General features: G+C 36.6%; 2 protein-coding genes and 1 non-coding gene across 5 annotated transcripts; 1 reads left to right on the top strand and 2 right to left on the bottom strand.

Annotated features, from left to right (window-relative positions):
* The first annotated feature begins 17560 nt into the window (after positions 1–17560).
* LOC18427564 (uncharacterized) lies at positions 17561–20495 on the top strand. The gene is made up of 2 exons (XM_011622592.3): positions 17561–18650; positions 19320–20495. The coding sequence occupies exons 1-2, from the start codon at positions 18090–18092 to the stop codon at positions 20289–20291; spliced, it is 1533 nt and encodes a 510-aa protein (XP_011620894.2). The 5' UTR covers positions 17561–18089; the 3' UTR covers positions 20292–20495.
* Positions 20496–20935: 440 nt separating this feature from the next.
* LOC18427565 (uncharacterized) lies at positions 20936–28511 on the bottom strand. Its single transcript, XR_016042973.1, has 2 exons — positions 28205–28511; positions 20936–21217 (listed from the first exon to the last, which is right to left on the bottom strand). It is a non-coding gene; the product is annotated as an uncharacterized LOC18427565 (transcript).
* Positions 28512–34439: 5928 nt separating this feature from the next.
* Positions 34440–56861, bottom strand: DEG9 (DegP protease 9). 3 transcript variants are annotated; one of them, XM_011622595.3, is made up of 10 exons: positions 56008–56861; positions 54142–54341; positions 53761–53941; positions 53346–53537; positions 45668–45900; positions 36752–36853; positions 36594–36644; positions 36406–36510; positions 35588–35709; positions 34440–34600 (listed from the first exon to the last, which is right to left on the bottom strand). In XM_011622595.3, exons 1-9 carry the CDS (start codon positions 56627–56629, stop codon positions 35611–35613), a joined length of 1785 nt encoding a protein of 594 aa, XP_011620897.1. In that variant the 5' UTR covers positions 56630–56861; the 3' UTR covers positions 34440–34600; positions 35588–35610. The 3 variants fall into 3 exon arrangements, with proteins under 3 accessions (XP_011620897.1, XP_011620896.1, XP_006836679.1); XM_011622594.3 differs by lacking the exon at positions 34440–34600 and adding an exon at positions 35229–35404; XM_006836616.4 differs by lacking the exon at positions 34440–34600 and having other exon boundaries at positions 35397–35709.
* Positions 56862–60948: the final 4087 nt, after the last annotated feature.

Raw genomic sequence — 60948 nt, 5'->3', positions numbered from 1 at the left:
AATATTTCATGTGAGTGATGTCACATCCCATGTGGATATCTTTCTCCACTAGAATTAATAAATGTTTTTCTTTCTATCATGAATTTCTATTTTGCCATTGAATAATTACCTAAAAGACCCTTAGATAAAAATTGTTACAATGTAAAGCAAGTGCAATTAGTGTAGGTATGTGTACCCTAAATCCTCAATATTTTTGGTTACTAAATTCCCCTACTCGAAAATATTGTAGTTTCTATGCGTACAGCACCCCCAGCCAAACAAAAAAAAACCATCCACCAGGTCTTGTTTTAAAAGTTTTTCTAAAATGTGATGTCCAATTTGTGTTGGTTCGACACAAAATGTTCTTGATCGACTTGTGCCGGTTTGATACAAAATGTTTTGATCGGCTTCTGATAAAAAATGCTTGTCCAACACAAAGTGTGCCGAATCAACTTCTTATATTCAAATTCTGCCAATCCGGCACAAGTACGTCGAATCGGCTTGTATTGAAATTGTGTCGGTCTGACACATTTTGTGTCAGACCCACTTGTATATTCAAGTTGTGCCGGACCTTAGAGAGAGAGAGGGAAACGAGGGTTAAAATGAGCATTTAATGCTTCATGTAAGTCATGTGGATGTCATTCTCCACTAGAATTAATAAACGTTATTTTTTTTATCATGAATTTCTACTTTACTCTTGAATAATTACCTAAAATATCTTCAGATAAAAATTGTTACATTATAAAACAAATGTAATTAGTGTCCAAAAATATTGAATTCATTTAATAAATGCTCACAAGTATGTGTACCCTAAATCCTCGATATTTTTGGATACTAAATACCCCTACTTGAAAATGTTGTAGTTCCCCCCGCCAAACAAAAAAAACCATTCACCAAGTCCCATTTTAAAAGTTAAACCCATGTTTCTAAATTGTGACATCCAATTTGTGTTGGTTCGGCACAAAAATGTTCTTGATCGACGTGCCCCGGTTTGATACAAAATGTTTTGATTGGCTTCTAATAAAAAATGCATGTCCAACACAAAGTGTGCCGATCCAACTTCTTATATTCAAATTTTGCCAATCTGGCACAAGTGCTATGGATCAGCCTGTATTGAAATTGTGTCAGACCGACACATTTTGTGTCAGACTAACTTGTATATTCAAGTTGTGCAAGACCGGCTTAGAAAGAGAATGGGAAACGTGGGTTAAAAATGAGGATATTTTGGTTTAAATTTTTTTATTAAGGGATGGATACAAAAGTAATGTGGTATTAAAAGTATTTTTTTTGGGTGGGGAGTGGAGCATGTCTTGAAAGTCCAATTTAAGGTATCTATAATTCCCCCTTGAATTTACTGTTAACATTGAATATATATCTTTCTCTCCACTCTTTCTAGATCTCAAACCACCGTGGTACAAGGGCAATGTCATTTGGGCAAATATCTAACGTCTACAAGAAAAGGAGGTAAAATAAGTATGTGTGTTTTCCCAATTGTGTGTACATTCATTGTACTATGATGTAAACGCGGAAAATAGGACAGGGGATAATATAAAGTATGCAATAATATTATGAAGAAGGAGAATGAGTAAGGGGACAGGTTCTGATGCCATGACGTCAAGGTAGTGAAATGCTGCATGGACTCGGAGTTCTTTAGAGATGGTTACTGCTCCAATTCCTATGCCCCTAATCCTTCTCCCTCTCTAGGATGTACCTCTAAGTTACATCTCTCTCTCTCTCTCTAGGGTATACCCTCCAACCTAGACTTCTATGGTACAATATTAGGAAGGACCACATTTGTATGAGTCCCCCCACTCATACTATTTTCATGCAGGCTCCTCCGTTGAACACCCATTATTTGGATTGATCTTGGATCCAAATTTGTAGTGATCCCTGACCTACACTAAGATGATTATGAATATAAAAAAAAAATTATAATACCATAAAATTTTAAAATATTTTTATCAAAAAATTTCCTATCCATTGGATAGGAATCTTTAGTTGTGGATGTTCATATTAAAGATGAACGTTCGTGATTGTGCCAGGGCAGGCCAGTGAGTTCGCTAACTCACAAAGCACTTTTTCTATTAGGAATAATGTGAGGGCGTGTTTTGCATAAGGATGCAACCTTAAATATCAAAGATGCACCTTCAAACTTTGTTATAAAATGTGATTTTGGCATCGAAAATTCCAATGGTGACATGAGAATCTATTTTTATATTTAGTTATAAAATTTTAAATTCCAAAAATGGTTCAAAGTAAGTAGATCTATAAACACGTGAAATCTTGAAAATGGACGGTCTAGATAATGTATTACAAGATGTATTATTTTTCAGACTTAAATGTTAAAATGCTCAATTTGATGGATATAATCTTATAGAAAAGTACAATGAGATCATTTACTTTTGGTAGAAGGTCATCACGATTATTCTTATCATACGATGTGAAATTGGATGGATGCATTTATTCCATTGACCAAGCTCAAACTTCAAAAGAAATTGTTTTGAACTTTTTGACACACCCAAACTGTCGGATTTCACATGGGATGAGTACATGTAATTGTGACATCCTTGTATCCAAGGTAAATGGCCTCATAGTATACCATCCCTGAATTTATTCCATATTGTGGAGATATATATAGTGCTGGGGAAGGATGATCGATCGATCGCTCTGTCTCTCTCTCAACTTTCAAAAACAATTCTCAGACTCCAGCTAGGCTAAGTCGTATGTTTAGACTCAGCATGGTCTGTTAGGGGCTCGGTCTGAGTATGTACAACTTATAAGACTAAAATATAGAAATTATCCGAGCTTGGTATGTTCCGACTTGGACTCTCGGCACTTCTTCGAGTTGAGTAACTCAGACGAGTCCGAGGGGGCTTCTGAGCAGTACTCTCCTTATATACACCCATGGGTGGCAGTTATACTAGGTTAGAATTGGAGCCATGATATAGAGGGGTAGGTGGATGATGGACTCTCTCTCCTCTCTGGAAGGCCTTTTATGTAGTATTTTATACTCTATTGTAGACATAATGTATTGGGGTGGGGGAAGGATGGAGGAGGATTGGGTCAAGATAAAGAGAGTGGACTCCCTCACCCTTATGCTTGCATACATAAGTAAGAGAGAGAGAGAGAGAGTGTGTGTGTGGAATCTCTGACCACCTCCCATTCTGCCCTCTCCCAAAAGTCTTCCAAGAAACTAAAATGAAATGGGCAAACCAAAAACTAAGGGATTGCAGACAAGAAAACAGCCCCTCTTTTCCCAGACTCAATAATTCATGTCCTAAAGGCAGGCAAAACACCAAAATAATTCTCTCCTCTCTAATTGCATCTTCCCTTGCCCTTTCTCCCATGTGTTCCACTTGTCATCTGAGCCCCACCATCCAAATTTTCATGACCAACTTGGAGTTTCATTGTTGGGAAGGCATTCTTGTCAATTTAATTTTTATTTACAACAATGTTATATAAGTTGCAAGTAACCTTACACAATTGAATTAAGGTGGGAGACTGTCCCCATGTTGAAGAACCCTCCAATCGTTCATCTCTCGACATCAAGATATATAAATATGAAGAAAATGAGAATTTGAAGTCTGAAGAATAGTGCATCTTGCAATAAATTATTTAGACTTTCTATTTTCAATATTTTTAAATGTTTATTGATATGTATTATTTTTTAAATTTAAAATTTATGATTGGGATAAAAAACATTTCAAGCTACTATAAGGTTTCCAACACGGGAAAGAGAGAGAGGTGGGGATTGTAATTCTTTTACATAATTATGTTTTGGTCTATATTTTCATAAATTTTATATTGAGGTCCTCCAGTTTTATATTCTATTTTAATTTCAGTTATGCCCTTAGTCCATTGTTGCAAACGTTGAATCCTATTTTTTTAATTTTACTTTGTTATTTTTAGGTTAATCTGATGCCCAAGATATCATATCGAACCATTTTTGGGGCGGTCCAACATTAGAAAGATTTGATTGCTCCATGTTCTATCCTTTAGATTTGTATGGGATGTTCCAAATTTAGAGATGTCGGTGGAGATACCGGATTATCCTATACTTAGCATTTTGTTTTTTAGTACAACGGTCTACGCTACAAACATCGAACTGGATTTAAAAATTCAAAAAAAAAAAAAAAAAAAAAAAAAAAAAAGAGAAAATTACGAAAGAACCTCAATTCTATACTTTCTATACAACTTACCCCTAACTTAACTTTTGCTATCACTTTTTCCCCCAATATAGACTTTTTATGCAAATACCCCCAATCAAAATAAAAAATAAAAAAAATACCTAAACTACCCTCCCTTACTTTTTATCTGATGCACACCTCTCTCTCTTCTATCCCACCAAAATAGGGTCTTCGGCACGATGTAAATGATGTCCAGCAGTAGGGCTCTGGCATTGTGTAAAGTATGGTCCGGCAGTAGGGCTCTGATATTGTGTAAAATGCAGACCGACAGTAGGGCTCCGGCACTGTATAAAGTACGGTCTGGCAGTTGCAAATGGGGGTCCGACAGTAGATGTTTCTGGATTCGAGAGCAGTCCGGCAGTACGCAGTTTCAGTACAGTAGTTGTCTTGGGGAGGTCGGCAATGTGACGGTACGCTTCGGCAATGTGCTACTAGGGTCCAAAAGTCAACGTCAAATCTGGCCAAAATGATTTTTGTATACCGGAAGGGTATTTTCATCTTAAGAAAATAAACTTTTCCCCTTGGGGGTATATGCATAGAAAATTTATAAAGTGAGAGAAAAAATTAGGTCGGGGTAAGTTACATAGAAAGTGAAGTCTTAGGGGGTTGTAATTTTTCAAGAAAAAAAAAGTTAAGTAAAATATCTCTTAAAGCAACCCCATGCCCTTGTTTTTCTTAAATGATCAAGCAAAATTTCCTCATCTCGCGTGTTCTTTTTATTGGTGAAAGAGTCATGCTTTTTTTAAAAAAAAAAAAGTTGAAAGAGTCAGGCTACCAACAAATTGTTGCTCTTCTCAATTTCAATTATGCAGCTCTTGATTACAATCCTATATAGAAAACGAAAAAAATGATCTATATCAAAATACAAAAGGAAAAATAGGACCTACATGCGTATATGAATTAGGGTATGAGTTGGTCTGATGTTAGAGATATTAGATGAGCAAAATTTTAGTTTTATTTGATTTTAAATGGGTCCAATGTTTGAGAAATTGTATCTCTATACTTTATTTTTTTTTAATATATTTTTTTCGACTAAGTATGGCGGTCTAATTTCACTAATATCAGACAACCCCATATAAAACTAATAGAGGTAATATAGGGTGATCCAATATCAAATCACTCCTGGAATGGGTCAGTTCGATATCTAATGCACTGGACTACCCCAAAGACCAAATGAAAAAGTTCAATATTTGCAACATCAAACATGGGGTAAAACTAAAATTAAAAAATAAAAAATGTAAGACCTCAACATAAAGTTTTAAGTTTTTTAAATATGGACCAAAGTGTAATTCCCCTAATGAATTAGATGAGAGAGAGAGAGAGACAGAGAGACAGAGAGAATGCATCTTTTATGTCTGTTTTGTTGTAGATGGCCTAAATTTATTCTTTTCGTATTAAGAGATTCATAATAAGTTACAGTTTTCTATCATCTTGCCTTAAGATAATTAGGGAAATTTATAAAATGGCACCTAGAAGAATTAATTCAAATTGTTGTAGATGACTTAAATTTAAATTTTCGTATAAAGAGATTCATAGTAAGTTAAAAGTTTTCTATCCTCGTGCATTCAGATAATTAGGGAAATCTATAAAAATGCACCTAGAATATGAATTAATTCGTATTATATTAATATATTTTTAATTGATTTTAAAATCCGATCAGAATACATGGAATAGTTGAAAACTGGTAAATTGTTAAATTCTTGATATTTGAATTTCACACGGTAAGCTAACCCAATGGTATACTTTTCCTTATCTATTGAGACAACTGGTTGGATTTTATAAAGTGGCTAGAGTTCTTGTAATGATAAATTGCAATGGACTTTATTGTTGTGAACTTTTCCTAGCATTTGGTAATGAACATTTCCCCATATTTAATGAATTTGCCCTTTATGGTTTTCTTGTTTACTAAGCCATGAAATTTATCCATGGAAAACATATTTCAAGATCCTCTGAAAATAGGCTATACTTTGTGAGAAAAGCTTCAGCTCGTTAGGTTGTTAACCAATTTGTTAGATGGGTTTTCTTTAGTAAGAGGAACACTAGCTTTTGATGGCATTCCCCTAAATAAATGAAGTAATTGAAGAAAATGAACCTTGGAAAATAAAGCAATTAATTTGGAAAAAGTTAATACAAGTCATAGGCTTCAAGATAAAAAGTAAATCTTTATATTAAAAGGTCCCTCAAAAAAAATGTAGTTTTGGCACTGAAATACACTTAAATTAGTAGTGTCAACCTCGATGATTATGGATTTGAAAATACAAAAGATTTTTGGATTTAAAAATAGTAAATTTTGTAATATATTATCTAGGCTATTCATTTTCAAGTGTTTACATATCCGTTCAATCTGTGCCATTTGGACCTTTAAATATCATATATCAAGTGTAGAAATAAATTTTCCATTTGGACCTTTAAATATCATATATCAAGTGTAGAAATAAATTTTTTAGATAGGGAGGTCTGCACCGAAAACTGCATTTTTAGGTGGGTTTTAAATGCCAATTTAGCATTTACTTTTTAGGTGTGTGTTTCCCAATGACACCACCCCACTAACACTTTAAAAAACTAACTTCAAAAACCATTTGAAGAAACCGATAAGGGTTGTCTTCTCCACTGAATTACCCAAAAAAAAAAAAAAAACAACCTCGTGTTAAATGTAACCTCGTGTTAAATGTACTATGGAGAGTTGTTTAACTAAGTTTTCTCAAGTGAGAGAAACACTTAGCTAAGTCCCCTCTCCTCTAATGAACAACTTAATATGGAAGGGGGAAAAAGTCATGGTTACTTAGTCCCTTTAGGTTTTGGTGTGGTGGGTTTTCCTCATAGAGTAAAAACATGGTTTAGGCAGCCCCCATAGTGGACCAAGATACCGTACGGATGAGTGGAATGGGCAGTGAGTACAAGAAGTTATCTGCAAGAGCTGGATGCCAATTAGCAATGGAAAAAGGCCACCTCCACCTTCACCACCACCACCACCACCAAAACAGGTGGGGCGGGAAACATGAAAGAGATGTCTCGAGGTACGTGTACGACTCCTACTCAAGATTGGACAGCCAAGAAAATGGAGAACTGAAAAAGCCCCCACCTTTTCCTCTCTTTCCTCTTTCTTTCTTTCTTTTTCTTTTCTTTTTTTTTTTTTTTTGCATGGTACATGCTCTTTTCTTTGGAAGAGCACATTGTGCAAATACTCCCTTGGGTGAAAGACTTACTGGGATATTTTCGACTTCAACTTTCAAATTTTTATTATTATTATTATTTTTTATTAAATTTTATTTTTTTTATTTTTTTTAGTATTATTATTTTATGATAGGCCCAGAGAGCGTTATGTAACTTTTAACTAAGTGTCACCATGATTATTTTTAAAAGAATTTTCATTTTGAGTTCTCAAAAGCTTAGATTTTACCATCCAAAAATTGGGCATTCTATTTAGAAAAAAGTTTATATAAAGTTGCAACCTTAAAATGTAAAATTAAGGTGCATATAAAAAATCCATCATAAAATATTGTTTTGATGCTAGAAAACCCTTTAATTGATTATCTCAACTTCGAGATGCATAAGTATGAAAAGAAAAAAAATATTTTGAGTTTAAAAATAGTGCATCTTGCAACACGTGATTTGAACGGTCCATTTTCAAGATTTGCATGTGTTTATAGATCAACTGATTTGAACTATTTTTCAAATTTAAAATTTTATAATTAGATATCAAAATAGGTTATGAAGCAATCCAAATGATTTTTTACACCAAATTTTGAGGCGCCCTTTAATTTGATTGTTTAAAGTTGCAACCTTATGCAAATACAATGGGAGTGGCCTGAATTTCTCTTCTTTTTATTTTGAGGTTGGTCGATGGGGTTGAAGAGATAGCATCTCCAATATGTAGGAGCCCAAAAAAGCTTCTAGATTCACCGGGGGGAGAGATGAAGGAAATGTTCCTCCGGGAGCACAGCAATTTTGTACTTCATTTTTGGTTTATGGGAAAGTGTTGTATACCATGTACTCTGGTCGTGCCTTTTTTTGGTTCTTTGTTTGATGACGCCATTGTCACGTGAAGGCATCTGCTCTCACGCTCTCTTGCCCCTTCACAACACATTATGTACCACCCATGAAAGGCCCCTCTCACTCCGCCTCCAATCTCTAGAGAGAGAGAGATTGGTGGGGCAGTGATCTCTCTCTATCTCTCTCTCTTCACTTTTTTGTGTCACTTTTTACAGAGTCAAATTTGGCATGCTTTGGAACCTGCATTCTTGCAAACTTTCCTCCATTTGATCACCCATCACCTTGCTTTAGTTATAGTATTCATGGAAACATATAAACATTCCACTCACTTTGATAATAATATGTCATGTGCTGTTGCCTTCAACACACAGTTCACCTATTCACATGGGTGCCTCCTGTTTCCTTTCAACAATCTTTGACTACCTCTCACTGAGCTACAAATGATGCTATTTTTTGTCTCACAGAGAGAGAGAAAGAGCCAGAAAACTATGTCTGAATCATCTGATAGAGCACCACTCAAACATGGTCTCTTCTCTCTCTCTCTCTCTCTTGTTGGTCCATTGAATGATTGAATAGAACTTTAACAAGTGGGGAAGGTGCATCTCGATTATTTACATCTCTGATATTGAAAGGGACTTTGAATGTTATGGTGCCCTGTAGAGGTAGCATTCTGCAAATTGGACGGTGTCCCCCCAACCCCCCCATAATGAGACGAAGGGAAATAGCAGTATGTGCTCCATACATATTATATTGCCATTGCATAATAATGGGTGGCCATCACAAATAAGTTGATGGGGACTGCCATCTTAAAATAATATTTGAAATAATTGTCATGAGTGTGTTACTAGCTGCACTCAGCTGGTGGACCCCATTTGAATCTAGGTAAAAACTTGGATTTGGAGGCTCGGGTTCGGGCCTAAGGCCACCCTTGGGCCAGGTTCGGGTCTATTATGGATTTGAACTAACCTGAATACCCAACCCAATATACTTGCATATAATTTATTCATTATTTATTATAACTTGCATATAATTTATTCATTATTTATTATAACACGGTGTGGTTTCCATAAGGTTGCAACCTTAAACAATCCAACTAAGGTGCACCTTCAAATTTTATCATAATATATAATTTTGATGTAAAATATTTTTAGGATTATCTCAAAATCTATTTTTATATCTAATTATAAAATTTTAAATTTTAAAAATAGTTAAAATCAAGTAGATCTATAAACATGTGAAAATCTTGAAAAGGGACGGTGTAATTAATATGTTGTAAGGTGCACTATTTTTTAAAGTCAAAATATTTTTATTTTTCATAATCATACATCTTGATGTCGAGATGATCAATCACAGGGTTTTTCAACATTAAAATAACCTTTTTCAATGAATTTTTGAGGTGCAACTGTAGTTCTACATTTTAAAGTTGCAAACTTATATAAATTTTTTCCATCATATATTAGATTAGAGAAAAGTTTATATAAAGTTGCAACCTTAAAATGTAGAATTACATATGCACCTCAAAAATCTATCGGAAAAGTTTTTTTTTAATGTTGAAAAACCCTCTATTTGATTACCTCGACATCGAGATGTATGAATATATTAAAAAAACATCTTTGAGTTTAAAAAATAGTGCGTCTTGCAACACATTATCTAAGCACGGTTTTTGCTCTAAATTCCACCTTAATAGTTTTGGTCCCTCAAAAGAAAAATTTAGAATCATTACAGGTATTAGGGTCGAGGATTTCTAACACCCAAGATCAAGATGCAGTATAAGAAATCAACAGATAGGATTAATCTTAATATGTAAATCGAAAAGTCCTCAAGCGCATGTACGCTTAATGGACAAAATGGACCTCATGGATGGTCAACCAGTGTTTTATGGCAGAAATACCTCAAATATAATATCAAGAGGATTGATACAACTGGGACTTTCCCTACAAGGCCTCTTATGCCTTCAAATTTCTGTAGCAGGTCCTCATATACCTCCTACTTTAACATTTTTTGGTCATGTACCTGCAGATTGAGACAGTGACGCACCAGCACTGCCTCTATCTCATATCAATGAAACCCAGAGAGAAGAAATATTTGAAGCCTCAGTTACTTGAAGGTAATCCAACTCGAGGACCAGAAAGGCGAAGAACTGTGCCCCCATGAACAAGGATACGGGCATGATGCACCAATGGCACTGATTTTTTTATTCTATTTTTCTATACGACCTGTTCTTATTGTGAGTTTGTAATTTCTTAAGGCCTGAATCAAAGGTTCTGGACTTGTATACCACTCTGAGGTAAATTGTAACAGGGATTTAGATTCCCTTGAATTCCTCACAAACCCATTATATCTGTAAAAATTTATTTACATTTCCATGGTAATGAAATCAATTTTGGCGAATTTGTTTTTCATTATGTGAGTTGCTCTAATTCATGTTTGCGTTAGTGGATGTTCACGTAAATAATCCATCGTTTGCGCACATTTTGGGGAAACAACAGCATCTTAGACCCATAAGCCTAATGTATTCCAGTTATAAAATACTTGCAAAGGTTCTTGCAAACAGACTAAAAAAGGTCAATATTAAGGTGATAGAGGGACCACATACGGCTTTCATCAAAGGCAGATCATGGATGATAATTTGGTGGCACTGGACATAATTCACTCAACCAGAAAGTCGGGGTTACAAAGGACTCCCATATAAAGTGGATTTCGAAAATGCATACTATAGAGTTGAGTCAGAATATCTAGATGAAGTTATGAGTTTACTAGGCATTGGGGAAAGAAATGGAGGAAATGGATAAAAGGGTGTCTCGCTTCTGCCCAATTTTCAGTTCTAGTGAATGGGAAGTCTTGTGGGTACTTCAAGGTTACTAGGGGCACACATCCTTCATCTCCTTTCCTCTACGCTTTAGTGGGGGAGTCACTAAGTCAAATGCTTAATGGAGTGGTGAACCTTTGTGGGTACTTCAAGGTTACTAGGGGGACACATCAAGGAGATCATTCATCGCCTTTTCACTACACTTTCGTGAGAGAGTCATTTAATCAAATGCTTAAGAGAGTCTTCAAGGCTTACCTAAATATGAATCAGGTCCCACGATCTCACATTTTTAGTATATGGATGATACTTTACTTCTAACTCAAACCACATGGGACTAGATTCAAAATCTTTGGCTCTTTCTTTGCTGTTATGAGCCTCTTTCTTGGGCCAAGGTTGTTAACATGACCAAGACCAAATACGAGCTCTTCAAATTTTTAATCTGCCTTTAGTTCATCTCACATCCTGGGGATCTGCACACCATATCTAAAGATTGCCCTGAATCACCAAGGATCATTAACCAATTTGTTTGACTCTGATACATCATACATCTTTCCTTTTTCTTCTTTACTGCAATTTTCAAAACTTGGTCTATCTTCTTGTAAAATATTTTGATCGTCACCTCCGAGGTTGTGATAACCTAAAACATTTTTGGTGAATCCCTTCTCCAATTGAGCTCCCACCATCAAAACTCCTTTTGATTTCTCTTAATCATATCTGCTACTCCCACCTCCCTGATTGGTGGGGGAGTACACTTGTAAAAAAAATAAAAAAACTAAAAACTGATATGGAGATGGCAATCTCAAAAGATAGTAGATTTTTTACTATTATCTGGCCTATGCCATCTCTTCACATTAACCCCATGAGAGTCGTAGAAAACAAACTCAACATGGAGGTAACTTGTATTTGCTCCATAGCTTCAGATATAGGATTATTTGTCTTACCATATGAAAAAGGAATGGATATTATCATAATATTAGTTGGAAGTGTATATTATGGGACCATGTACTTGTAGTATAAAAAGGTCATAATCATTATTAGCCGTTAAATGTAAAATTGGGTGGTTGGGGATGTATCATTGATCGGACACAAATTTTGAAATAAAATTTTTCAATTATTACATCACATTTTAAACTATTGTATTTCACATCCAATAGCCAAAAGTGATTATATCCTCCTTGAATCTAATGCAAATGCTCATATTGTATACCTTATTAATTATATGTCATTGAAATATATATTTTTGGGTGAATTATTGAGGAAACTTGGGCCCTACCTGTCTTCATTGATATAAAAAATAAGGTACATTAAGTACAAAGGGAGCTCCTTTTATTACAAGGTAAAAAAACAAAAGGGAAAATAAAATAAGATTTTGTCGTCTTGTCAGCAAAACTGTGGCAGTCGAAGCCATAGTTCCATTTTTTACCATCAAATAGGCTGACCATATATATGTCCAAAATTCCTCTAGTATTCTACCAAATGCAAATATGAATAATCTGAATTAAAGTGGTATTTCCTGGAACTATCACAGTATACACTATTTGAGATTTACCCATAACTAATTTGAATTTGGCCATGATGTGAGGCATTCCATTATTGAGAGGTCCAAAAAATATATGTTGCTTAGTATGCTTCATATTTGAACATATGAAAGTCAATGATGTTTTGAATAGTGATCGAATTCGTTAAATGTGAATTTATTCAAATTTATTTTATCCAGTGAAAACATGCAAAAGACCATGTTGAGTATAGCAACATAAAAAATTATGCATGTATATCCATCATAAAAGTCATAAAAGACACATCGTTAATATGTGTGTTGAGTATAGCGACAATTTTGGTAATCATGAATATATTACAGTATATTAAGATGTTTTTTTATAAAGGTAAGATGTAACTAACTATTATCTTTTTATGCATTGAGTGGATATATTTCTTCCTTGTAAGAGGACGTAGATAAGCATGAGCATAGTTGATTGACAATGCAAATTAAGATAGTTTTTTATGTCTTCATATATAATATGAAAAATCCATAACTTGGCTGACAGCCAATATAAAATTGGATAATTTCAATTTTCTAGTCAATATCTCTCATTTTCAATATGCTGAAGACACCTTGGTTTTGTGATGCTGTGAAAGAAAAACTTAAATTTCTGAGGAAATTCTTTAGAAATTGTGAGGTGGATACAATTGGTGTTGCAGGTGGGGATAAGGTGGTGACAAGATTGGCGGGTTTATTTGGGTCTTGGGATACCTATGATCGATGGTAGGCTGCCGAGGTCTGTTTGGGCTAGGGTGATCCAAAAATTTAATGATAAGCTAGATTTATGGAAATCTAAGCATCTAGGATCACTTTAATTAAATCGACCGTTTCTCATTTACATGTTTATCTTATGTCTTTGTTGTATATGCCCAACAAACAAATGCTTAAGCTAGAAAATATTATGAATGTTTTTCCTCTGGGGTGGTAATAATGAGAACAGGAAACATGCACTCCAATGAGAAAGGGGGAGTTAGGAATTAGAAGGCTGAGGGTTATGAATAAAACTCTTTTTAACTAAATGGTGATGGAGTATCTATGGACAATATCATTTATGGAACGAGGTTTTGTTGGCAAAATAGATCATTACTCTTGCTGGGGATTCAAGGTGTAAGAAGAATGGCTCCTTTATTTGGAAGGGGATATAGCCATTCTTTTTAAGGTATGGTATGTCAGGATAATGGTGAAGATGTTTACTCTTGGCATCATAATAGTTGGGAGGTCTCAGAGGTGTTAAAACTAGTTAAAAATCAGAACCTCACTTTCAAATATATGGTCCGTACGCGTATAATTACATTCACCCACCCACTGGACCTGCTCACATTATTAAATACAATTAATTCTACCAAAATATCCCCACAAATTACTAAGTGAAACTACTTTTTTAGATAGGAAAAGTATATCAAAATTTTAAAAAGAGAAACTATATTAAAGAAACTACTGAAAAATTTTAGAAATTATTTCAAATCTTTTAGAGAGATAAACTATATTAAATTTCAAGTTTTAGAGAGAGGAAGTATTTTAAAATTTTAAAATTTTAAAAAGAGAAACTATATCAAATTTTAGAGAGAAATTACTTAAAATTTTTCTACAGAGAAAATATCTCAAAATTTTTATACATAGAAACTATACTAAAATTTCAAGTTTTAGAGTGAGAAAGTAACTTAAAATTTTAGACATAGAAACTATAACAAATTTTAGAGAGAGAGAAAGATAGACTATAAAACAAAATTAGAGAGAGAAACAATCTCAAATTTCAAGTTTTTGAGAGAGAAAGTATCTTAAAATTTTAGAGAGAGATAATAACCAAATTTTTAGAAAGAGAAACTATCTCAAAAAATTTTAAGAGAAAAATTATCTCAAATTTTAAGCTTTAGAGTGATAGATATTCATAAATTTTTGAAAATTAAAAAATATAAAAAAAAAACTATGTTAAATTTTAGAGAGAAAAATTACCTATAATTTTTAGAGAGAAACTTTTTCGACCTTTTTAGAACTATATCAAATTTTAAGTTTAAGAGAGAGAAACTATATCAACATTTAGAAAGAGAAACAACTTGAAACTTTTTAGAGAGGGAACTATACCAAACATTTTAGATAGAGAAACTATATTAAATTTCAAGTTTTAGATAGAGAAAGTATCTTACCATTTTAGAGAGTGAAAACCATATCTAATTACCTAAAAATTTTAAAGAGAGAAACAATCTCAAAATTTCTAGAGAAACTATCTCAAATTTTAAATTATCTTAATAATTTTGTGAGAGAAACTATATCAATTTTTATAGAGAGAAATTACCTGAAAATTTTTAGATATAGAAACTATCTCAAAAATTTTGGAGATAAAAATTTTCAACTATTTGAAATTTCAGAATTTTAGAGAGAAATTGTCTCATTTTTTTTAGAGAGATAAACTATATCAAATTTTAACTTTTTAAAAAGAGAAACTATCTCAAATGTTTTAGATAGAAAAACTATCTCAAAATTTCAAGTTTGTTATGTTCTCACTCTAAGTGCAATAGCAAACCAGGTTATACAAAAAATGATCCAAACAACAGATTTGCGCAACATGGGTACCATTCAAAGTCATCAAAACAAGTTCTGTTTGAGCAACCAGGTTTTAACATAATAAGGTTTTGATTCAAAACCTAAGCCAAACGAGCCCTAAAAAATCAATGTTTGCGGAGCTCATCTGCAGAAAGATGACAAATTTTAGAAGAAGAAGCATGCAAGTAATTCAAATTACTGTTGGCCCGTTGAGTTGTTTCTCTCTCTCACTTTCTTTCTTTCCTCTCTCCTCCTTACTCTGTTGGAACAAAGAAGCCTGCAAGTAATTCAAATTTTCATATTTTGCTAATAGAAAAGAATTTGATTTTTATATTAAAATTAAATTACAAGGAAGAATATATTTTTTGTATTTAATCTTTATATATATACATATAAAAGTCAAATATGCTCTTAAAATATCATCAGACATTTTTCAACTAATTGGGATCAGTTACACAATCCGCCATTCAGTTTTATTAAATGTCATACCATCAGTGAGATAATAAATCCTCATATCTTGAAATATGCTAAATGTAATATATATTTATGAGACCCAAAAATCGAAGACTCTGACGTGTCCTAGTTAATGGAGGCACAATAATGTGTAGTTTTCTTTAATATAATTAATGACCCAACTTGGAATTTTTTGAGTTTTTAGCAAGGTTCTCTAGATTGCGTAGACTCTCTGCAATATAGAACCAAGCCAAAGTAAATGTTGTTTCTCGGTTGTGGTTTGTACATCCAAACGAGGTCATTTGTCCATAACATATTCTAGCAAGATGGTGCTGAGAAATAGATTTTGAACTGTTTAAAACGTATTATTTACCGACCATTTTCTCTTGTTTAACCCAAAAGTTAGCATACGTAACCAAGCTTTTTCAAAACCTTCTTGTCGTCGTATATGCATAGGTGCTATCAATGTTTCCTACCAAGATCGCGCAAATGCCACAAGTCTCACTTAACTCTGGGGCACAATTGTTAAGTGGGAAAGAACTTTTTGTGAGCCAATGTACCAGAACTCGCCCCAGTCTCAGTACTCGGATATTGGCCGATGCGTGTTACTTAGGTGAGTTTGAGTAACTCACCTAAATCCAACTTGATAAAAAATATAAAAATAAAGACAAAAGAATTAGTATATATGATATGGGATTGCATACCACGAGTTATTCTTCATCATTAGATGTCAATGATATATCACAAAGTTCGAAAAACAAATTGAACTTTAAGACTAGTCAATGACATATTCACAGCCACCCAAATTAAAATCCAAAAGACATGAGTGATTGTGACGTCCTTGTACCAAAAATAAAGAGCCTCTTCAAATAGTTTTTTAAATAATATAAAAAGTGTAGTTTCTTGCAATCTTAAACAATCCAATTAAGAAGTCCCTCCAAATTTTATCATAACATATAATTTTGGTTTAAAAAATTCTTAATATTATCTTAAAATCTATTTTGTATCTAACTATAAAAATTTTAACTCCAAAAATTGTTAAAATCAAGTAAATCTATAAACATATGCACCTCTTGAAAATGGACCGTCTAGATAATCATTTGCAAGATGCATTATTTCTGAGACTCAAAATCTTTTGTTATATATATTTATACATCTCGATGTCGAAATGATCAATTAGAGAGTTATTCAACATTAAAACAACCTTTTCCAATGGATTTTTGAGGGGCATATATAATTCTACATTTTAAGGTTGCAACCTTATATAAACTTTTTCTTAATATCAATCCTCCTCTTCTTCAAATCAGAGTTAACTTCTTGGTTAGTTGTGCCATTTTTGCGTGCCTCTTCACCCAAGAGGTCTCAGGTTCGATCCCCAGGCCTCTTGTTTTCTGAACCCCTTAAAAAAGGCTAGGCTTTAAAAAAACAAAGTATTAGATCCGAAGCCTCAACATAATGGCAAGTAAACATGATTTGAAACGTTTTTGAGTCAAAATTGACATATTATTTTATATAATAAATAAAAAGGGAATTCGAAGCTCAACGTGATGGAAAGGAACCATCTACATTATCCAATAATGAAAATTAGCCACTTACCCAAAAAACAAAAAAAATTGAAAATTAACCCTATGCAAAACCGAGTAACTCGGCCGAGTCCCAGAACACTGTTGAGAACGTTCTTTCCAGCTGAGCTACCACTTTTCATGTTTATTTTACGACAAAAGCTTAGTGGAGCAGTTGGTAAAGTAATTTCCCAGTCTTTCTAAGGCTCCATAAATTTTTACAAGAAAGACGGCCTCCACCTCAATGTGAAACCACTTTTCGAGGCCTATGGAAAAGCTCTCATCCGAGAACAAACTTCTCCCATGACCCTGAAAAGCTCTTTCATAGAAACAATTTTCTTTTAGTGCTGATAATGAGCCGGGCAGCCTAGTAGATGTGGCCCTAAAAAACTAGGACCTGGGCAACAAGATGTGGCCCAAGGCCAAGTTAGGGCCAGGCAACCACTGCCCACGGCTAGGGACATACCAGGCCAAGGGCCTAGTTTGGAGCTTGACCCTTCTTTTTTTTTTTTTTTTTTTGCTATCGTTTTCTATTGAATCGTATTTGGCTCAGCTTGGCCCTGACAGGGCTAGTGCTGGGCTTGGGCCACGGCCCCTTTGGCCCAATCAGGTCTGTGCCAAGGTTGGGCCGGTCTAGGGCCAGGGTTGGGCCGGTCTAGGGCCAGGGTTGGGCCCGCCTAGGGCGGGGTTGGCTGGGCCCAGGCCATGCCAGCTCGATTCATTTTAGCATGAATAGACGCGTCTCAGCTAATGGCCCACAAAGAAACTAAAGCAAACCATCTAATGGCCTCCTTGCGTTCAGACCAATAAATTTTGTCCTTCTAACAAACAGAGCTAGAAAGAGAGAGTAGTGAAGGAAGAAAGTCAACAACCACAAACAAGACTAAACTCAGGCAACGTGCAGGTCTCTCACTCCACAGCTTTACAAGAACGCAACCAGGACCCATGATTGCACCACAGAGAACCAACCTTCTCCACACCAAAAACCCTAGTCCTCCTCCACCATCACCCAATCTTCAACCGGCATGGACACCATCCTCCATGTAGCCTGCACAACAGGTGACACCGCAACCATACTCGACCTTGCCAAGCACAACCCCCTCATCCTTCGCCAACAGACAGCGCCCTCCGCTGAGACCGTGCTGCACCTCGCAGCACACTTTGGCCATGCTGGCCTCATCAACACCCTCCTCACCCTTTGCCCTGACCTTGCAGCCAAGCCCAACCGCCAAGGTTTCTCCCCCCTTCACGTGGCTGCAGCCGCGGGTCATGAAGAAACTGTGGCCATCCTTCTGCGCACTGAGCCTGGCCTCTGCATAGCTCGTGACAGAGGTGGTCGTACACCTGTGCACTCTGCTGCAATTAACGGTCAGCTAGGTGTTCTGGGATTGATGGTGAATATTAATCAAGAGTGTTTGGGGATCTTAACAGATCAAGGGGAGACTGTGTTGCATGTCAGTGGGAAGGCGGGACAGCTCGAAGCGGTGAGGTGGTGTGTGCAGATGCTAGGGAGTAGCATCGTCAACCAGCCAGATAACAACGGAAATACGGTGTTACATCTTGCAACAGCTGTGAGAGACGTTCAGGCAAGCTCTGATGTCCCAAACTCAAAACTTTTATGCAAAATTTGGCTCAGTGAGTAGAAACTCGTACCAAAATGAAAAACTCGTACAAGTCAACTCAAATATCCACCAGGAGGGCGAGTGCTATATCAAACATTTGGAACGTGCAATGTTTCTTCATATATAATATACTCAGCTTAGTAAGACAAATGCAAATTAAAAGAAAAAAAAAAGACAAATACATGGTTTTTTCCAGGGTGGCAATACTCCATAGTTTACCGCTTATCTCGGCAAATTAACGCATTTTAGCAATGATCGAGTCAGCCACCAAGTTTAAGAGTTTTTGTATACTTGCTCGGCCAAAACCTTTAACACAATTTCCCCGATTTTCGGATCAAATTCTATTTGACCCTCAGCTGGTGCCTTTGCTGCTAGATGTGTGAGGTGTCTCGTACAAAATGCATGTGGGGATTGACCTCTATCATCCTATAGTCTTGGCTAAGTTGTAACTTGGGTTTATCTGAACCTGGTTAGGCATTAACCAAGGTTGAAGGACAGTTTACAGTAACCTTCAACGAATCTGCATGTCAGAACCTTATATATCAACCACTCTCTTTGCATAACAGCAACTAAAATAGACTCCAGAAAATAAATGATGTGCTTTATCTTATATAGCTCACTTTTGTTGAGCAGATAGTGCATTTCCTACTCAAAAACACCCCAGTCCAGGTGAATGCAACCAACCGCGATGGATTCACAGCCATCGACTTATTGGAGCTCGACTGGAACAACCCGCAAGACATGGAACTGGGGGACGTGCTAATGAAGACTGGGGCCCAAGTGGGTCGAGACATGCTGCCCTCCTCCTCGGTATTGCTCCCACTAAAGGACTCGCCACCTCTCGAGCTGCCCCCTTGGTGGGCTCCCACTCACTCCCCCACTTCAAAGACCACCCGAAGTGTCCAATCCATACCACATTCTCCCATGCATAGCTTTAGGTTTGAACATGAGAACCTCTCTCTACACATGCTGTCTAATACACCCGAGACACTCCTAAGCAGGAGATCAAAGTTTCTATTGCGACGCCACTCAGAGCACCTCACTGAGAGTCTGAGGAATGCTAGGAACACGATCACAGTTGTAGCAGTGCTAATCGCCACCGTCACATTCTCTGCAGCTATGAGCCCTCCAGGAGGTGTGTACCAAGATCATGAAGAAGCAGGAGAAGCCATCAAGGCACAAACACTGGCATTTAAGGTGTTTGTAGTATGTGATAGTGCAGCTCTCTTTGCATCTCTTGCCATCATCTTCATTTGGGCGAGTGTCGTAGCATTTCGAAATCGCCCTATGAGGACTTTGTTAGAAATCACACAGAGGTTGATGAGGGTGGCGATTGGGTTTATGTTGATTGGTTTCATGGCAGCCATGGCGGTGATAGTGCCCTTTGGTAAGGCCACTTTGTGGTTACCAGTGTCTTTAGGGTTGCTTGGTTTGGTGGGCTTGACCACAACTATTGTTGTGATGGTCCTCATAAAGTATCAAAGACGAAGTTCGAGCAAGGAAGAGAAAGCAGAGAATGAGGGACATGGAGAGCACGAGTTTTTGCCATCAAGCAGTGAGTTCATTGAGGATCATCGACAGGGATTCTATATATATGGCTTCTAGAATATTGACACCATACTGAATAGGGCTACTTCTGTATAAAGTAAAACTCCTTCGGAGCTCTACTTCACAAACATTTTAGCCTTGTAACAATACCAAGTATTTCTTGGATGTATCTTTTTTCTTTTTTTGATTGGTAGTTGTAAAACCATTAGTAACTTTTATAACTTAGTTCTATTAATTACAAAAGTACCTATGCTTTTGATTTATCTTATGCTCCAAAGCTAAACTATCCTCGATTTCCTGTCAGAATAAAGAGAAGTGAACATCCTTGGCTACTAAATCCTATATCATTTCCTTGATGACTCATCTCTCTGGTACCTGTAGATCAACTTGAGCCAAGTATCCCATAGAAAGAATGTTTTCCATGTGTGATTTTCTACCTTTCTTCATAGTTACTCATGCTTCATTCCAATAATTTCTAGTGGCAGGAAAGTTTAAGGAGCTGCACATCAGATTTTCTTCGATCCATTAAAATAAATCTCAAAGGTAGCATTTCCTTGACAATACTGGTAGCAGACAAAGAAAGAGGAAGAGAGGAAATTGATGCTCTTGAAAATAATGTAAAATAGCTCATCTTACGAATATACAGCTAGGAGATGCATAGAATGATCTTCGTATTGCTCTAAATTAATCTTCTTCAGAAATTTCTTATCCAAAATTTCCTTTTTATTTGATTAAACCTATGAAAAATCCATCAACATAGGTATCATTTCATGATTCAATGATGAGAAGAAACTGACAAGAATAATTTTAGATTCATTACAGCATTATCATATCCCAGGAGAAGTTAAAATCCCACTATAATTTTTCCCCATAGTAATAAGCAGTACCGACCATTAGTGCAACAGTGGCTCCTTGGACAACCACACGAGCTCTCATAAGTTTCTGACCCAACTGAGAATTCCCTTGCCTGAAACTGACCAAGCCTGCAGTAAGAACCCCTGCAGTTAAAAGGGCACCTGCGATAGAACATCACAGCATGAAAAGAACTCCAATAACACTAAATATGCCAGATGATAACATTATCCAGTGTGGGCCAAATTTAGAGAAGCGCTAGTCCATTATAGTGATAAATAGAACTAACTTTCAGTAAATTCAGAGAAGAAATAGAGCAGCAGCCATATAACGACACTGACAGAGAAAAGAATTGAGTTAAATGTCACTAATGTAGGCAGATTTACAGCAAGCATGAGCATTTTCCACTTAAGATTTCAGATGAGGTTTAAGGACACAGATTCTATAGGACTCCAATGGCTTTATAGACTCAGATGCTAGAGGTGGTTCTGACATGTTAATATATTCCATGGACAAAGGCTGATTCAAGATTCAACATTTGTTGGTCGCAGGCATATACATTGTAATTGAAAGACTCAAAACTCAAACCCAACAAAGGAAAACATACAAGAGCCCAGGAAGTCTAAAGCCTGAAATTTAAGAATTTGAAAAGAGAGTAAAATGCCTAAACATAGACAGGGGACAAGGGTGCTTTATAGATTCCCAAGAATGGAGGTAAGGAGAGATGCAAGATGAGCAACAATGCTTACACCAACATGGTAAAGCATAAATCAGAAAAGAAAACTAAGCCCATAAAAAAATATGGAAAATTTATTGAAAACGCAATGAGGTACAAAAATTTAAGAAGGCAAAGAATACCATAAATCTAAAAACCTACATCATGGGGGATGCTTCACATTAATGATAAAGTCTCAAATATTAATGCCAATTATGTCATTTGAAAACAGGATATTATTGCCATATTTTGTGGATTCTGTAAAATTATGCTACTCTCAATGACTAAGACAAAAAATAAAAAACTAAAATAAAATAAAATAAAATGGAAATTAACAAATTAGTGGCTTTGGTTATTGCACAGTTACATGCACTTGGACAAAGATTATGTAATCTATGATGTATATAAAATACTTAAAATGACAACAGGAAAGTGTTGAACAGAACCATTTAGTCTTTCTCCATGATCCAAGTGTGCAATGTATGACCCTTGTTTCTCCAACATTAAAAATTGTTTCTAGGAAATATAAATTAGCATTTTAAACTTTTTTAAATAGCCACTTTAATATAAATATTGAGTAAATTTCTCTCAAAAAAAAAAAAACATTCCCCTGAACAAAATCTGTTCCTAACAGTAGATCAACCTGATGGTCCTTCTGTATGCACTTTGATGTTTTACATGCATATACTTAGTTTAACTGAATGATAAGAAATACTTTAATATAAATATTTAGCAAATTTCTCTCAAACAAAAACAACACTCCCCTGGAGAAAATCTATTCCTAACAGTAGATCAACCTGATGGTCTTCTGTATGGATTTTGATGTTTTACATGCATACTTAGTTTAACTGAATGACAAGAAATCCAACTAACAATTATATAGAAACTCTGCCCGGCATATCAGTCTAGAAGGACTTCACTGATACAAAATGGATTTTGGACAAGCAGTGTAAAGTACCTTTTCAAAGTAACAGAGTTATATGTTTTAAACTCATTCCACTCCAATGTATGGAGCCCGCACCTTTGCTATCTCACCTTTGCCATGTTCATTTTGTTTGAAGAACTACAACAAAATAATTGTATTTATCCAAAAGAAACTAGAAGTTTTGTCAAATATTTTCCACATGGTGAAAAATTAATTTGAAAATTCATTGCAACTCTAAGGTTCGACATGAATGTGACTTTTTAGTGATTATAGTTGTTGGGTTTGAGAGCAGGGCCACAAGCAGAATCAGGATCAGGAGCGGGAGCAGGGGATCGTGAAACTCAAGAAGATCTCCATGGTTGGGAGCTTCGTCCGTACAATGCATACATTAGGGGTGAAGATCCCCAAATGTTAAGGATCGAGATCCCAACTTTTTGGGGATCTTGATCCTGACCTTTTGGGATCTAGGATTTTATATACTCTTTAAAGTAGGTATCTCTTTGTTTATAGCCATCCAGCAATGCAAATATATAGTTGTGTGGTTAACTGGCTATAAATAAAGAAAATCATCAGTTTGGTTATCGTCTTAGTCTTTAAGATTGAGATTGAGATCCCCAACAGTGGGAACGGGGATCCCTAACAGTAGGATAGGGATCCCAAAATTTAGAAATTGAGATCCCTTTCCCAAACGCAGGAATTAAATCTCAGAGTGGGATCGCCACCTATTTGGAAGATCCCGGTAACTATATTTCTACCAGTAAAACATACTCTTGATCAGTTTAATGCCCATAAATACAGGTAGGTTGAGTGAAATTAAAAACATTTACTTGAAGCTGCATGTCCCCAACTCTTCAAATAAATGTACCAAAATGTTTTAGGATGAGGTGCTGTGGCATAACTCTTTCCTTCATATTATCACGTGCATATCTTTTTTCCCATTAAAACTTACTTCTGCTGCTACTAGTACATTTCACGGACACTCCCCAAGAGAGAGAGGTTATATGCATTTTAATCAATGAGCATGTACTATTGTGCATTCTTGAAGTCACAATTAATAAGCAAGAATGTTTCTTCAAATAGCAATCACATCATCTCACTCTAAAGCTTACTTCCCTTCCAAATCAGGGGCAGTCTTAGGTGACCCAGATTTAGATGGAATACTACCAAGGCTTATGTTTGAATCAGGAGAGCATATCCAAATCAACCTTCTTCACAGTAATACCTCTGATTATTATACCCCACATTGAGCAAAAATAACTTGTCCTTATTTGAATTACTCTTACATGCAGTCCCAGCTAACTTGCCATTAATTAAGTAGGATATCACTAAGGTCTATGCTCAAGTCAAGGGAAAAACCACAAACCAAACTTCATAGTGACCCCATTGATCACTGTGATCCACTTCTACAGGAGGCACTCATATTTATCTTACTCTCGTAGGAAGATGCATCTGAACCCAAGGGATAATTCTATTTCTCCAACCAGAGCTGATTCATTTATGGTTGAGGCTTCACTGAAATTAGTATGTCCATTACTCTCAACAAATCCAATTTCCTGTCGAGAAGTTTAATTCTTACACATTTTTCTCAAACTCAGAGCACTTTACTGCTTCATTTACAGCAATTAAGGAGATATATTCCTTAAAATGACATTTGCTTTTCTGTGTTGGCAACAGACAAGAGGAACTCAGAACCCTGGAAAACGAATTCCACCTCAGAATTAATAAAGCAACCAAAGACGAAGAGACCCATGAGATGTAGACAAATTACAAAATCAAACAGAAGCAAGACAGAAGCATCAAAGGATGCAAGGCTAGACACGTAAGCAATGACTACCTACAGAAATGAGGGTTGATTTTCAAAGGCTTTGCAACATGTTGCCATTATGAAGAAACCATAATATGTCCTTTGCCACTCTTAATTAACCTCTCCTACAGCAGAAGCATCAAAAGATATAAGGTTAGATGGGTAACCAATGAAGCCATGCCTACCAACAGAAATAAGGGATTGATTTTCAAAGGCTTTTGAACCTGTTGCCATTATAAAGAGACCATAATATGTCCATGGCCACTCTTAATTAGCCTCTCCTACCAACGTCATGATGATCTAGATTCTAGATGAGGTGTACAAGATTCCACCACATGAGCTAGATTTTTCCACCTTTAAGAGCTTGGTATGTCAACTGAAGATGGCTACACATGGACTTGGGCAAGCTCCCAAGGCTTTGATTGCCAATGCACGCACTGTATGGAAGGGATGGCTTCAAGAAGGCTCTTATGATAACATGTTCACTAAGCCCCATAAGAAGGAACAATTATTCAGTTGGTGTGTGAATATGAAACGGACATCAGAAGGGATGACCATATGATTTCTCAAAAAAGGCAAAGACCATTTGAGGATTGGACCATAGTTACCAAGACCACCATTTGTGAATAGTAGTCCTGCTCAACTCATGTTTGGACAGATTAAGAGCTAAACTGCTACGAAGTTGTGACACCCATGTGCATGGAGTGTCATCCCTCAAACCCAGGATCCCTATCATAATTGAAATTCTTTTAGAGTTGAGGATACTGTGCTGGATATATATTTTACTTTTGAACCACGAGTGGCAACACTAGTTGACCTACTTTGGAAACCCAATTTTAAAAAATTACTGGTTTACCTTTTCCCTAAGCTACTTAATAAGAACTTTCATTACCATAGTGAAGAGTAAAACAATGATAAAAATATCTTATCTTCATCCTATTACTCTATGGATCTGGGAACCATAAATGCTCTGTCAAGCAATGCGACCATCTGCCATATCAAATATCTAGTTGTAATTTCATGGAAGCTTTAGAGAGGCAAGAAAGTGCGAGCAGGATCACCATGTGTGTGGCCATCAAATAATTGCTTAAGAAGTGTGAAATATATAATATTTATCTATTCATCATTTAATAAAAGAAATTAAATCTTAAACAATGCACTAATTTTTCACATCTTGGGTTTGATCTGGATTGGTTAACATCCAAATTTTACCAAAAAAGAAACAACCTTTCCAGTTTTCCATGAAACCTTTATATTACAATTGTACGATTTGATATCAAATAATATTGTACAATATCAGACTGAAGAACTGATTACCAATTCTATCATTCATTTACAGGAACTAAGAAGAGTATACCAGAATATCAACAGTGTCGATATATTCTACAAGAACATTAACTCTGTAACAAACATTGATGCTTGAAATTCTTAAGTTCTCATCCTAGGATGCATGATGCTCTTCCTTGTTCGTACTCTTTGCAAACATAAATATTCTACAAGGGCGACAATATTCATATTCACCAGATGTTGACGCTATTCCAAACTACTGATCCGAAATAATTTAATCCTACAACAAAAACTGATGTTTATAAGCTTTAAAATTCACTAAATCACCAATTGCTTGAGAATATTGAGAACATAAGCTTGTCAGTTAGTCTATACTCTATAGACTATGGACTGATTGTTTGATATGTTTTCCAACATTAAGGTAGAAATCAGTTAGTAATTCTAAGCTCAGTATCAATGAAGAATAATTTATATGCATTTCATATGATTGCATTATACTATATTGTATTCTACTGTAATTGCCTAATATATATTATTGCTATTCCAATAAGCTACTAGTTCATTGCATGACGCACATAGACTAATGGAACCCAATTCTAACTGTGGTAATCATGAGTTTTTTCTAATAAGTAACAAATTTGTCGAGAAAAATAGAGAAACAAGCAAGTAGAATAGCAAAGAAAAGGTCAATGGGGTCTCAAGGCAACAATGCAAAGACAAACTAAGAAACATATACAACACCCTCTCAACCCAATGCTTGGCTAAATTGTTCATCCTATCATCTGGCTCCCTAAGAACATTCATAAATGACAAATCATATCCGGTGCAACCATCAAAATCTATTGAAATCACCAAAGTAAATGCGCTTCATTGTGAGCCCACCGAACGACGCTAACACAATCACAATTCACGATCAACAATGACGGGTAGCCTCCACTACAATGGCACAAACTATACCCATCAGAAAAGTATAAGTCTCCTCGATTCTAGAATCACATGTCTGCATTAGATCGGAATATAACATCAAAATATTCCCATCATTGCCCATGATAGGACACTTGTAACCTACCGTACCTGGATAACCACAAGAACATCCATCATAATTAGGTTTGATTGAGCCCTTCACCTGCTTCAGCCACACCACCATGGTCCTGCTTCTAGAGAGACAGAGAATGACTAGGCCACCAATCACTCACCAAATTCGGCACAAACCCCCAGGAAGTACAAATAGATAGGAGCCCACATAATGGTTCAAAGTCCTTAATCCTCCCCCAGAGCACCCTCTCATCCAATCCCCAGCCCTTTGAATATGTGAATACTACATTCTTTTCCAAACATCACACAATATGGCAAGACTCAAAAGCTTCCAATGACTTTAAACCCCGGGGCAATGGTAAGAGCATCCAACCCCTCAGGAAAGTCTCTATCAACCCAAGCACTGCCATTCCTTCCTAAAGGATCACAACACATAGGACTAAATTGCAGTGGCATACCAGTGAATGAAAAAGTAAATGTCCCACGGACCATGACTCCTTCAGGCATGGCACGGACATATTTGGTAGCTTCCTGAAAGCCCAGCAGTTGTAAGTTTAAATGCCACTAAGAAATGTACTCCAGATAAGTTGTTCAATCGGAAGAATCTACAGTGGAACCTCTTCTTCTTGTACCAACTTTCCAATCAAGAGAGGAAAACCAGTGAAGTTAAAGTTTTAATTTGAGCCCACAATCCAACCAAATGTCTGGACAATAGGGGTTCCACAAGTCCTCGACACATCTCATATTGCAACCACAGAAGGATTTTGGGATAAAAAAAATACTTGCACCATCACATTACCAAGAACACCATTCCCCGCTACTGATAGGCACATACAGGCCCCATAGCAACTCGAAAATCAACTACACGAGCTCCCTAAGCCCTAAAGCATCAGGTTCCACACCATACCTCAGACCACTCTCACAAAGTAATCTCTCACTCAAGATCTACAACAACCCACAGCAAGCTCATGAACCTTTCAACAAGCAACCCGTTCCCACATTCCAAAATTTGTAACTCAGAGATATGGTTCTTCCACAGCAGATAAAACATAAAACAAGCTCAACCTACAATTTCATGTTTTTCTCCCACAATTTGTAATTTTCCCAGTTGGGTGCTGTATATTAGAAAAACGTGTTAATTTACCTTACATAAAAAAAGCAGAAGCTAACTTCTGAGGATTTTTACTCGCAATCATTACCAAAAAGAAAATCAAAAGACTCAAATATATTCATGGAAACTTGAATAGAAAATATGCAGAAGATTTTTGTACTATTTTATGAATTATTATTATTACACAAATTTAAAGCATTATCAGAAAAAAAAGCAGAGGGTAAAAGAGTGGGGGAATTACCGATTGGTACGAGGGGGTTTCTGACTCGCTTCTTCTGATCGCCAAACAAGTCTTCTGTTTCCAAATGGGGGATCCCAGTCTCGGCCGAAGAACCCATCTTTCAAATTTCACAGAGGTACTGCTACACCGCTACTCATTACTCTCTCTCTCTCTCCTTTTTCGTTTCCTTGGAGTCCAGTTTCTTGCTTTACCATTCGTTTCTGTGAAGAGAAGCGAAGATGGGCACCTGTGTGTTGTGTTTGAGGCCTCTCGGAAGGCCACACCTCGTCTTTTTCGAGACCTAAACCAAGTGGGTTTGGTCTTAGGTCTCGGCCAAAACAGAGGAGCATGGCCATTTCTGCCTTAAACGTCAAGGGGTGGTAATGGACCCGGACCTGACCTGGGACCCGAGAGGTCGATCCAATCGGGTTTTGGGTAGGGGTCCAAATATTTGACGCGGTGGATTGGGTTTGGGTTTAGGAGTCAAATACTTATTTGGGTTCGGGTCTTATTGGGTCCACATCCGAATCCGAGTATCTTAATATGTTTTTTGGTCTTAATATATAAAATATATTTAAATATAATTAAATACATAGATATTTTAATTTTTGGACTTGGTCCAAGGTCCAAGTTTGGGTCCCACACTATATTTTCGGGTTTATATTGATGTTCGAGGAATATGTTGTAAAATACACTATTTTTAATATTTACAATCTTTTGATTTTGCATAGTCATACATCTCGATGTCGAGATCATCAATCAAAGAGTTTTCAACATTAAAACTACCTTTTTCGATAGATTTTTTAGAGGCATCCATAATTCTACATTATAAAGTTGCATCTTTATATAAACTTTTTTCCTTTTATGATAGGTGAGCTTCATCCCCGATGACATAATAATTCAGTCTCCAGGTGCGCCCACTTCACCTTAATTTGAATTAATTCACCTATATCCAATGCCTCAATTGATGGGGGGTAATTATATAAGATTGGGTTCTATTATCTACAGTTGGTCCCCCATTGTTTTGAAAATGGGATTGAAGGATCAAAGTAGTAAATTACTGATTTGGATATCACTTCCTATTTTTTTAGGGGTTTTATTAAGGGATGGTGTATAATGAGACAATTTATCTTTGATACAAGATGGTTACAATTCTTTTCAACCATGTGATGTGAAATTTAATAGCTTGGATGTGTCATAAAGTTCGAGAAAAATTCTATTAAAATTTGAGCTTGATCAATAAAACAATTACAGCCGCCCAATTTGACATCCAATGGTCAAGATTAATGTGACCACATTGTATCAAAGATAAATAGTCTTATTCTATACTTTACTCTTTATTAAAAGGTGTGGTTCGTATAAGCCAAGGCTCTAAATAATCAAAGTAAAGTGTACCTTCCAATAATGTGGAGAAATGTGGTTTCAATACTGAAAATCTTGTGATAGTCTTAAAAATCTTTATCTTTAATTATAAAATTTAAAGATTACAAAATAGTGTAGATCGAGCAAATCTATAAAAACTTGAAAATCTTGAATATTGACTTCCAAAAATACGTTATAAGAAGCACTATTTCCAAAACTTGAAATCCAATTTTTTTTTTTCTCATGTTTATTCATCTTGATGAGGAGATGCTCAATTTGAGGATATTTGGGCATCAAAACAACACATTCTGATAAAATTTTTGAGGTGGGATCTAATTTGATTGTTTACAGCCTTCGCTCTGTATAAATTTTTTCTTTTATTAAATAAGAGAATAAAACCATGAGAATGGTGGGAACTTAGGCAGGCCTGCAAGTCTTAATGCCAATGCATCTGACTTAATGGTACATATCAGTGTTTAAAAGCCCAGCTCGGGTACCCGAACAAGGTGCTTGCGGAGTCCGAGTTGGTCGAGCCGATGCTAACTCAATCAATATTAGAAAATCAGAAAAACAAAAAGAAAGAAAAAATAGCCAAAAGATATGGAAAAATACAAATTGAAAATCATACTATAAGAGGTACAGATAAGAGAAGCATTTTAGAAAGAAAGGCGTGCCAAAATCAACCAAAAATCAATATAATTGTTAGGCCTTTATAGATCAATATGATAACAACATTTTGTGACAAATTTGAACTAATTTGATGAAAAAATTAGAGAAAAATCAAAGATTTCTTATTTCGGGTTTTTTTTTAAAATAATATATATACATATGAGTAATGATCCTATGAGACCCTCCTACACCTATATGTGTAGGACCCCAAATGATCACCATTAAATTTGACACAGATATCTAGAAAAATTATCACATTGGTGTGGGATTTGACTTTTCTAGAGATATTTGTCAAATTTAATGGTAGTCCTTTGAGATCCTATGTGGGAGGGTCTCACAAAGCCATATATATATATATATATATATATATATATATATATATATATATATATATATATATATATATATATATATATATATATATATATATATATATATATATATATATATATATATATATATATATATATAGAGAGAGAGAGAGAGAGAGAGTACCCCTATTTCTTTTTTTTCTTTTTTTTTGTTCTCTATTCAACAAATTGATGTTCGTCTTTGATGGAAGGCCTAAACACCATTAGTTGCAACAAGCTTCAAGTTCTTTGGTTAAGAATCGAAAGAATGGATAATTGAAAACACGATTTTTTATGAGGAACCTTGTCAAGATCTCAAATCGATCCAAATAAACTAGATAACAAATAAGGAGATGAATTGATTTCGGGAAAAAAATAGCATTAGATCAATTATTGTTCAAATTTTTAAACAAGAAAAAACAAAAAAAGAACCTCAAAACCCCATTTTAGTTTAACTTTTCACCAGATAAACTGCTATTTTCGCCAGAGTTGGAACGATAGTCGCCCTGGTACCTAGCAGATCAAAGTTAGCTCGAGGCCGGTGTTCGCAAAACCGGCCGATATAACCGCTAACCGGCCGGTTAGATCGGAACCGGCTAACACCAATTTTAATTTTGGCCGGTTTTGGTGGTCACCCATATTTAAAACGTTAAATAGTATACTACTTCAAACTTATATCAAATGCAGTAAAATGGTGTATTGGTCAGCGTTGGTGATCCCCCCCCCCCCCCCCCCCCCCAACCATATCCCATATGCCATTTATAGTACTAAAACCACTAACCATATGCAATTAAAAATAGATTGATTTCGTTGGTTCAAAAATATTTACTTGCCTAGTGACACCTACTAAACCATATGCCATTTATTACTAGACCCACTAACCATATGCAACTAAAAATAAGATTTAAGATTTCGTCGGTTCAAAAAATATTTACTCGCCTAAAATCCTCTTTGAATGAAGTCCTTTATTACTTGACACCCACTAGCCATATGCCATTTATTACTAGACCCACCAACCATATGCAATTAAAAATAAGAGCTTATATTATATATAACATAAAATTTTTTTCATTTTCTTTAAAAAAAACATATCATTGTCTTAAAAAAAATATTACTTTTTTAGAAAAAAAGATCAGAAAAGATCAGTTTCTTTAAAAGAAAATATCATTTTCTTTTTTAAAAAAAAGATCATTTTCTTTTAAATAAAGAGTTGGTCAAGTCGATTTTTTTAACACTATTTTAATATTATTTACATTATGATAAAAATTTAAAAATATTTTGGTCATTGATGCTCACTTTTATATTTTCCTATCTTTTCAAAAAAATTTGAAAATAGCTCTACGCACAAATCGACTCGTTAAAATCCTTTTTTTCATTAATTTTCAACTTCATTTGAGTGTGTTTTGTTTTAATCAAATTCTTTATATGCTTTTCATATTTTAGTAGACTTATTTTGTATCTTTTTTAGTTTTTAACATTTTTTTAGTCGTTCGGGGACTTGCCCGGTGAGAGCGGTTGAATCGGCCGGTTTACCGATTAGGCCGGTTAAATCGCTTCAAGGCCCATGTGCGATTAACCTTTCCGATTCGATTTTACAAACACTGCTCTAGACAATTCTCAGTTGGCAGCCCGAGGTAATTTTGAGTCAGCTCACCAACTTTTCAAACATCAGTATATATAAATGCATTTTGAGTTCTTCACGCTAGCAGCCTTAGCATTTGGATGCCGAGCAAGAATCACCCTGGTACGTACCAGTTCTGAGTCAGCTCGAGGTAGTTCTGAGTTAGCTCGCCAAAACATCGGTATAGGCATTTTGACCTCTTCATGCTAGCAGCCTTAGCATTTAGATGTCAATTTAGTACTTTCCTCACCAGGGGCAAATTGTTCATCTGTCATCCCCTTGGATTGCTCTGAAAGGAACCACTGTTTCAAAACTTGGTTCGGTGAGGTGGATCGTCGTTCCATGCATTTGCGTCTCATTATTCGTTCGGGAATGCAGACCAGTCCAAAACGATGATCCAAACAATACTTTAAAAATAAATAAAATAAAAAGTAAAATAGGGATTTACACGATACGGAGTAAGGGGAATCTAAAAAACCATTAGATAAATTTTTTTTATATATGAAAGATACAACAAAACGTCTATAGGCGAAAATAAATAGGGATTTCGCTTACCCTTTTCATCATTCAAAGTTCATCTCACGATTACGATTGTCTGGTAGTATTTCATTTTTTTTTTATAAATCGGAATGACCTGAAATTTGGAGCATATGTTCATAAAAAATAGGTGAATCTATGAAAAATATCAAAAAAATATTTTACATGAAAAAATTAACCAAAATACCCCCAAAACATTTTGAGGGTATTTTGGTCAATTTTATTTTTACAAATTATTTTGTTTATATTTTTATTAAGTGCACTTCACTAAGATGTATACACGCTCTAAATTTAAGGTCATTCTGATCTGTAAAAAAAATAAAAAATGAAACATTATCGAACAATCGTGACTGTATGATAAACTTTGGACGGTGATGAAATTAGGCAAAATCACTGTTCATCTTCGCCTATAGGCATTGAGAAGACTTTTCTTATATATATATATATATATATATATATATATATATATATATATATAGGAGTGAATTAAGTATGCCCACTAGCCGACTGCTACAGTAAACGCCAATGACCTAAATTGAATCTGGGCCAATCTGACGATCACGACTTCTTTTCGTGCTTGAATTTTAAATTTTTTTTTTGTAAATTCAAATCACTTGAAATTTTACGTATATATTATTCTCATCAAAGCACACCTAATAAAAATATAAAAAAATTATCCGCAAAAACAATTGACTAAAATACCTCCAAAACTTTACAAGGGTATTTTGGTCAATATTTTTCATGTAAAATTTTTTTTTATATTGTTTGAAGATTCACCTATTTTTTATATACACAAACTCCACTTTTCAAATCATTCTGATTTGTAAAAAAAAAAAAATTCAAACACTACTGGACATCCAGAATTGTCAAATTGGCCTATATTCATTAGCATTTACTATAGTAGTACGTCATTGGGCTAACAGGATTTTTTCCCTCTATATATATAGTAATGATCTTATGATACCCTCCGACACCCATGTATATAAGACCCCAAAGAATTACCATTAAATTTGACACATACCTCTAGAAAAGTTATCACATGAACATGGATGTGGGATTTGATTTTTCTACAGATTTGTGCCAAACTTAATGGTGATCCTTTGAAATCTTACAAACACATAGGTGTGATTACTCATATATATATATATATATATATATATATATATATATATATATATATATATATATATATATATATATATATATATATATATATATCATCCCAAAACCAATTCATCCTGATCAATTCCCCCCACTAATCAGTATTCCAAATCAGGAATTGCCTGGTTTTAAAACACTAAAAGAAAGAAGTCAAAACAAAATCAGCCATGAATACTAATAATCAATCATCTCTAGACTGATACCCTTCGTACTCATTTTGTATTAGAAGTTGGATATTTGTAAGCTTTTTAAATTAAGAAATTTATAATAATAATAATAATATTATATACATATATATATATATATATATATATATATATATATATATATATATTTTTTTTTTTTTTTTTTTTTTTTTTTTTTTTCTTTTTCTTCTTTTTTTTTTGAGAATACAAAAATAATTCTATATATTTAATGTTTTACACTTTAGTCCGGCTCTTTTAGAGAGAGAGAGAGAGAGAGAGAGGTGCGTGTGCTTCACATTGCAAGAGGGAGCCAACCCTTTTGTTTCCTACAATCAAAGCAACCCCTCGTACTTCAGGTTCACACAGCATTATAGGATCATCCACGGAAAACTGAATCTCATTCCCAGCAAACATTGCCAATGGTGTCAGTATCACTCTATTATCCACAAATCATGTCAGTATCACTCTATCATACACAAATCCCATCTCTTTTAGTCGCATAAAATACCTAATCCCTCGTTTATCGAACTCCCTGCAAAAAATGGAGGTCACAAACATTATTGTTCTTTAAATATCAAAACGGGTGGTGGTTTTAAGAGCATCATTGAATAAACACTAAGTTCCAAAAATAAAATATTCTCGAATTTAATGATTGATCCCAAATCATCTAATTTCACATCTAATGAATAAAAATGATTGTGACCTCGATATACAAAACATAAATAATCGCTTTTTATTTACATTATAAACATTATTAGTGTAGTCTTCTACATCGACTCCCCCGGGTGAATTTTTTTGGTCATCGTAGACAAAAATACCCCTCAAACTAATACAAAAGGCTTCAAGTGTAAACCGGTTTGACCCTTAAAGTGCAAGACCGACCTTGGCTCCAAGAAATTTCCCCTAGGCCAAACCGCCCTTAAATTTAAATTTTGTCAGAGGTACTTTGGTCTAAAATGATTTAAAAGTTCACTTGGGGAAAATCATAACAAAGTATATAATGTGAATAAAAAAGTATCAAGGGAGTCTATGGAAAAAAATTTCACGGTAGGGATTTATATAAATTTCCTATTTTTAAAAGTTTTTTTTTTTTTTTTTTTTATTTTTTTTTAAAAAGAACGAACTAGCTGCAAACGGAGCGAAAAGGACTTCTCTATCCATAATAACAATAGTAACCCCCAACTTTCATATTCGATGAATGTAATTACCACAGGCCCAAGGCAAAGGCAACACAAAATACATCGTCTCTATTGTGTATGACGATGTATCCAAAACTATGGCCAACAAAATAAGATCAAACTAGGCGATTCGGCATTGCATGGACAGTATTTAAAACCTGCCACAATAATGCATATTTTAGGATAATTTCTGCAAGATGGGTTTGTTATAACAGTAAGAACAAATGAGCTCCATTTTCATGGTTGTACAAAAATGATATCAAGGTTGGGAACTGAGCAGCTTGTGACAAGAAAGTAATCATTAAATATCGGATAAAGCAACGCCCCTTTGCAACAAAAACCTGAAAGATGGGGTGCAGGTGCTTCATGTCCGGAGATCATCAGACATGGCTGCAGGTATGCAGTGGGTTGTCAAGATGTCAACTGTTGCAGCCCTGGCTGTCTTTGTCTCGAGAACGACAATCTGAAAGTTTGGCAAAATGGAATATACCATCAGTTGAATGAATGAGAAAAACAGAGACGAGAATAACAAACAATGAAAACCCATGATAAAGAAAGAAACAATGAAGAAGACTATGGGCCCGTTTCAGACAAGTATAAGTAAAGGCAGCTTTATTCATGCAAGCCGTTCTATCCGGCTTTGGTGCCAAGCTGATAACTACATCAAATTGACCCTGATTGTATGTAAAACACGGATTATTGGGGATGGGCAAACTTAAAAAAACTGCTGTGCCAATGTTCCCAATGCGGGGTTTGGTATGGCAATTTACAAACCAAATCCAACCGGTCATAATGATACCTAAGAGAGAGAGTGAGAGAGAGAGATTAAGCATAGGAGACCTACAAGGGACAAGGGATCAACAAAGTATATATATCTAACATCTACAAATAACTTCCTTTGCAGGAGTTAGGATTTGAGCGTTCCCATGGATGTGGGTGTGTGTGTGGGAGGAGGAAGGGAGGGAGGGAGGGAGGGAAAGAGAGAGAGAGAGGGAGAGCATAAAAACATTAAACATAGGAGACCTACAAGGCAAAAGGATAGATAAGGGTAAATAAGCAACATCCACAAACAAATTTGTTTGAAGCAGTTGGGATTCAACTGTTCGTGTGTATTTTGTTACACAGAGAGAGAGAGAGAGAGAGAGAGAGAGAGAGAGACCTGTTGGTAATCCAAGTTGAATTGCAAAAACTCGCCCTCATAGTTCTCCACAAGGTTAGCCAGGTGCTTTAGATTTTTTATCGGTTGGCCATTAAATGCGAGAACCTGGGCTTACACAAATAAAAAGAGTTGCACAAAATGATCAGTAAAAAGAGGGAAGCCAAAGCCAAAACTTTACAGAAACCAACCTGAGTGTTGACAATATCTTCGTAACCTATGTTTATGTCAGCCACAAGGACCTGCAATATTCAATTGAGGAAAAGCTTTCAAATTCAAAGTCCTAAAAGAACTTGATAAAAGAGATCCCAAAATCCGCAGAGAAAATCACAGATGCAATGTAAGAGACCTGAGAAACCACCACCAGCTGTTCATCTTCTGTTTGTGACATTGAATGCAAGAGTTTGTCCAGCAGTTTGACAGGAGAGTCATAGTCATAATCTTTTCCATACTGAAATTAATCAAACATCAAATTCAGTACAGGAAGACCCAATTGCATTAATTTTCATCTCCCTCCCTCACACTCCTCACACATGCAAACATACACATCAATGATAAATTCGTACGACATCCCAAATTGAGAAATGGCAAAGGTTCTTCCAAGACCCAAATCCAGCACAAACAAGCCATGCAAGGTCCCTTCAATGACCCAATAGTCAAACCAAATTAACGTGGAAACCATCTTGGCTAGGTCCCTTAATCAGAGGCAGTATTCACATCTCAATTCATGAACAGCTGATATTCACTAAGTTGATGCACAACCCTAGCCAAATTATGTAATCCTCAATATCAGTACCCATCCAAGCATTTTTCTTTAAACCACGCCATCCAAGCATTACATCTATAAACCCTCAACATTGTATGTTTTACCCTTGAAAAGAGAGAATGCATCAAAAGACAGTCCATTAAATCAAAAAAATCCGTACACATAAAAGTAAATCCAAACAAGTCACAGCCTCAAAGATGATCTATTTGGAGAACCTCATGGATATTCACAAGCCAACTTAAAGTCAACACTCTTGGTAGGTGCAAACACACCAAATCAAATGGTTATGAATTTCCTAACACTGGAACCCAGCAAAGCGTTGAAGAACAACTCGTCTCCAAACCTAAGAACAACGTCATAACTCCAAAATGATCTTGTCCCAATTCAGAGTTGAGAGTCCTACTCGGAATCCAGTAAAGTATTGAATAACAACAAATCTCTCACTGAAAGTTGAGAGTCGTACTCGGAATCCCAATCCAGCGATTTCGACAAGGAATCTTCACCGAACCCGTTTCTTGTGAAGTTTGGAATCTCGATTCCAACATCTATAGAATTTTGTTTCCAATATTTACTGATTCTCAATTCCGCAATTGGTAAATCTCGAGTCTACACTTGTTGAAACAATACTTGACTTGATTGTTTCCAAATCCATATTCCTGAACAACAAGTACCACGTTTTGAAGAGCAAGAAACAACGAACCAATCAAACATCGAATCTTGTGTCCACCCTCATAGAACCTTTTTTCTTTTCAATCGTTATACCACAAAATCAAATACTAATATTCTAAGTGCATATATATGTGACTTACAAATTCACTGACGTATTTATTGATTTTGATATAAGTTATTTGGAAACTAAACTAGAGACGATTATCTTCCAAAGTTCATGTGTGCTTCAAACAAAAATCTGATGAACACACTGCAGAAGTTTTGGTTCCACAGATCAACATTCCAATGCAAAAATCTAAAGTTAAGTTCTTAACAAGTTTAATTCTAATGCCTTTTGCAGGTAACAATGGCAAGCATAACTTCTTTTACAGGGCCTTGGAGAATTAAAATAAGATAACTTGCCCTAGCAACAACAAAAATTGAATACTCCACACCTTCACCCTTGGCATCAAAGGCACATACCCCTTCATATGGGTCGAGACTTGAATCCAAACTGGTACGAATCTCGATTCCAATCTGGGTCGAATATCGATTCCAAAATGGTATGAATCTCAATTCAAAATTCCTAGGAATCTCAATTTCAAGGATATCGGAATCTTGATTCCAAAAGGTTGGAAACTCAATTCGATTGAGCCCAGAATATCGATTCCATCTATGTAGGGATCTCAATTCTATTTCGGTCCAATCTCAATTCCTATAAAATAATCTCATTTCCCACAATTCTACTTGTACGGACGTCGATTCCAAAAGCAAGAGTCTTCTAGCCGGCCATGATTCTGAAATTCTGATTCCTAAAACAATTCAGATTCGGAATCGTTCCAACAACTATGATCTTGTCAATGAAAAAATCCACTCACCTATCTTAAAATCCCTCGCCTAAGCACCATATGACATAGCCAGCCCTCCCTCCCCTTGAAAACAACTATGATCTTGTCAATGAAAATCAACTCACCAATCTTAAAATCCCTCGCCTAAGCACATTATGGCATAGCCAGCCCTCCCTCCTCTTGAAAAAGTCCCTTGCAAGTCTAAAAAAAAACTGAACCCCCTTTTGAGACTTACCACATAGATGTGAGAACAAAGCTTGCCTCTGGTACCCTCCCCAATCTCTCTCCAAAACATTACCAAAAAGCTCTTTCTACCTTGTGATGCCTCGGACACCAAGCACACACAGGGAGCTTTCAAAATTCTAAGGAAGCTCAACTTTACAACCTAATTGAAGACCACATCCTTCAAGTAGGCTCTCAACAATGCCCATCACAAGGGTTCAATAAGGTTAATCCCTTTTCCGGAACACCATTTCATGCTATCTAGTGGTAAATCATTTCTTCTCTCCCTTTTCAAGAGGTGCTCCACAAGGATTAAAATCTCACCTGGGTTGATGGACCACATTCCCACCATTGCGATGGATATCCATCGGACTAATGAATCCTAGGAACTCTTCTTGCAAATTGTCAACCCCATAGCCCTTCCTCTTTTCATCAAATATCTAATGACATCAAAAACTATGAAACACGTCACAACTCAAGCCATAAGCTTCTCATTAAGTACAACTCTGGTAATAACTCTTCACTTCTTCAGGATATCCCAACTCATTAACTCCAAAGCAATCCTTCAGCTAATATCTGAGGTCGAAGAGATAACAAAACTTTCCCAATACCACAGCAGTCCACTTCCCAATAGATTTAGCATCCAATATAACGATGAATGCCTTTCGCTGTCCCTTGTGATGAGAGTGGAACCCAACCACCCAAATTCCTCCCCCATAGGGTGTTCATACGTGAATAATCTAACCTATCAAGCTTCCACAAATAGATCAAGACATCATCCATCACAATCTCGTTTAATTTCAACACCCTAGTTCTAGTAAAGCTCTGAAAATTCCACCACAAAAGTTTCATCAATAATTAGATTATAAATTCCAAAAACCAGACCTTGCTGGTGTGCATCATCAATTATCCCCTCTATGTACTTTAGCTAATTGAGGACACCAGATTCTACCTTCAATTCATTAGTGCTCCTCTACATTGCAACCCCACTTCCCCATCTCATGGCTCCAACAATAGTATAATGACACGAGATGCTACAATGAATTCGTTGATGGAGATGATAAACACCCAAATAAGTCCACTTCAAAATATTTTTTTTATTAAGAACATAATGATCTCAATCTAATTCGCTTCATCTCATGTGATAACAATTATACGAGAAGATATTGGCAGCATAATACTTAACTGGAATGTAAAATGTATGCATGAGCAGGTGTATATACTGCATACATATGAGGATACATGTCACTTCACATCTCGGTATATCATCTTGCCCTCTTCTTTTAATGTCTCTTTAAGAGGCTTTCTTTTAGAGAAATTATCATTGTGGGGTTAAAACCATCTTACAAAACCATTACAAAGGTCAAATGATCTTAATTAACATTAGATGGTTTACTTTTTTATTTTCATTTCACTTAGAAACCTTATCAAAGAATATGGTAAAAAAATGCACAAACTGTACCTATACTGAGTGGGAACCGTAACAAGCAGGGCAATCTAGTAATTTGTCCCATGTTAGTGGCCCGAGTGAAATGATAGGAGTACCCTTAAGTTTGGACAAATTATTAAATGCCTCATTTGTTTAGGGTTTCCCAATTATTTAGGGGCAACACAAGCATTTTGTAACATATTTTTTGATGAGGTACCTGAGTGAAATAAAAATTAAAAAGTAAATCTTCCAATACTAATTAGGATCACTTGACCTCCTTAATGATTTTATAAAATTGTTTGACCTCTTGAATGACATTTTCCCTTTCTTTAAAGGGTTTTACAGGTTGCTCCCTCCTTGAGAGGCCATAAAAGTATTTCTTATCAAATATTTAATAATTTTTTATTGAGAATGTTATTAATCCACAATCTACATTCTATATACATTTTATATCACACCATAGTATGTTATTCCAGCTAGTATATAGAACCAAGCATCATACATAGACATGATAGATAACCCTGAAAACTTCCATTATGTTCTAAATAATACCTGAGGGTCACTTCAACATAAAATTTCTCCAGCCTCATTCAAAACAAAACTGCGTGAGATGTTCCCCAAAAGATTGGCACTCTATGATCTATCACTGGATTCAATATATTCCTAAAAGATTATCGTATCTGGCAACTAACATTGGTAAAGGTTCTCTCTGAAAGATTCTCTCTCTCTCTCTCTCTCTCTCTCTCTCTCTCTCTCTCTCTCTCTCATGGTTCACTTAAGGAAGCATATCCAACACTCCTACCAATTAGAGTAAGGTATTCAGTACAACCATCCATCATCAGTAGTTATCAACAGAAGATGGGGATGAGCATTTGAACAGCTTTTCAGCTTGTCTTGGTCATCAGCAGAACAGCTCCTCATCTCTGCCCATTAATCAGTAGGGACAGTGAATGGTGACATTGAGTACCTTACACCATACTCGTTAAGTCCTTGATATGTATGAGATGTACATGCATAATTATAGGAAAACCAGTAATGAGGGAAGATGTAGAGAACCCCTCTTGCCAGCTGTTAGATGCGACCTGTAGCATAAAGGCAACCTCAAAATTTGTGCATCTATCACAAATTTCTTGAAAAGACAGTTTAATCCACGGGCAACTCAACTCTAATCTCGCCTGCAAAATCACATTTTATGAGTTTCCCTTGACAATGAGGGGACCCCATTCTGGTAGATACAATTAAAATTGAAGGATGCAATAGTTTTCGCTAAGTAGAATGCCCATGTTGTCGCAATTCCACCCAGACTTACTCCTGCACCACATCCTTGGACAATGCTCAAGGCTCTAGGTTGAGAAGCAGGGGCAACTTTTAATTTGTTATGAGCCCGAACAATGGATTCAATAAGTTCTTGCCAACAACTGTGGCAGCTGAATAGAAACATTAAATTGAAGGCCCAAACAAAATGAACACCTAGGGAACTTTGTGCAAAGTTTCCTCCCGTGATATGAGTTGCCACCCGTTGATTGCTTATGCTACCCCAAACATCCGCCTGCATTTTCCAACTGAAATGGAAAATTACTACCGAAATCGCATTGTACGTCCATAATAGACCTAAGAAGACATGTCAGGCAGATACTTGACATGCTCCCCCTCTTCTGGCTCTATCACAAGGGAAACAAAAACCCAGATTTGCTTTATCAGGTATCAAATAGGAGCTACGAGCAACTAGTAACACCTTTCAGTAGTATAAATACAGTCACATGGATCGTAAGTACACGTGTTGTAAATGCATGAGTGTGGTGTAGCAAAAACTTCAGTGTGGAGAGCTAGAGCCTTTGCCTCGTTGGATTTGTAATGCCTGGTTGGGCCCACGAATGTCAATAGAATGAAGCTGGAATGGGATCGAAAAAGTCTACCTATACCTATCAGGCCAGGGGTTTCCTGCTAAAGAATGTCTTGGGAAGGGACACTGCTCCAACCCACAGGGGGCCATTGTCTTTCAAGAACTGTAACTGAGATCACCCATAACTCCTGAACACAGCCCATGATAAAATCAATCACTTGATGTGTTCTCTGTGTTCGGATGGATCTACATAATTGCTTTGAAAAGTGATTCGAATTTGCTCAAGCCTTTTTTTTTTTTTGAATTGTTATTCGAATTTGCTCAAGCCATAGCAACCAGATAACGGCTGTCATGCCTATCTTCCAATGGATGAGACCCTTGAGCAGCAGCAAGGGAGAGAGTCATTGTTTTAGGAGGTCCTCAGTTGATGCAGGACAAAGTTGAAACCAAAGGATTGGAGGACTAGGGAAAATATGTATGAAGGCAACTTACAATGGAGAAACAGATGTCACACTGACTCTACCTGCACTTTGCACATGATGCACCTCTTCTGAATAAAGTTACTCAAGCATTGTGGTCATTACTATAGGCATACCCATTGGCTTCATCTCAACAGAGAACAATAGCAAAAGGGCAGCCATCCAACATTGCTACAGTCAGATGGTATTTTTTTTCACCACTGTTTCTGTACACAAGGGTTACCCAAACATTCAGGTTGCTATGCAACATTGGCTCCATCATCAACTGGGGATAGAGCATATCTTTTTTAGAGTAAATTGACTATGTATTAATAAAATAAGGAAGTACAACGGATTGGTAGATACTAGATACCAAAACAGCAAGGGGCCTAAAGAAGAACCCCTAAGGGTTCAGGAGAGCTATATGGGGATAGAGCATATCCATGTGACTTTTGTGATTCCTGCTCAACTTATGGCTTCCAAAAACCACAAAAAGTATTTTAAGATCACAAACTGTGCAATGGATTTTTCTAGTCAATGATGTAAAAAGATTGAGCTCCACCAAGGTGGCCAGGGGGAGTCTGTCCAAACGCTCATCCATGCATATATATGTATAACTTTTGCATATATATAAGAAAGGGCCCAAGATCTGGGCAGGGTGGTAGTACCAAAACATGACATTGCTGGTTCCATTCCTACCTACCATATACCTATTAATATGTATGAACATTTTACAATCATTTGTAGCAGGATTGATCCTCAATGTTTGGGTTGAATATCAAGCTCTAAATCACAAAAATCTTCTAATAGCCACTCTTGGAGTTCGCAATGAATCCAACAAAAAAAAAGGTTAAGTTTGATCTTCTAGAACATTTTCGATCTCAAAAAAAAATTGTAAAATGAATGTATTTTGGATTTTTTATTTTCTTTTGAAACCCTAACATCAGGTTCTTCTTTTTTCTTTGTTTTTATGTTTCTTTTTCTCTTTTGGGTTTTGGGAGTTTTTTTGTTTTTTTGGGGGGTGGGGATGGGAGTTAAAATGTCCCCCAACCGTACTACCCAAGAAAAATAAAAGAATTCTCCCCTTCATCCCCTTAAGAAGGGGAAAAAAATAAACCAAATGCCCCTTACATGAGGGAGATTTCCACCATTAGGCAAGGGGAGACCAAGGAAGGAACCTCCATTAAGGAGGCCAAGACCACCAACCTAGGCCTAGGCAGGGTGCTCTAGGGCGACCGTCTGGGAGCTAGACAGTCCATATTATTTGAACGATGTTTCCAGTAAAAACTGCAGCAACTGCAAATTCTTTCTACCTTTCTTTTTCTTGGGCTGGAACTCAAACCCAAAGACTATTTCAAGAGACAAGACTAACCATTTTAATTTTTATGGACCTCAGAAACAAGAGCAATCTGAAGAACTAACTGATCATTCTCAAAAAAAAAAAAAATTTCATCGCTACATTTCCCTTCACATTTTCACCCCTCAATCATTTATTTTTTGGGAATTCAAAGGATGCTTGAGGATACTATTCAAGCAAGGTATCACCATTAATATTAGATGGTAGTTCTTCATGCTCAAGGACATCCCCCGCTACAAAATGGCTTCACATGTCAACATAAAAGATGGACAGATGTAAAAGTTGTTGATACATCACAGGGGTTTTACACGTGGTAAGAATAAGCTGGATAAAATGCCTTAATCATGAACTAATCTCTACAATATTTTCAGAGACAACAACTCACCAAGTACATGGTGAGTTCCTGGGATCTCCCAACCTAGGGGGCAATCTCGCTCTGGAATGTCTTTCCCGCGCTTCAGGAAAACGATCTTCAAGCAATATCAATTATTAATTATGGGATCATGATCCCCTCTATGAGGGATCTCCATCTTCATTGTTAAGGACAACAATCCCCACCTCAAAGTCCAAGATAACTACCAAATTGACGACTTTCTTTATTTCACAAGCAATGCAACTATACTTTTAATATGCTTGTATTACTTACCGGCTATAAATAAAGAGATCCATAAAATAAATAATATATATAGTTTTACACTATATATACTCTTTAAGGTTGGGAGCAAGATCCGCCAAAAGGTTGGAATTGAGATCCCATGAGATCAGGATCTTTTGCGATCAAGATACAACACCCCAGACCATAGAGATCTTCTAGCCTCTCACAATCCCCCAATCCCAATTCTGATCCCATTCCCGGTCCAGCTTTTGATCCCAACAGCTATGATGTACTATCATATCAAAATCAGATTAAATCCAGCACCCATCCATTTTTATGGAACTGCCGATGCCCAGTGGAAAGATCACCATTCTATATAGATAAATATTCCACTGAACTCCTCAAATGAACTTGATAAGCCTAATCTCGGTCTGTTTAACAACTAGATGAAGCATTATTATCCACTGAAACATAAATTGATAACTGGAAAAAACTTACTCACATTGACCACTAAATAGAATAAAAAGGCTAGTTAAATTATTGACCAAGGCATTTAAATCCAAAGACTTGAAATATGCATCCTTACCCTCGTACAAAACTGGAAACACTACCAATATGGTCCATAGGACACAAACCATAGTAATCGCAACAAAAAGATCATTTCTATATAAAGCAAAATCCTCCAGACAAGGAAACAAAACTTCACAAACGGCTAATGCTTCAGATGATCCCTTTGTATTTTTCGTGAAGAAATGAAGACTAATCATTTGAGCTCAAATAATAACCATTCTCAAGGCTACCATAATTTATGGAACTCAAAGAGCATGCTGCCATTCCGAAACAAGATACCTTTAAGCTGCATTAAACTGGCATAAGAACCCTTTAGTGATGTATCACAAAGAACAAGTGAAAAAACAATTAGATATAGTTTTCAAGATACAGATCCAAGACCCATACATAAGTACATTTGATTTAAGTTCTTCTATTAGGTCCTTTGATCAGGAAGCATTTTATAACAGTTATATTCTCCAGTAATTAACAAATATCTGGAGAAATTAAACCCATCAAGATTAGACTACAGTAGTCTTGAAAAGCCTACCTCAGATCGAAGATACGGTACTGATATAGCTGAGAAAACAAATCCAGCAATGATGTAATATGATGGTGGCTTCCCTTTGATGTGTGCTGGGACAAGACGTTTATGTGTTGCAAGTTCTACTTTATATTCAAGGATCTTTGCATTGCGGAGAATCTTTATTTTGGCAGTCTCTCCAGTATATTTCTGAGAGACAAGGTAACTAAAGCCAATCCGTTCCCCATGCCTGAAAGGAACTAGAGAACCACAGAGAACACAGCAAAAGTTAACAGAAGCACCCAAAGAAATCTGCAGGTAGAACTGAAATATTGTAGCTATTTTGACAATTAAAAGGGAACCAGATGCATATAATAGTATAAATTGGACACATTTATCTCATGGAAAGAAGTTGCATTCCAAAGAGAAAATAAGAATTTACATCTGATCTTTTGAATGAATTTAAGGTCAAGATGATAAGGTTATTTTTAGGAATGCAAATCTCATGACCATTACAAACTCCAAGGCGCCTGGCATGCCCATGTGCCGTCATCTTGGCAGGAATTCCTTCAAAATTGGGAACCCACGGTTTTTTAAGATTTTTCCATACCCATGTTCCCTGAAGCGACACTTTGTTCCACTCCTTTTTTCCTGAACTTTCATTGCCTCGGTTGAACATGTTTAAAAACGCCGTCTGCCCAAGCCGCGCTGACTCGGGAGGCAACGTTTTTAAAGAACTCATAGTTAAATATATGTCATGCCGAAGTGAGAGGGTTAAAACATCAAAGTTAGTAGGCCAGTTTCTTTTCTCGATAAATTTAAAAGTTGTAATCAACACCATGACACACCTTGAAACAGGTCTTATAACATCTCAGACCCAAATGTTGCCCTATGGTCCATAAAACAAACAGAATCCTGACAATTATGCTGTCTACAGGAACTAAATGAAAACCTATGAATGACTAGACCATTGAGTAAAAGCAGATCAAACTACTGAAATCACACAACCTAGAGACGAGCCCAAAAAATACATCGGAGTGTAGAAACTTAAAGAACTCCCTATCCTCCAATCTGACATACATGCCTACCTCTAAACTCTTGGTTCAGATTTTGATACCTCAATTTGACACAGCTTCTACATTGTCAGTGATTTCTATTCAAGAAAAAAAAAATTCTTTTTTTGAAACGTTAACATTGTATTACTGAGCCAGTAATGGTTACAAAATTGGGAATACCGAGAGCCCCCAGATGGGTAGCTCTTGGCAAAATATTCGACAGAGAGCCATATACAAAAAAGGCTTATAATAGTCGCCCATTTACAATGATTTACAGTGGGTAGCCAAAAAAATAAAACCAAAAACCAGGGAAGACACTTTCGAAGCTACTAAGAGAGCCTGTGGTCCGTGACAAAAAAGGAGCAGGACCCAACATTATCTTCTTCTTGCACTCTAGCTCCCTCCTTCACCATGAGATCTGCGAACTCGTTAGACGCCCGCCATATATGCCTCCAAGAGCGTCCATATCCCTGCAAATGTGAAAGATTTCATTAAAAATGGTGGTCAGTTGCCATGGGGGGATCTTCCCACTTGCCCAAGAGATTGTATTGTGGGAGTCTCCTTCCACAATGAGGCGTGCTCCCCAAGACTGGTTGAACTTTTTCAGCCCTAGTAGCAGAGCCATAACCTCTGCATATTGGGAGTCACCACTACCGAGACATTCGGAGTATGTTAAGAGGACTTTCCGGTGGCGGTCTCTAAAAACTCCTCCCGCGCCAGCCGGGCCAAGATTCCCAATTGAACTACCATCAAAGTTTAACTTAATGCAGCCCGCAAGTGGGGGCTGCAAGTTGTTGTGTCTTATAGCCTTTCTCAGTTGCTGGTAAAGAATGTTCCCCCATTGACTATGGAAGAAGTTCTTTGGAATGCCCGCAAATGGAGACCAAGGTATTGATCCTGTGAAAGAGAGCTAGGTTGGTAGTTTTATACCTTGAAAAACTTTGTTATTCCTTTCAACCCATATAGTCCATATGGTAGCCGCTACAATAGCTTTCCACAGAGTTTAACCAGCTTTTGGCCAATGGGAGTCCAAGTTGTAAGAGATGAGGGCTCTGAGCGAGGATGGCGTGACCCACTGGTTACCGAACAGTTGTATTACCATACCCCACAGACCATATGCGACCTTGCAAAGAAGGAAGAGGAGAGGGTTAGATTCCTCCTCAGAAAGACATAAGGCGCATCTATTGGGGATGGGGATCCCCCTTTTTTGGAGTTGGTCCACCGTGAGGACTCTGTTGGATGCAGCAATCCAGTTAAAGGTTTGCACCTTGGGAGGGGCAATGGTCACCCACACTTTTGCCAAGACTGATGGCGGGTTGGCAGGAAGGGTAGGGGCCTGACAAAGGCTCTTATAGAAAGAGGCAACTGTGAAAAGACCAGTAGGAGTACACATCCACACCATAGAATCAGTCCCATTTAAGGGAATGAAACTTGAATGTAGCGCGCAGCTGAGAGAATGTGAAAGTGCAAGGCTTCCTCATCAGTGAGGTGCCTTTGGAAAACAAGGTTCCAGATTCTGCGGCCCCCTATTAGCATCATTTACTCAGCAACGGTGGAGTGTTTGTTAGTGGCTAGAGAGAACAGGGTTGGGAAATATCATATGAACAGCAGCAAGAAAACATTAGTTTGCTCAAACACAACCTCACAATAACCCCTTAGCAACCAAGCTACGTTGAATCATGATTTTGGCAAGTTAGCCAGCCAAGCTATGTTAGGGAATGACGAGATAATTTGGCATATTCAGTAAGGGACAAAATATATAATAAAGCATACAGATACAGATATAAATGATATGTGTGACCAAGGATGTTTCAAAATTTTGAATTCAACAATTAATGTTCCAAGAATGTTGAAACTACTCATTCTTTGAGAACAAAGCCATTGAACTAGTTATATTCAATTGTATTCTATGATTAAACTTTGAAAAAGAATTTACTAACATGCTCATTGGAATCCATGTAGGTTTGAATGGAAGGCATGCATTATGATCAGCCAACAACAAAATACATAACAGAGCGACCATTATCAATAGACCAAAAACTATATCCATTTTCTAGTGATTGCATGTTATTTTTTGAATCTACTGATTGCATGAACAAGGCCGCTTGAAGGGCTTTACAACCTCTAGAAATGAACCCATCGGCCGCGTGCCAACGATACAATCATTATTTGTGAGGTTCGCCCAAACAGCTCGCCAACCTCAGGTTGTTTAAGACCACAATGCATGGTATTAAGCTTGGAGATGAAGCTGTGCAAGGATTGAGTGTAACAGTAGAAAGACTGCCCTCAAAATGTTTAGGATAGGCCTATTCTTATGCATTGGTATTGCCCAGAAAGCACCTTTGGGATACCATCATAGGGAAGTTTGATCGAAGGCTGGCCTGATGCAAAGGCAGATTCTTATCCCTAGAGGGAAGGGTCACCTTAAATCCACCCTATCAAGCATTCTTATATTCTAGATGTCCCTCCTTGTGCTGGCATCAGTGGTATCCAAAATAGAGAGTGGTATGAGGAACTTTCTGCAGGCAAGGGCCAATGGTGAACACAAATTCCACCTGATTGTCCCGGGTCGTGTGTGTTGATCCAAAAAACCTAGAGGCCTCAGCATAAGAAGGCTAAGAGAAAATAATCTGGCTTTGTTGGGAAAGTGGTAGACGAGATTTGCAAGCAATAAGGGCCAGCTGCAGAGGTAGGTAATTGTAGCAAAATACAACATTGAAATTGGGGGATGGTCCCGAAAGCGCCCACCCCACAGAGCATCAGGTGAATGGAAAGCATAGCCAAGTGGAGACAAACGTTCAAGGAGGTGAATAGATTCAGAGTGGAAAGTGGGGAGCTTGTTAGATTTTGGAAAGACCTATGGGTGGGCGACCTGGTTCAGGATACACACAGGCCTGTTCTTCTCTCAATAGAAGTCAATGAAGAAGCTACCATTGCAGAAGTAGCTAAAAATAGGCAAGGAAGTCTTATTTGGTCCCCCCACCTTTAGAAGGACACTAATCAAAGGGGAAAGCTCACAACTAATTGCCCTTCTAAGCTTTCTTCAAGACTTCTTCTTCCGGCAGACTGGCCTTGATAGACTGATATAAGCCCCAGAGCCTTCAGGTAAATTCACAGTAGCCTCTTTCTACTCGAGCCTACCGTCCTACCAAACTCCCAAGACCATCTTCAACAACATTTGGGTCTCCCCAGTCCCTCACAAGGTACAGGCTCTTGGCTGGATCTTGGCATCAGGAGAACTAAAAGGATACCAACTTTAAAAAAGACACATTCAATTGCCAAATAGGTGTATCATGTGTTTGCACCAACAAGGAACACATGACCACCTTTCTTGCATTGCGAAGTAGCATCCCAGTTGCGGTCCACCTTACTCCAATTCTTTGAGTGGGAAAGGGTCACCCCGCAGTCCACCCCACAACTCCTACCGGCATTTCTAGTGCACCAACTACCCAAGATAGGCCCCCTACTTTGGATGGCCTCAATCATGGCCACCAAGTGGGGCATCTGGAAAGAAAGGAATGACCACATTTTCTTGGGTGAGATATACCGGTCCCATTATAACACTCTCTCTACTTTCTCTATCCCTCTCATCTCTCCTAATACTTTTGTAATGCAGTGTATTGGACCTTAACAAAGTAAAGTAGGGCTACATGCCACATTTTGTATAGAGCTCCTAATTTTGTGGGTACCCGAAAAGGGTCACTTTTTCTTGTATGCATATTATCATAATCATCATCATCAACTTTTTTTCTTGTACAAATATACTATAAATATAGTCAAACACTTCTTGAAAAAAAAAAATTTATTTTGATATTAACATGATTATATGATTAATTGTTTTTTGTTTAGCTATGTAATTCATAGCCATTCATATTTTCGAATATATTTTTATATTTCTTCCAAATGACTTTACGAAAATTTTCTACATTTTTAAGTTTTTCCCCTTAAATACTCTTTTTTTTCTTTTTTTTCTATTTTTCTTTTCTTACTTTTTTTTTACTTTTGACCAGTATGACCAGCAAACAGATCCGGTTTGACTGGTCCAATCAAACTAGTACAATACTGTCACAGGTTTGAACTCATTCCGGTCTTAACAACGTTGATATACATTCATATATGTGAGTTGCTTTCCTCAAAACTGAGGCGCCTGCCTAGGCAGATAACCTGGCCACCAAGGCGTCAACTACATACATACATACAAACATATATAAATACATACATATACATGCAAAAATTTTTTGAAGATGGTGATATATATATATATATATATGGAAGATACTACAAAACACCTGTAGGTGAAAAGGAACAGCGATTTCACCTACCCTCATCACCATCCAAACTTCATCGCACGGTCACAGTTGTCTGGTAGCATTTCAAATTTCATTTTTTTTTAACTAATTGAAATGATCTGAAATTTGGTGCGTATGTACATCTTAGTAAGGCGCACCAAATAAAAATATGAAAAAAATAATTTGTAAAATATAAATTGGCCTAAATACCCTTATATTTATAGGGGTATTTTGGCCAATTTACATTTTACGAATTATTTTTTCATATTTTTATTAGGTGCGCCTCACTAAGATATACACATGCTCCAAATTTAGATCATTCTGATTTTTAGAAAAGAAACGAAAAATGAAACACTACCGGACAACTGTGACAATGCGATGAACTTTGGATGGTGATGAGGGTAGGCGAAATCACTGTTCATTTTCGCCTATAGGCGTTGTATATATATATATAAGTGTAGTACAGCAAACTCCAGAACTAATCATCAATGCAACGTGATGACCACATATTTGAAACTTTGAATACCTCTTCTCAAGCAAGTGCATCAGCTTCTACATTAGACTATATCCATGAGTAGCCAAATGCCAGCACTAGTTTCCTAATATGGTCCCAAATATCTTTAAAAAAGAGGTGTAACTGCCAAGACAATCCTCCCCCTTACTTAGGTAATAACAGTAGTGGAATCCCCTCTATGAGAATCTCATTCACTCTTCCAACTTGTATCTTCACATCAAACTACAATGAGCAGGGACCAGGTCTCCGCCTCATCTAAAGCACAATTGTGTTGAGGCCCAAATTAGGTCCTTAGTATCTTCTGCCAGGGTTCCTTAGGTAAGCACCCCCATTAGCAGGTCCAGGATTATCCCTGGAGCTCCCATAAAAGGTCAACTTCAACAAACCGTTTGGGGGAGTGCTCCACTTCATCGACCTACACCCTTTCAGCAATTTAGCTCTAACAATTTCCTTTCATTAAGTTTCAAAATCTGTCACAATATAGAGAATAAAAAAAAAATTCTGGAGTAAGTATTTAAAATGGGTGGGATTAAGTTAAAGAGGAGGGAACAAATCAAGAGAGGTTTGTGGAGTCTGGAAATTTCATCTTCTTTAATTTTAATGACTGAAGGTCCCCCATTTGGAGGCAAAGGAGTTACTGCAAGGATCAACAGAACCCACATGCCCTTCGACCTACGAATTGTCCATTACTTAATTTGATAGTTGCCACTGAGGTTGGGCGCTGCAAACCTCAACAATTCGACATTGTAAACAGCCCCAATATATGATCAGATAGTCTTCCAAGAAAGGGTGATTTCCCCAGGATGGAAGATACTTTGACAGGATGAAATCAACGATTCTCCCATGTAAACTGCCCAAATGATCAGATAGCTTTGATGAGAGGGTGAATTCAATTGTTGGATGAAATCTTGGATACATACAAAATAAAATGGGTACATATACAAGCACGCACAAGGTAACTGTTTGGGAATAGTATAACTGTTTCGCAGATAATTTAGTCTCTAATCCATAAGAGGAAAACACAGTGCGGCCAAATAAAAAGAAAACTGATTAGCATTACTACCCACATTTTGGGTGACAATAAAAAAACTGGGCGAATGTATGTGGCCAAACTACCCTCCTAATAGTTTTCAATTTTCATTTTCAAACAAGACCTACAAAAAAAAGGTCGGTTAGGGCACTTCTTTTTCTTTTTTTTTTAAATGGTACTTCCCAAATACATCCTTTTTAAACCCAAGATGAAACTTTTACTCGTGATTAGAAATCTTGACTCCATGAAGCATGACGCCATAATTGTTCAGTTCTCTTTCTATTATTTTAGAAGCAAAAGAAGGAAAAGATAACGACACTTCCAACTCCGTCAAAAATTAGACAAGGCCTATATGGAAATTTACCTACTCCATCACATCCCTAACACATTGGAATGTTCCAATAATATAAATAAGCATAAAGAAAGAGAGAGCTGAAAGATACAATAAAACTCATTACAATATCATATACATGAGTTGAAGTATGCTTGCAGGTGTGTATAACTATGAAGCTTAGAAGTGATACATCACATCAAGCCATTCACATAAATATGAATAGAGAAAGACATAACATAAACTTATTACAATTTCATGTGTGTGCCACTAACATACATATGCATATAAAGAAAGAGTAGAAAGATACATCAAACAACATTAGCAAATGTCATAAACATAAATCGGTGTGCAGTGATATATCATACTTCCAAGTTATAGCCAGCAGGTTAGCCACAATATCAAAATAACGTCCAATAATGAAAATACAGTCTTAGATAGGAACCAACAACTCTTAGGAAGAATCATGAAGTCTGGGGAACATACCGGTGCCATCATTAGCAATGTCGATGTCATCGAAGCTAAGGATTATATCTGATTGTTTCAAAAACTTAAATGCTGGAGCTGTGGGCTCTACTCTTCTGATACGAACCCCCTTTTGATTAGAAGTCATACCCATGGCTTTCCGCAAATCAGGATTTTCCATCTTCTGCCACTCAACCCCAAGTACAGGAAATCCTGCCATCAAACAACAACAGACACATAATGACCGAATTACAAGATGATAATGAGGATTCAATATTTAACTGTATGGAAAACTTTTACATGTACCTAATTTTACCAATGATCTAAAAAAATGGAACAGAGAATGACAAGAAAAATTGGAAATAAGAATGCAAATTCAATTAACAACCAAGAAACATAAGGTCTTATCATATATATGAGATGCACATGAGCATACCTGTATAATCCCCTGACTGTTCATAGTCTTTGATGAAATGCATGATGACAGGAGTCGGAATGACATACCCAATATTCTCCACATCTTCATGCTTAAGAGACTGAAATGCAATACCAACGCATTGGCCTTTATCATTAAAAGCAGGTCCACCAGAATTTCCCGAGTTTATAGCTGCATCAATCTGTAAAAGAAGTTTAAAAAAGTAATAAGAACATGTCACCAAATCATCTTGCAGCACCATAAGCAGCAAGATAAAATAGAAACAAGTACTGTTTTGAGACTAAACAGATATAGTACATGATAAATAACATTGGGAAGAATGCTTGAACAAAGCAAATATGGTAATAAAGAACCAAAACAAGTGAAATCAAAGTGTTTGACCTGTAGACCTAAAAGCTCCGTGGACCCATGGACATAAGATAAGATCTCCATACGTGATACAACACCACTTGTCACAGAAATTGTGTCGCCACCTATTGGATAACCAACGACAGTAACAGCATCTTGCAAAGCAGGTAAAGATCCAAATTCCACAGGAGATACTCCTTGCCAAAACTCATCATCATTAACTGTCAGCATTGCTGCAACAGAAAAAAAGCATACATGTACTGAGAGATTTTCCACATTCAATGTCTAAATTCCAATTTTGCTTAAGCATTTCTGAATAACCTTTTTATAACCCCTCATGGAGAATGCAAAGAATAAAGTAATCGTACATTAATAAAATCAAATACCTAGTACTTGTTCTATTACAAACATTTTTTATGGTTGAGGATCACATCAAATGTACACATATAGCTACAAAAGGCGCAGAAATATGAAATATATACTATACACTAAACAGTTTCCAAAAAACAAATATGAAATATATATACTAGACACTAACATGGAGATCAGGCAGGGAGAAAAAATAGGGATAAGAGGAGTTGAGAAAGGAGGGAAAAGAAAAAAGTTGGGAGGGAGGAGAGAATGCAAACAGAAAAGGCAACTCGTCAACTACTTCCCTACACCCACACAAACAAAAGAATCTGCTTCTGAACGACCTTACAACTATAGCTCCTTGACTTGAAGGGGGAATTCCAAAATTCCCCATCCTCCAAAAGTACATAGAGACAATCACTATTAGCCAACCAATGACATTGTCAATCTCTCCCACACATCAGGGAAACTAAGAGTAATTGAGAAAGATTCCCAAGTCCCGTGAAAGGAGCTCTGGCCAGCCATCAGTGAGTTTTGAATGTCTAAAAGAATTGGAAAACACCAAAGACCCGCCATCCCAGAATGGCCTGTAGAAATTGTGCAAACCCTGACGATCTATCGTTATTACTAGCAAACATTATGGAACATGGAATTTATGAAAAGAAAATCATGAATCTATAACCAGACGTGTCAAAACTAGGTAAAAAATAAATATTATTCCATGTTAAAGCATCTAGGAAAGACATTCTAGAAAAATCATCAACATGTCAGCCTAAACATCAAATTCAGTGACACAAATAATTTGACCGGGTACAAATACTAACGTGCTCTACCAATGTAAAGCATCTTGGCAACGGCAAAGTGTCTAGGTTCAAATATTTCAATGGTGAAGTATGTATATGTAGGCAAGACATTCTACAAGAAGATTTAACAACAGCTCAATCAAAACATCCAATTCAGTGATTCAAATAATGTGAACTGGTAGAAATATGAATAAAGAATGCTAATGTAACTGAAAAGTGCCCTTCATCAACAAGAAAGAGCTAACTACTCAAATTCTCCAACAATTAGCAAATGCTTTGCTAGGAACATCTAAATCAAAAACTGAATATAAATGAAGATTAATTTTTACCAAGCAAAGAAGCAATTTTTTGTTTTGGAGTCAGTAATAAAGCTGAAACGTTAGAGCATCTATATAGCGATGACCAAGCTTAAGCAGGCGAGCTTAAAACAATGTAAGCTTGAGGATTCTTCAGGCAACTCCAACTTCGACAATAAAGACCCATAGCATCCATATCAATGATTCAAATTACACAAACTAGGCACTAACTAATACATGTATAGGTTTTTTGGGTAAAAAAAAATACGTAAACAAGACCCATAAACACATAGCAACCAAATTTAAATAAAATGTACTCTGATTCTTGAAACAAAGGAAACAAACCAAAAACACAAAAAACACAAAGCTAAAAGAAATGCACTATTCTACACAAAGCTAAATAAAGTGCTCCATTCCGCAGAAAGCCAAATGAAATGCTTTATTCTTACCAATGTCGCACTCAGTTCCAATTGCTAAAACAGTGGCCAAGTACTTTGTATCTGACCCTCTCTTCTTTAGCTTAACCTGGGTATAATGCTCAACTGAGTGAGCGTTTGTCAAAACCCTACGTCCACTAACAATGAACCCGCTACTACTAGAACTGTACTGCCTCTTTCTTTGCCATGGCAAAGAGAAATTGGGCTCAGTGTGAACGCAAAAAACCTTTACTACAGCATCCATGGAGGGAAGTACCTTCCCTAAACACTCTTTCTTTATGTCAGTTGGTGGGGGCGAAAACCTAGCATTGTTTTCAGGAATTCTCAAGCTCCTTCTTTGTGGCGAAACCAAAACCAGATCAAGCGCTCCATGTTCTCTCTCTAAAGGAGTGTCTCTCTTGGTGGCATCTCTCAAATGACCAACCCCATTGCTCTGAACTGCAACAGGGGGCAACTTCTTCGGTCTCCCCCTTTTCCGAGCAGTTGGCGCACTTTGATTGATAACCTCAACATCCATGATTGAGAAAACTGGATCCATTGAAGCGCCAGAATCGCCTGGTATTTGAGAATTAGAGGATGCACCATTCTTGTCTTTCTTACTTTTTCTTCCTCGTTTTCTAGGTGTTTCTTCCATTCTAGCGAATAAAAGGGAACTGAGAAATAGAGTTTCTTTCTCTAGGTTTTATGCAATGCCAGCCAAAACTCAGATGCCACAGAAGAATACTCCGAAGAGCCTAGTAAAGTACTCCGCCATTGAAATGGATCAAGGAGGTTCCATTTTTACCAGATGAAGATCAAAGAAGAGAAGTGTTTGATCCAAAAACCCTAATACAAATGCAGGGTTTTTTTTGCTGTCTTAAGAGGATGGGATACGACGGAAATAGACGAATGTATTGATCTGCTGCCACAAAGAAATCTATATATTGGTCTGCCGCCACAAAGAAATCTAGCGGCGCCCAAATAGGACAGCGAAGATTTGAGTATAGGGTTTGATTATATCATAGTATTTTCCCGCCGGATCATATTGCATACATACTCTCTCGGTCATAAGACTCGCTCGGGAGAATTTTTCAATCTGAAATTTCGGACGACCTAGGTATCATGGGTGATTATTTTCAAACGATCAAATTTAATATTGAATTTTCTAACAATCAGATCTTACCGTCAAAAAAATTGAATGATATATATTTTGAGGTATTATTTTTGTTAAATTGAAATTTGGATATTCTTTTAAGGGGTGGCAATGGGTCGGGCCCTGCTGGACCCAAACCCGGACACAGACCCAACCTTTCATATCCCAGAGATAGACCCGAGGTCGTGTCTTAGTTGGTGGCAATGGACCAGTTGGGTTCCTAGTTGGGTCCATTGCCACCAGCTGAGACACGTGGGTTATGATTATGAGTTTTTTTTTTTTTTTGACCACTATATACTCATATTATTGGCAATATTTAAAGGAAAATTGTTTCATGTGGGCTGGACTTTTCTATATATGCTTTCCAAAAAGTGTAAAGCATCCATTTTAAAGATGGATACTTACTAACAGTCCAAATGTTTTCGTACTAGAATTATTATTTCTAACTGTCCAAAATCTAAAAACAATGGAAACTAACGGTCTAAATGTTTTCTTACTACTTATTTATTTATTTATTCAAATTCATGATCCCCATGGTAGAGATTACATGCCCTTAAAAATTAAGTCAAGAAATCCATCTCAAAAATAGATTTATTAATAGGCTTGCATTTCTACATATGCGGGATTGGCCGCATAGAAATCAGGTCCATATTTTAAATATTGTTCAACATTTAGGAATCGAAAATTGTTTCATGCGGGTTGGACGGCATTCCTACATATGTCATCCAAAAAGTGTAAAGCATCCATCTTAAAGATGGATGCAAGTGGGTGCTCCATCTATACACAATGGAAACTAACGGTCCAAATGTTTTCTTGCTAAAATTATTATTTTTAGTTTTTTAAATTTAGTTATTTTTTCATATTCATGATCTCCATGTTAGAGATTGCATGTCCTCAAAAATTAAGACTTAATATCCATCGCAAAAATATATATATATTACGAAGCCCGCATTTCTACATATGCGAGCTTGGCTGCATAGAAACTAGGTCTTTAAGGAATACCCACATGGAAAATTGTTTTATGCGGGCTGGACCGCATTTCTACAATATGCAGTCCAGATGTATAAAGCATCCATCTTAAAGATGGATGCAAATAGGTGGTCCATTTAAAACCAAGTATAACTAACGGTCGAAATGTTTTTTTAATATAATTATTATCTCTAGTTTTCCAAAAAAAATCATATTCATGATTTCTATGTTAGATATTATCTATTATCTAAAAATTATGATCCATTTATGTTTAAAAAATATATTTATTGCCAAGTCTGCATTTCTACAATATGCAGGCTCGCTGCATAAAAAACGTGTCCTACCCATATATAACCACATTCGTTACTAATTTACGTAAGGGAAAAGTTTATATAGAGCCAAGGCTCTAAACAATCAAATTTGACCTTACCTCAAAAATTTCACTAGAAGAGGTTCTTTTAATGCTCAAATATCTTCAAATTTATCATCTCGACATCAAGATGTATGTGCATGAGAAAAAAAAAAAATGGATTGCAAGTTTTAGAAATAGTGTATTTTGATACGCATTTTTTGACCGTCAATTTTCAAGTTTTCATAGATCTGTCGATCTACACTATTTTTTAAGCTTTAAACTTTATAAAGAAATACAAAAATATATTTTAAGGCTATCGCAAGGATTTCCAATATTTAAACTACATTTCTCGATACTATTTGAAGGTAGGCTATAATTTGATTGTTTAGAGCCTAGGCTATATACAAACCATAAGTTATCATAATAAATGGATATTATTAATAAACAAACTTATTGACAACATTTATGAATACCTGCATACACCAATACTATTTGGCTCCGAGTCAAGTCCAGCCAGACCCAACCTAGACCCGAAAAGTACCCGACCTTTTGAGTCCATAATTGAAACCCATAGTTATTCAGGTCCAGGTCCAAAATTTAGACCCATTTCTAGGTTCAAGGTCGGGTCTACTCGTCGGGTCCCGATTTTGGTCGGCTCCATTATCACCCCTATATGGAACAATTGAAAGCCACCCATCCCCTTCTCTCTCTATATATGTGAAACTCGTTACATGGTAGTTGAAGAGAGTACGAAATGAAAGTTCGCCTCTCCCATGCACAAACACACTCTCTCTCTCTCCAAAGAAACCATCCCACGTGTAAAAGGCACCTCACAAAAAAAATATAAAATCTTGGTTGAGAGTTATGGCATATTATGTTGTTTGAATTTGGTTGGGTGAAATGGGAGTAAAGAATGTTATAATTTGCAAAATTGAAAGCTCAAATTTTTTTTATTTTCGGGAACGCTATCTCAAGACGATATTTACTCACCTTCGATGTAATATTTGATGTGCATAAGAAAGGCAATTCGTCATCGGGATACAAAAAACAAAGAGATCTTTTACAATGTTCCTAAACTCTATGCACCCGAGCTTGGAACCTACGCAATAGACACCAGTGTCTTAAATCTACATTTCTTGATACTATTTAAAGGTAGGTTGTAATTTGATTGTTTAGAGCCTAGGCTATATACAAACTACACTTTATCATATTAAATGGATAATCCTAATAAACAAACCTATTGGCAACATTTATGAATACCAATATACACCAATACTATTCGAGTCCGGGTCAACTCCAGCCAGACCCAACCTAGACCCGAAAAGTACCCGACCTTTTGAGTCCAAAATTTAAACCCATAATTATTCGAGTCCATGTCCAAAATTTAAACCTACTTCTAGACCCGAGGTTGGATCTACTCGTAGGGTCCCGGGTTTGGTCTGCTCCATTGCCACCCCTATGGAACAATAGCCACCCATCCCCTTCTCTCTCTATATATGTGAAACTCGTTACATGGTAGTTGAAGAGAATAGGAAATGAAAGTTCCTCTCTCCCTTGCACAAACTCCCTCTCTCTTCAAGGAAACCATCCCACGCGTAAAAGGCACCTTACAAAAAAAAAATATAAAATCTTGGTTGAGAGTTATGGCATAATATGTTGTTGGAATTTGGTTGGGTGAAATGAGAGTAAAAAATGGTACAATTTGTAAAATTGAAAGCTTGAACTCTTCTTGTTTTTTGGCAAGCATGAGCACTATCTCAAGACGATATTTGCTCACCTTCGACGTAATATTTGATGTACATAAGAAGACAATTCGTCATCGGGATATATAAAATAGAGATGTATTTTACAATGTTCCTAAACGCTATACACCCGAGCTTGGAATTCACACAATAGATACCACAGTCTTGATAGTTTAGAGAGAGGAAGACATAAAATCGAGTTGAGAGAGAGAGTTAGCCAACTAGTTTGCTTGGTAGAATTGCAAAGAATAATGCCTTGTTAAGAGGCTCACAAGTTATTCTATGTATCTCAAATTGTACGGGTAGGATAGCCCTTGTAATAGAGCACCAAGAAGTTGCCCATTTAGTGTTGTGGTGGTTACATGCACCACCCAAGGCTAAAAGACCGTTGGATGTCCCACACGCATCTAGATAACCATTGGATCCCTTTATGAGCCGGGCAACGAGCCTGATCCACACACGTGCTCGGGCGAGGGGCGCCTCATGCGTCGATGGCGAGTATACAAAATGTGCCATCAAATGCCCTCGCATATGCATGTGTATGGCGCACGGCTTCACGTGCTTCGCACATGCACCTTCTCTCTCTCTTATACTAAGAGTGTATTGTATGTGAATATGTGCTCTTAAATATAACTCAACAAATTCTCTCCTCTTTAATGTGGGACCCCAACCCACATATTTCTCTCTCTAGAAAAGCATCTTAAGAAAGAACAATAGGGCAATCTTTCTATGCTTCCCCTACAACATAAAACTTATAT

This window comes from Amborella trichopoda, chromosome 10, assembly GCF_054954075.1.
Source record: "Amborella trichopoda isolate Santa Cruz 75 chromosome 10, AtrichopodaSantaCruz75HAP2 v2.0, whole genome shotgun sequence".
NCBI classification, from domain to species: Eukaryota; Viridiplantae; Streptophyta; class Magnoliopsida; order Amborellales; family Amborellaceae; genus Amborella; species Amborella trichopoda.
This window is presented reverse-complemented; position numbering and strand designations above follow the sequence as displayed.

Coding starts and splice junctions, on each gene's coding strand:
- LOC18427564 (XM_011622592.3), top strand. CDS start 18,090: ATGGACACCATCCTCCATGTAGCCTGCACAACAGGTGACACCGCAACC. Junction 18,651..19,319: donor CAGCTGTGAGAGACGTTCAG/GCAAGCTCTGAT, acceptor TTTGTTGAGCAG/ATAGTGCATTTCCTACTCAA.
- DEG9 (XM_011622595.3), bottom strand. CDS start 56,629: ATGGAAGAAACACCTAGAAAACGAGGAAGAAAAAGTAAGAAAGACAAG. Junction 54,342..56,007: donor TGGAACTGAGTGCGACATTG/GTAAGAATAAAG, acceptor TTTCTGTTGCAG/CAATGCTGACAGTTAATGAT. Junction 53,942..54,141: donor CGGAGCTTTTAGGTCTACAG/GTCAAACACTTT, acceptor CTTCTTTTACAG/ATTGATGCAGCTATAAACTC.